The sequence below is a fragment of the Anolis sagrei genome, chromosome X (genome assembly GCF_037176765.1).
Source record: "Anolis sagrei isolate rAnoSag1 chromosome X, rAnoSag1.mat, whole genome shotgun sequence".
Taxonomy (NCBI): domain Eukaryota; kingdom Metazoa; phylum Chordata; class Lepidosauria; order Squamata; family Dactyloidae; genus Anolis; species Anolis sagrei.
Window position 1 is genome coordinate 58,881,038 of NC_090034.1, and position 72,089 is coordinate 58,953,126.

At 43.7% G+C, this 72,089-nt stretch overlaps 3 protein-coding genes across 3 annotated transcripts in view; all 3 read right to left on the reverse strand.

The window, feature by feature from the left end:
* The window catches only part of ARRDC2 (arrestin domain containing 2), a 9,759-nt gene extending 2,291 nt beyond the window's left edge, over positions 1 to 7,468 (reverse strand). The window contains exons 1-7 of the mRNA XM_060784853.2: positions 7,114 to 7,468; positions 4,363 to 4,429; positions 4,059 to 4,206; positions 3,238 to 3,340; positions 2,023 to 2,279; positions 964 to 1,126; positions 389 to 543 (exon numbers count right to left, since the gene is read on the reverse strand). Of these exons, the coding sequence (XP_060640836.2) occupies positions 389 to 543; positions 964 to 1,126; positions 2,023 to 2,279; positions 3,238 to 3,340; positions 4,059 to 4,206; positions 4,363 to 4,429; positions 7,114 to 7,411 (1,191 nt within the window). The 5' untranslated portion in view covers positions 7,412 to 7,468. The remainder of the gene's footprint in view (positions 1 to 388; positions 544 to 963; positions 1,127 to 2,022; positions 2,280 to 3,237; positions 3,341 to 4,058; positions 4,207 to 4,362; positions 4,430 to 7,113) is intronic.
* A 4,053-nt stretch (positions 7,469 to 11,521) lies between these two features.
* On the reverse strand, positions 11,522 to 25,131 carry SAXO5 (stabilizer of axonemal microtubules 5). The gene is made up of 8 exons (XM_067460739.1): positions 24,600 to 25,131; positions 22,521 to 22,624; positions 21,987 to 22,081; positions 20,713 to 20,825; positions 16,103 to 16,215; positions 15,688 to 15,886; positions 14,689 to 14,777; positions 11,522 to 11,704 (listed from the first exon to the last, which is right to left on the reverse strand). The coding sequence occupies exons 1-8, from the start codon at positions 25,129 to 25,131 to the stop codon at positions 11,522 to 11,524; spliced, it is 1,428 nt and encodes a 475-aa protein (XP_067316840.1).
* A 2,274-nt stretch (positions 25,132 to 27,405) lies between these two features.
* Positions 27,406 to 59,965, reverse strand: IL12RB1 (interleukin 12 receptor subunit beta 1). Its single transcript, XM_060784862.2, has 15 exons — positions 59,908 to 59,965; positions 57,781 to 57,910; positions 56,127 to 56,305; positions 55,851 to 56,002; positions 55,513 to 55,561; positions 49,667 to 49,777; positions 49,491 to 49,573; positions 48,249 to 48,465; positions 47,893 to 48,063; positions 43,597 to 43,701; positions 40,250 to 40,402; positions 38,997 to 39,140; positions 38,770 to 38,866; positions 38,527 to 38,611; positions 27,406 to 27,895 (listed from the first exon to the last, which is right to left on the reverse strand). The coding sequence occupies exons 1-15, from the start codon at positions 59,963 to 59,965 to the stop codon at positions 27,629 to 27,631; spliced, it is 2,001 nt and encodes a 666-aa protein (XP_060640845.2). The 3' UTR covers positions 27,406 to 27,628.
* Between the last annotated feature and the right edge of the window lie 12,124 nt (positions 59,966 to 72,089).

Consider the following 72,089-nt stretch of genomic DNA (forward strand, 5'->3'; position numbering starts at 1 on the left):
GAGCCTGCGACCTGTCGGTCTTCAGTCCTGCTGGCACAGTGCTTTAACCCACTGTGCCACCGGGGGCTCGCTATTAATAATTTAATACTAGAATATATTTTATATAATACATATTATATTACTAATAATTTATATTAATAATATAATACTATAATATATTATATTTATATAATATATATACTAATAATTTAATATTATTCAATACTACATATAATAATACTATTATATTACTATTAATAATTTAATACTAGAATATATTTTATACAATACATATTATATTATTAATGATAATTTCTCAAGTCACGCCTGACACGACCAAAAAAAAAGGTAATCTAACAATTTTAATAGTAATATCCCGCTCATGTTAATTCCCTATCCCGGTTCTCACCTCGGAGTAGAGCGGAGGGGGCCGCAAGCGGAACTCCTGGATGTAGGCAAAGAAGGGCCCCTCAAGGAGCAGGCTGGGGGGCCCAATGGGGCTGGGCGGGGAGAGGGCCTCCGGAGGGTCCTCACCAGACACCACAGAAGAGTACTCAGGGGGAGCTGAGAAGAGAAGGAAGAAAAGACATTATTATTATTTACGGCCAGATTATACATAAAAACAGACCACACAGGCACATTAGATCCAAGTGTTTGGGGTTCGTCTCTGGGATATTATTGTGGCCATATTGGTATTATTATTGCCATATTATTAATATTATGTCAATATTAATAATATGGCCACATTATTAGTATTATTATGTTTATTTACATCCCCCCTTTTTTCACTCAAACCCCACCTTCCCCAGAAATAGATTAGCAAATTTTGTATGGCTATCAAGTTTCTAGTCCTCAATGAGCTTGGGACCTTTCCGGTCATTTGCTGCAATGAATGCCTGGATCCACTGCCTTCTGGGGAATCTCCTAACAGGTCGTTCTATGCAGTCTCCCCTCCAAGCCCCAACCAGAGCTGCCTCTGCTTACCTTCCGGCTGCTCGGCAATGCCCAGGCGGACCCAGTCCAGGCTGAGGCTGTACTGGCTGCTGACGGAGGAGGTGCGGCTGCCAAAGGGGTGCAGCGGGATGGTACCCATCACCAGCGGGAGCTCCAGAAGAAGCTTTGAGGTGCCAGGGATGTCAATGCAGACCTAAGTAGGAAAGAGGAGAAAGAAAGAGGATTGGGTTAGAAAGGGAAAATAAAGGAGGGAAAAGGAGGGAAGGAGGACAACAAGAGAGTTGGGTTGAAAAGAGAAAGGAGGGAAAAAGGAAGGCAAGAGAAAGGAAAAGAAGGGAAAGCAGGAAAAAGGGGTAAAGGAAAAACAGAAGGGAAAGTGGGAGAATGGGAAAAGTGGAAGAAAAAGAAGGGGAGGGTGAGAAGGAGAGTGATGGGTTAGAAAGGGAAAGGAGGAGGGAAAGAGAAAGAGAAAGGAAAAGAAGGGAAAGCAGAATAAATGGGAAAGAAGGGAAAGTGGAAGAAAAAAGAGGGGAAGCAGGAGAAAGCGGTAAAGGAAAAACAATGGGAAAGGTGGAAGAAAAAGAAGGGGAGGATGAGAAGGAGAGTGATGGGTTAGAAAGGGAAAGGAGGAGGGAAAAAGAAAGAGAAAGGAAAAGAAGGGAAAGCAGGAAAAAGGAAACACAGGAAAAGGGGAGAAGAGGAAAAGAAGGGAAAGTGGGAGAACAGAAAAGAGAAAATAGAAAGAAAGGGAAAAGGAGGGAAGGTGGGAGAATGGGGAAAAAAGAAAAGGAGAAGGGAAAGTGGTAGAAAGAAAAAGGGAAAGCAGAAAAAATGGAAAAAAAGGGAAAGTGGGAAAAAGAAAAAAGAGGGGAAGAAGGAGATGTGTTAGAAATGGAAAGAGCGAGGGAGAAAGAGAAAGGAGGGGGAAAGAAGGGAAAGCAGGAGAAAAAAGAAGGGAAAACAGAAGGAAGGAAAAGGGAAAGCAAGAGGAAAAAAAATAGGAATTCGAGGGGAGGGAAAAAAAGGAAAGTGGGAGGAAAGAGAAAAGAAGGGAAAGCAGGGGAAAGGGAAATAGTCAGCTGGCCTCACCTTGAGCTGGTACTCGACGTGGAGGATGCGGCACTGGAGGATGGAGGGCCCGACGGGTGGGATCTTGAGGGCGCGCCCATGCCAGACACCCCGCGAATGGGGTGCCACGGGCTCTCCTGCGATGCTGGCCACCACTGCCTTCTTCTCCTTGCGCGCCCCCCGCGCCAGGAAGGTCTGCACCTGGATGATGGCTGCCTTGGGGGATACCGCCCGTGAGGTCCCGTTGTCAATCTCCGCAAAGATGGGGATCACCTCACCTGCAGAAATATTGAGGATGGGGGGAGAGATAGCGTCAGAGAGGAGAGCCCAATGCAAACCCCAAATTCCACAAGATTAAGGGTTCGGTTCTTATATTGCATTTTATAGGGCGACAGGATGTTTTTGGGGTGCAAGTTCAAATCTCCACTCAACCATAAAAATCCACTAGATTGCCTTGGCCAAGTCACTATCTCAACCCCAGGAATAATAATAATAATTACTAATTATTATTATTATTACATTACCTTACTGCTTTTCTGTATTGCATTGTGCTACTATTTTACTATGTTATATTACATTATTTTACTAGATTACATTATTCAACTATATTATATTACTTTTACTATATTATGTTATGATGTTAGATTATTTTACTATATTATATTATGACTTTACTATTTAATATAATATAGCAAAATAACTGAATATAATATAGTAAAATTATAATGTAGTAAAATAGCTTAAGTTTGTATTTGACTATTACATTACATTATTTGACTATATTATATTGCATTATAGTATTATATTATTTTATATTACACTATTATATATATTAAATCATTATATTAATTATATTACTATATCAAACTACTCTATTATACTATACAATAACCATGTCAATATTGTTATATTATTACTATTATTATTAATATAATTTTCAAGCAAACCAGCTCTGAACCACTCTTCCCAAGAACTCTTCCCTATATACAGTAGACTCTCAGTTAACCAGAACTCCTGTTTCTCTCAAGCAAGGAGAATTGACATTTATCCATCCATCAATTCACATGGATGCCATGGATTAAATAATAATAAATATAATAATTTATTATTATTTCCAGCCAATATTAAATTATTATATTTATTATTTCCAACCATTCCACATGAATGCCATGGACCAATTGAGTGTCTAACGTAAAACAATAATTATAATAAATGAGATCCAAACAAAGGGCTCACCTGGTGTGTAGCCCTTCCGATCAATCTTGGCCGAGACGGAGACTTGACCGCGGTTGCAATACCAAGTTCGGGCCAACTTCTCCTTGGCGCCAGCCTGGGGAGCCTGAATACAAAGGAAAGAGGGAAAAAATAGGTTTAATGGGTTGAGACGTGATGAGATGAGAAAAACACGCTTACAGGACAATGTCCCTCCCGCAGTGACAAAGTTTGTGCAGTTTGATAAACCAACTACTACTAGAAGAATAATAATATACTAATAATATATAATAATAACAATTATTGTGTTACATAGTATAACAATGACAGACAGGGGACCTCCAAGGGTCATCTAGACCGACCAGGCGGGGATTGTAATGAATGGGAAAGAGACCTCCAAAGGTCATCTAGACTGACCAGGCTGGGATTGCAATGAAGGGGGAAAGGGACCTCCAAGGGTCATCTAGACTGACCAGGCTGGGATTGCAATGAAGGGGGAAAGGGACCTCCAAGGGTCATCTAGACTGACCAGGCTGGGATTGCAATGAAGGGGGAAAGGGACCTCCAAGGGTCATCTAGACTGACCAGGCTGGGATTAAAATGAAGGAGGAAAAGGACCTCCAAGGGTCATCTAGACCGACCAGGCTGGGAGTGTAACATATAGGAAAGGGACCTCCAAGGGTCATCTAGACCGACCAGGCCGGGAGTGGAACATATAGGAAAGGGACCTCCAAGGGTCATCTAGACCGACCAGGCTGGGAGTGTAACATATAGGAAAGGGGACCTCCAAGGGTCATCTAGACTGACCAGGCTAGGATTGCAATGAAGGGGGGCAAAGGACTTACCAGCAAGGCAGGGGTGTTGATGTCAATGGGCTCGATGACGGTGAACTCCTTCTTGGCCCGCTTGACTGAAGCCCATGGCCGGTGGAGCTTGGCCTTAACCCAATACCGGACGTTGCCGTGCTTGCCCTCAAAGGAAGTGGCCAGCGTCCTGATGGAAATAGTAAAAATATTTTTTAATTCCAAAAATATTCAAAAAAGCAGGGCATAATATACAATAGAGAATACAATCGAATAGAATAGGTAATATATAATGTAACGTGCCCATATATTATAACAGAATACATATTAATATATTTGGACTTACTCAGGAAGCTGGAAAGTGAATGGGAATTCGTGCTTTCCTGCGGGGAGGACTGTGAAGCCTTCATTTTCTGGGGAAGGAAAGAGAAACAAGACTTAAACAGAGGCAAAACAAGGCAGGAAACTGGGCAAAAAATCAGCACACAAAACCCAACAAACGGGACGATATATTATGTATTCTTGGAACAATTCAAGAACAAGAAGGAAAAACACCAAAGGGGTCACGGGTTCAGATTTCTCGGCCTGTCCTGTTATGCAAGACCAATATCCAAGAATAGCCTTCACTTCCCAGAAAAAGCTGGAAAAAAACAAAACTGCTTTGGAAAGCAACGAGAAGGGCCAAACGAAGGGGGAAACACTCTTCACTCGCCCAGAGGCTGACAAAACATACAGAGAGAAAGAGCAAAAGCCTTCTGCACATGCTCAGAGGCACACCAGAGAGGCAGAAGAGAAAGATAATACTCTGCACATGCTCAGAGGCACATCTGAAGAGGGAGGGAGTGCTCTGCACATGCCCAGAGGCCCAGCAGAGAGAGCAAAAAGAGGAAGAACTCTGCACATGCTCAGTGGGCTCCTACTATAAGTCAAAGGAGCACTTTGCCCATGCTCAGCAAGACTGAAAAAGGGAATCCTCTGCAGGAATCGTTCTGTACTTGCTCAGAGGCGCCCTGCTAAAAGTCCAGAGCTAGCAGAAAAGGAACACTCTACACGTGCTCAGAGGCACAGCAGAGAGGCCAGAGAGAGAGAGAAAGCATTGTATTCATGCTCACAAAAGAAAGGCAGGAAAGGGAGAAAATAACATATGAAGATGGGAGAGAGCCCTTTGCATGTGCTCAGAGGCACAGTCTGGTCTCATAATAGCAAGGGGAACACTCTCAGAGGCACAGTGATAAGGCAGGAGAGGGAGAAAACACTCTGTTCATGCTCAGAGGTCCATTTAAAGATGAAAGGAGACCTCTGCCCATGCTCAAAGGCACAAGAGAGTCAGAAGAGCAGGTAAGCACTCTGCCCATGCCCAGAGGCCCATCCAAAGAGGGAGAGTGTACTCTGCCCATGCTCAGAGGCCCATGTGAAGATGAAAGGAGTCCTCTGCCCATACCCAGAGATATGAGAGAGAGGGAGAAAACACTCTGCCCATGGCCAGAGGCCCATCCGAATAGCACAGCAGCCCTCTGCCCATGCTCAGAGGCACAAAAGAATCAAAAGAGCACTCTGGGCATGCTGAGAGAAAAAGTAAACATTCTGCACATGCTCAGGGGCCCACGTGAAGACGGAGAGCCCTCTACCCATGTTCAGAGGCACAAGAGGGAGAAAACACTCTGCCCATGCCCAGAGGCCCATTTGAAGATGAAGAGTCCTCTGCTCAGAGACACAAGAGAGTCAGAAGAGCAAGGGAGCACTCTGTGTGCGCTCAGAGGCCCATCTGAAGAGGGAGAGAGCCCTCTGCATATACTCATAGAATCATAGAATCAAAGAGTTGGAAGAGACCTCATGGGCCATCCAGTCCAACCCCCTGCCAAGAAGCAGGAATATTGCATTCAAATCACCCCTGACAGATGGCCATCCAGCCTCTGTTTAAAAGCTTCCAAAGAAGGAGCCTCCACCACACTCCGGGGCAGAGAGTTCCACTGCTGAACGGCTCTCACTCAGAGGTACAAGAGAGGAAGAAAACACTCTGCCCATGCCCAGAGGCACTGCAGAGAATCAGAAGAGGGAGAGAGCACTACCCATGCCTAGGAGCTTAAGAGAGTCAAAAGAAGAAGAGAGCAATCTGGACATGCTAAAACACAAGAGAGAGAAAGAAAACACTCTGAACATGCTCAGGGGCCCATGTGAAGAGGGAGTTAGCCCTCTGCCCATTTCAGAAGAGGGAGAGAGCACTCTGCCCATGCCTAGGAACCCATTTGAAGAGGGAGAGAGCACTCTGCCCATGCCTAGGAGCAGAAGAGAGAAGAAAACACTCTGTCCATGCTCAGAGGCCCATTTGAAGAGAGACCCCTCTGCCCATGCCCAGAGGCACAAGAGAGCGTCAGAAGAGGGAGAGAGCACACTGCATATACTCTGAGACACAAGAGAGGGGAAGAGAACACATCTGAAGATAAAGAGAGCACTCTGCCCATGCCCAGAGGCACAAGAGCATGTCAGAAGAGCAAGGAAACACTCTGCCCATGCTCAGAGGCCCATTTGAAGAGGGAGAGACCCCTCTGCCCATGCCCAGAGGCATAAGAGGGAGAAAACACTCTGCCCATGCCCAGAGGCACAAGAGAGCGTCAGAAGAGGGAGAAAACACTCTGCCCATGCCCAGAGGCCCGTTTGAAGAAGAAGAGTCCTCTGCCCATGCTCAGAGACCCAAGAGTGTCAGAAGAGCAAGGGAGCACTCTGTGTGCGCTCAGAGGCCCATCTGACGAGGGAGAGAGCACTCTGCATATACTCAGAGGCACAAGAGAGGAAGACAACACTCTGCCCATGCCCAGAGGCACAAGAGAGCATCAGAAGAGCAAGGAAACACTCTTCCCATGCTCAGATGCCCATTTGAAGAGGGAGAGAGCCCTCTGCCCATGCCCAGGGGCACAAGAGAGCATCAGAAGAGGGAGAGAGCACTCTGCATATACTCTTGAGACACAAGAGAGAGAAAGAGAGCACTCTGCCCATGCCCAGAGGCACAGCAGAGAGTCAGAAGAGGGAGAAAACCCTCTGCATTTACTGAGGCACAAGAGAGAGGAAGAGAGCCCTCTGTCCATGCTCAGAGGCTCACCTGGGTGTCCCCCGGGGAGGAGGCTGCACCGGTGGCGGAGGAAGTCCTGCTGCTCGGCGTAGCTCTGGGTGTAGGCGGTGCTGGAGCCGGCGCTGCGGGACTCGGTCCAGTGGACGCGGGCGGCGCCGGCAGCGACGAGGCGGAGCTCTCCCAGGCGAGCTTGGCCGGACAGCTCCAGCACCACGCGCCCCGACACCGCTTCCCCGGAGCTGAACACCGGCGGCGAAGGAGAGGCCGGCTCGGGACCCTCGGGGCAGTCCAGCACGATCACGAAGCGCTTCACGCGGTCAAACAACATCTTCTCCAAATCAACAAGCCAAGCCGAACTAAGTTGTTGAAGGTTTGTTGTAAGTCAAACTGTTCCTTTTGCAGCTGAGCGAGCTGCTTTTATAGCCTCCACGCGATGAAACCACGCCCCTCCATAACCGTAGCCAATAAGCGCAAAAAGGGCGTCGTTATGAAGCCACGCCCCTCTTGAGGAAAACCCTTATGGCGACACTCCCGCCAGCACGCAGCCAATCGGAAAAGAAAGGGCGGGGCTGGAACGGCCTGTTTTCATCGCCACGCCCCTCAAGGGAAAGCCGACAGCCAATGAGAGCCAAAGGGGGCGCGGCTTCGAAGAGGGAAAAAAACACAACACAACAACCTGCCGCGCATGCGTAGAAGCCGAGGCAAGCCAAAACTGACTTGGACTGGCCGAAATGGGCAGGAAAAATCCGGCCAGAAGTGACCTTTCCTCCACTGGGCAGCAGCCAAGTTTTTAGGGAGGAAAACAAAAGGGGAAAAAGGCTGGGAAAGTATTGAGATTGCAGGTGGAAGCTACTTTTCTGGTTCCTAGATGCCTAAGAGACTCCCAAAGTCTGGACATTTTGGAGTTGGAGGTCCTGGGATGTATAGTTCACCTGCAATCAGTGAGCACTCTGAACTCCACCAAAAGGGGAAAAAGGCTGGGAAAGTAATGAGATTGCAGGTGGAAGCTACTTTTCTGGTTCCTAGATGCCTAAGAGACTCCCAAAGTCTGGACATTTTGGAGTTGGAGGTCCTGGGATGTATAGTTCACCTGCAATCAATGAGCACTCTGAACTCCACCAAAAGGGGAAAAAGGCTGGGAAAGTAATGAGATTGCAGGTGGAAGCTACTTTTCTGGTTCCTAGATGCCTAAGAGACTCCCAAAGTCTGGACATTTTGGAGTTGGAGGTCCTGGGATGTGTAGTTCACCTGCAATCAATGAGCACTCTGAACTCCACCAAAAGGGGAAAAAGGCTGGGAAAGTAATGAGATTGCAGGTGGAAGCTACTTTTCTGGTTCCTAGATGCCTAAGAGACTCCCAAAGTCTGGACATTTTGGAGTTGGAGGTCCTGGGATGTATAGTTCACCTGCAATCAGTGAGCACTCTGAACTCCACCAAAAGGGGAAAAAGGCTGGGAAAGTAATGAGATTGCAGGTGGAAGCTACTTTTCTGGTTCCTAGATGCCTAAGAGACTCCCAAAGTCTGGACATTTTGGAGTTGGAGGTCCTGGGATGTATAGTTCACCTGCAATCAATGAGCACTCTGAACTCCACCAAAAGGGGAAAAAGGCTGGGAAAGTAATGAGATTGCAGGTGGAAGCTACTTTTCTGGTTCCTAGATGCCTAAGAGACTCCCAAAGGCCAATGAGTCCAACTCATTTTTGCCTTTATGCAGGAAGAGCACAATCAAAGCACCCCCAACAGATGGCCATTCAGCCTCAATAATAATAATACTGTTGAAGGCTTTCATGGCCGGAATCACTGGGTTGTTGTAGGTTTTTCTGGGCTATATGGCCATGTTCTAGAGGCATTTTCTCCTGACGTTCCGCCTGCATCTATGGCAAGCATCCTTGTCTTACTTACTTACTTACTTTCTATCTACCTATCTGTATCCCTTATCTCTTATCATCTATCTATTTCTATCTATCATCCACTTCTATGTACTTACTTACTTAGGCGATCCCTCGTTGGCCAAGTAGGATAGTCTTCCAGGATCAGTGTTCTGGTGGGTCCGTAGGTGACTGTGGAGCCCTATTCTTGACCTGCATCTTCTCCCGCAGTAAGGGCATTGGTTTCTAGGTGGAAGGCGGTCTTGGTCAGGGTTGGCCTGACACACTTTCCTCTTTACACGTTTCTCTCTTTCGTCCTCCATTCGTGCCTCTTCAAATTCTGCAACACTGCTGGTCACAGCTGACCTCCAGCTGGAGCGCTCAAGGGCCAGGGCTTCCCAGTTCTCAGTGTCTATGCCAGAGTTTTTAAGGTTGGCTTTGAGCCCGTCTTTAAATCTCTTTTCCTGTCCACCAACATTCCGTTTTCCGTTCTTGAGTTCGGAGTAGGGTTAATAATAATAATAGTAAATGGACCCCAAGGACCACCCAGTCGAACCCCTTCTGCCTTCATGCAGGAAGAAGACAAACCGATCCCTCCCGACAGATGGCCTTCCAGATTAATAATATTATTGTTACAAATATTAATACTAATAATGGCGTTTCCTACCCTTATACTGAAGCCTGGGAAGGAGGATGACTGTTTGTATGCTTTTATGTCTTGTGCAACTCTTGATTGAGCATCCTCATAGCCATGGACTACAACTCCCATCACCCCGTTTGCTAATAGGTTCTGCAGTCCAGCCTAGCATCACAGTTGACTGTTTTGCCAGTGTGATCTGTGTATTTTCCCCTGTTTAGCATTTCTTTAGGATCCTTTGGGCCCGACTCTCTGAAAAGAGTCAATGCACGTGCAAATCATGCAAAATGCAAAAAATGCAAAAAATAAATAAATACAAAATGCAAAAAAATAATATATAACCCCTGCACTATGAACCCAAACAATGATGGATCTGGACCAAACTTGGCATGCATACCCAATATGCCCAAATTTGAATACTGAGGGGAATTGGCCTGGGCATTTTGGAGTTGGAGGTCCTGGGATGTATAGTTCACCTGCAATCAATGAGCACTCTGAACTCCACCAAAGATGGAATCAGACCAAATTGGCACACAGAGCCCCCATAACCAGCAAAAAATACTGGAAATCTTTGGGAAAGTTCACCTTGATTTGAGGGAGTTATAGTTCACCTACATCAGAGAGGACTCTGAACCCAAATACTGATTGATCTGGACCAAACTTGGCACAAAGACCTGATATGCTGAAATCTGATCATTGGAGGCATCTGGGGGGAACTGATCTTCCTTTCTGGGAGTTGTAGTTCACCCACAACCAGAGAAACGGTGCCCTCCACCAATGATGGACCTGGACCAAACTTGGCACACAGAACTCCCATGACTAACTCACCCTACTGGTTTAAGGGGACTGACTGAGTTGTAGTTTACCCGACAGCCAGAGAACACACTGAATGCCATTGATGATGCATCCGGAGCACACATGCCCAACATAACAAACTTTTAATGACTGATGGGGTTTCAGGGGTTTTTCCTGCCATGATGGGAGTTGTAGTTCACCCACAACCTTATGCATTCTGTACAATTAAAAAAATGACTTTTTCAAATGGGAAATGCCAAGTATCTAAGCTAGCATTAAATAAACCCTGCACATGCAAAATAAGGTGGAAAATGCCCCAAAAAATGCAACAGGCAAAAAAAATCCTGCACATATAAAAGATGGTGGGAAAGTGCTTTTTTTTTGCAAATTGCACAAAATGCACTTTTTTGCAAATTGCACAAAACTGCACATGCAAAATATGATGGAAAAATGCCAAAGAAATATGCAATGTGCAAAAAAAAAAACTTGCATATGTAAAATATGATGGAAAAATGTTGAAAAACTAATGCAAAAAAACCCCACACGCAAAATATGGTGGAAAAATGCAAAAATAATAATAATGCAAAATGCCAACAAGAAAAACCTGCACATGGAAAAGATGGTTTAAAAATGCAAAAGAAACGCACATGCAAAATGTTAAATGCAAAACAAAAAAAATGCACCTCAAAAAAATATAATGGGAAAAAGGCATCTTTTTCAGATTTGGAAGCCCAACATGTTTGGAGGAAGGAGAAGCAAGTGTCAGTTTGCAAGTGCTGTGCTCGCTCTGCCATCTGGTGGAGACAACCAACACAGCAAAGGAGAAGGAAGCCCAGGCGGTGCACCATATGGGGCCCTTTTCTGCCTCCGATTGCACTCTGCACATGCCCCTGAACCTCTACCATGACACACACCAATTTGAATTGGTGGCCCATCATCCACAAAGGCTTGTTCTGCATGGTGCAAGTGTATATATGTATATGTATATAAACATGATGATTTCCTGCGCTGACCCTGCAAGGTGGGCCAAGATGCTGCCATGGAGGCCTCCTTGGTCTTTGGGAGAGATAATTCTAACAATGCTAGTATAATCATGTGAATGATAACTTTATTAGCAACCTTTCTCTCTGTCTCTCTCTCAGCCAGGCCTCTTGGGCCGGGGTAGGTAGGTGTCCATGGTGCCCAGTGGGAGGCTGGTCTTCTGAAAGTCCCCGGTGGCCAGGACGATGGGGCCCGAGTACTTGTCCCTGAACTGCTCCTTTGTCTCGGTGGAGAACCAGCGCTGGCCTTGCCAGGGGTGCACCAGGTGGGAGCGCCGCAGCTGGGAGGGAGGACAGAGGCAGCCAGGAGTCAAACTCTATCCATCCATCCACCTATCTACCTATGTACCTACCTATCTATCTATCCATCCACCTATGTATGTATGTATCTATATAACTATCTATCTATCTTATATCTCTCTCTCTCTCTATCTGTCTATCTATCTATCTATCTATCTATCTATCTATCTATCTATCTAATCTACCTATGTACATATGTATGTATGTATCTACATATCTATATATCTACCTACCTACCTACCTATCCATTCATCCATCCATCTGTGTATGTATCTATATATCTACATAACACCCTATCTACCTACTTCTCTCTCTATCTATGTATATATGTATGTATCTACATATCTTTCTACCTACCCATGTATCTATCCATCTACCTATGTATGTATCTATGTATCTATGCAACAACTTATCTATCTTCCTACCTACCTATCTACCTTTCTATTTATCCATCCATCCACCTGTCTATCTATGTTTCTACGCAGCAACATATCTACCTACCTACCTTTCTTTCTTTCTATCTATCCATCCACCTATGTAGGTATCTATGTATCTACACAACAACTTATCTACCTACCTACCTTTCTACCTATCCATCCACCTATGTATGTATCTATGTATGTATGCAGCAACTTATCTATCTATCTACCTACCTATCTATCCATCCATCCATCCATCCATCCATCCATCCACCTATGTATGTATCTATGTATCTACGCAACAACTTATCTACCTACCCATCTACCTTTCTATCTATCTATCCATCCACCTACGTATGTATCTATGTATCTACGCAACTTATCTACCTACCTACCTACCTGCCTATCTATCTATCTATCTATCTATCCACCTATGTATGTGTCTATGCAACAACTTATCTACCTACCTACCTACCTTTCTATCTAACTATCAATCCACCTATGTATGTATCTATGTATCTACGCAACAACTTATCTACCTACCCATCTACCTTTCTATCTATCTATCCATCCACCTACGTATGTATCTATGTATCTACGCAACTTATCTACCTACCTACCTGCCTATCTATCTATCTATCTATCTATCTATCCATCTATCCACCTATCCACCTATGTATGTATCTATGCAACAACTTATCTACCTACCTACCTACCTACCTTTCTATCTAACTATCAATCCACCTATGTATGTATCTATGTATCTACGCAACAACTTATCTACCTACCCATCTACCTTTCTATCTATCTATCCATCCACCTACGTATGTATCTATGTATCTACGCAACTTATCTACCTACCTGCCTATCTATCTATCTATCTATCTATCTATCTATCTATCCACCTATGTATGTGTCTATGCAACAACTTATCTACCTACCTACCTACCTTTCTATCTAACTATCAATCCACCTATGTATGTATCTATGTATCTACGCAACAACTTATCTTCCTACCTACCTACCTACCTATCCATCCATCCACTTATGTATGTATCTATGTATCTATGCAACAACTTATCTATCTACCTACCTACCTTTCTACCTATCCATCCACCTATGTATCTAAGTATGTACGCAACAACTTATCTGTCTCTCCATCCATCCATCCATCCATCCATCCATCCATGTATATATGTATCTATGTATCTACGCAACAACTTATCTTCCTACCTACCTACCTACCTACATTTCTATCTACCTATCTGTCTATCCACTTATATATGTATCTATGTATGTATCCAACAACTTTTCTATCTACCTACCTACTTTTCTATCTATCCATCCACCTATGTATGTATCTAAGTATGTACGCAACAACTTGTCTGTCCATCCGTCCGTCCATCCATCCATGTATCTATGTATCTACGCAACAACTTATCTATCTACCTACCTGCCTACCTTTCTATCTATCTATCCATCCACCTATGTATGTATCTATGTATCTACGCAACAACTTATCTTCCTACCTACCTACCTACATTTCTATCTATCTGTCCATCCACTTATGTATCTATGTATCTATGCAACAACTTATCTATCTACCTACCTACCTACCTACCTACCTTTCTACCTATTCATCCACCTATGTATCTATCTATGTATCTATGCAACATCTTATCTATGTACCTACCTATCTACCTTTCTATCTAGCTATCCATCCACCTATGTATGTATCTATTCAACAACTTATCTACCTACCTACCTATCTACCTTTCTATCTATGTATCCATCCATCTATGTATGTATGTATGTGTGTATGTGTGTAACTATCTATCTATCCACCTATGTAAGTATCTATGCAACAACTTATCTACCTACCTATCTATTTTTCTATCTATCCATCCACCTATGTATGTATGTATACAACAACTTATCTACCTATTTATCTATCCACCTATGTATGTATCTATGCAGCTACCTATCTATCTATCTATCTATCTATTTATCTATCCATCCACCTATGTATGTATCTATGCAACAACTTATCTATCTATCTATCTATCTATCTATCTATCTATCTATCCACCTATGTATGTATCTATGCAACTATCTATCTATCTATCTATCTATCTATCTATCTATCTATCTATCTATCTATCTATCCTCCTATGTATGTATCTATGCAACCACTTATCTACCTACCTACCTATCTACCTTTCTATCTATCTGCCTATTTATCTACCTACCCATCTACCTTTCTATCTATGTATCCATCCATCTATGTATGTATGTATGTATGTGTGTGTGTGTGTATGTGTGTAACTATCTACCTATCTACCTTTCTATACATCTACCTATGTATGTATATATCTACTTAACTGTCTGTCTATCTAACTAACTATCTATTTATCTATCTGCCTGTTTCTCTATCTATCTATCCATCCATCCAGCTATGTCTCTATTGGGACCTGAAGATAAGCTTCTCTTAGATCTATCACTCTATCTATCTTTTTATCTCTCTCTCTCTCTCTCCTTCTGCATACCCGCTGGATTTCTTCTTGCGTGAGATGGGGCTTCTGCAAGGGATGTGGAGCCAGCATGTCCTGTGTGGAAGTGGACGGGGGGCGCGAAGCTGGGAAACAACAAACAAGAAAACATTGAGCACTTCGTTCTGCATAAGCAGGCCACGGCAGCTGCACATCAAAGATGCCACAGAATGGCCGCTTGTGTGCAAAGCAGCTAATTACACATTCTGCTTGGAAAACATTTCCGCCTGGGAATGACAGTGCCAGGAACTGTCCCGATTCTGCCGATTTTTTTCTTTTATTATTATTATTATGCTTTGCAGTGGTTATGTGATATTAGTATTACTACATTATTAATTTAGTATAATTATGTTTATTTATACCTCACTTGTTCTCTCCACCAGGAGACTCAAAGCAGCAATGTATCTACTATTAGTATTAGAAATTATTATTATTATTATTATTATTATTATTATTATTATTCTGACACAAAAACAGTGTATGTCACAGCAAACGAGACCTATATGCTGGATTTCGTATCACAAAATCACAAGTCAAACACTTCCCAAGCGTCTAGGACTATGTGATGTATTTTCGAATGATGCGCGCAGATCGAAGTCAGGTGGCCTTTTGCAGTTGACAGATCGTGATTTTGTCAATTTGTATTTTTTCCAAATGCTGGTTGAGATCTTTTGGCACGGCACCCAGTGTGCCGATGACCACTGGGACCACCTGTACTGGTTAATGCAAGAGCCTTTGCAGTTCGATTTCGAGGTCCTGAGGTGGTTGTTGTTGTTATTGTTGTTATTGACACAAAAGCACAGTAGGTCACAGCAAACGAGATCTATATGCTGGATTTCGTATCACAAAATCACAAGTTGAACACTTCCCAAGTGCCTAGGACTGTGTGATGTATTATTATTATTATTATTATTATTATTATTATTATTATTATTCAGACTGTGTGGTGTATATTATTATTATTATTATTATTATTATTATTATTATTAGGCTTACGGTAGTAGTTGAAGGGAATGTTGCTCCTGCGCAGGTTCCCCTTGGCGGAGGGCACTTTGTGGGCCTCGTCTGCTGGCGGCATGTAGTCCGAAGTGTGTGTGGTGGTGAAGGAGGCGGGCAGGTGGGGGTCCCCCAGGCAGAGTGGTAGGGGCTTCTCTGGTGCCCTAAATGAGGGAAACACCTGGGTCCCGGCTTTCGGCTGAGAAGGAGAACAAAGACAAGCAACCACATTGGTTTTGCAGAGGCTAGAAGGTATCATGGATGGAGTTGTATCACTGCTTGCAGTTTTCCAAGGGTCCCATAACAATGGCAATATTGTGTCTTAAAATTAAATTGAAAGTTAAAGCATTTACAAACTGCATTAACTCTACAGTGTAGATGTATAGCTGGATTATATTCCAAAACATCTCCATACCTTTTGGAAGTAAAACTGGTGGCTGCTGATGGGTTCTGGGTTCCTTCCGGGTTCTCGATCGCCTTGTTGGATATTGGACTCGTTGAATATGACGTTGTGGACAAACAAAGGCCCTGGAACGATCCTTTATTATTATTTTATATCATTATTACTATTATTTAACTGCCTGCTTTTATGATGGTAAAAACTATTGTCATCATCATCATCGTCATTATGTTCACCTAAAAGTCAATCAATCACACAAAATTATTATTATTATTATTATTATTATTATTATTATTATTATTATTATGTACCCTGCCTTGAGGATTCTACTGTATTTCGATGATGCTCTTGTTGTTGTTTTACTATTTTATATAATGATTGTTATTATTATTAGATAAAAAAGATAGTCCCCTGACATTAAGTCCAGTCATGTCTGACTCTGGAGTGTGGTGCTCATCTCCATTTCTAAGCCGAAGAGCCAGCGTTGTCCGTAGACACCTCCAAGGTCATGTGGCCAGCATGACTGCATGGAGCGCAGTTACCTTCCTGCCGGAGCGGTACCTATTGATCTACTCACATTTGCATGTTTTCGAACTGCTAGGTTGGCAGAAGCTAGGGCTGACAGCGGAAGCTCATGCCGCTCCCCGGAATCGAATCTGCGACCTTTCGATCAACAAGCTCAGCAGCTCAGTGCTTTAACCCACTGCGCCACCGGGGGCTCCCTTATTATTATTACTATATTTTATAATAATAATAATAATAATAATAATAATAATAATAATAATAAAGCTTTATTTGTACCCCGCTACCATCTCCCCAAGGGACTCGGTACGGCTTACATGAGGCCAAGCCCACAGCACATCAATAAACAAAAGCGATAACAATAATCAATACAAAACAGTTAAAATAAACTCAAAAACAGAAAATACACAATAAGCAATAAACAATAACAATATCAAAACATACAGCATTTAAAAACCTATGGCTGGGCCAAATGTAATAATTCAAATTTAAAATTAAAAAGTGCTGGGCATGAACAAGGTAAGGCAAATTAGAATAGGGTTTTCAGAGAAAAATTATATTTTTATTATCTTATGCTATAACGATTATGATGTTGTTGTTGTTTTACTATTTTATATAATTATTGTTATTATTATTGTTATTATATTTTATAATTATGCTATTAAGATTATGATGTTGTTGTTGTTATTGTCATTTTTGCACTCTGCCTTAAGAATTCAACTGTATTTCAGTTATGCTCTTGTTGTTGTTTATATTATTATTATTATTATTATTATTATTATTATTATTATTATATTCTATTGGGTTGAACCCTTGTGCTAGCAGGACAGGTCGCAGGTTCAAATCTGGGAAAAGTGTGGATGAGCTCCCTCTATCAGCTCCAGCTCCCCATGTGGGGACATGAGAGAAGCCTCCTACAAGGATGGTAAAACATCACAACATCCGGGCGTCCCCTGGGCAATGTCCTTGCAGATGGCCAATTCTCTCACACCAGAAGAGACTGCAGTTTCTCAAGTTGCTCCCGACATGGAAAAAAATTATTTTATATATTAGTGATATTATTACGTTATTACTTTTTATTATTGTTGTTGTTGTTTTATTATTATTTTATTGTCATTATTTATTATTATAACACTTTATTATTATATTTTATTTTTATTATTATATTTTATTTTATTTAGCATTATTATATTTTATTATATTATTTTATTGCATTATTATTTTATATTACTGTTATTATATTTTATAACATAACGTTGAACGAAACATGCAGAATAATCACAGGATGTCTTAAACCTACACCTGTTGATAAACTCTACAAGCTAGCAGGGATTGCCCCCCCCCTGATGTGCGATGGGAAGTTGCTGCTAAATGTGAGAGAAATAAGGTTGAACACTGTGAAAGCCACCCACTGCATGGCTACCAGCCTCTTCCCAGTAGACTCAAATCAAGGAAAAGCTGAATGAGAACTACCACTCCTCTTGGCATCCCCCCAGCAACAGCAAGGGTATCCCTCTGGGCAGCTAAATCAGGAAATCCCAACTGGATGGCCCCCCACGAGGGTCTTCCTCCAGGGGCTGCCCTTGAAGACGGCTCGGAAGCTCCAACTGGTCCAACGATCAGCAGCCAGGATGCTAACTGGGGCCCCTTACAGAGAGAGGTCAACCCTCCTGTTCAAGGAGCTCCACTGGCTGCCATTTATTTTCCGAGCCCAATTCAAGGTGCAGGTGCTTACCTACAAAGCCCTGAACGGTTTGGGACCAGCCTACCTGCGTGACCGCATTTCCATCTACGAACCCACACGTTCACTTTGGTCATCTGGAGAGGCCCTGCTCGTGATCCCACCGGCGTCGCAAGCGCGCTTGGTGTGGACGCGGGACAGGGCCTTTTCCGTGGTGGCCCCCCGACTCTGGAACACCCTCCCCAAAGACCTTAGACAGGCCCCTACACTGGCTGTCTTCAGAAAGAACTTGAAGACCTGGCTTTTCCGATGCGCCTTCCCAGATTAGGAAATCTCCACTACCAAGTCCCATAAGCACTTTACCAATGATTGCTGCACATCGCACATCGCACTTGCCCTGGAAGCCCTATATACACCTCCTGTCACATCAGCACTTTTAATCTTGTACCCATTGCTCTGGCCCGGCCCAGTTTTATTGTGTTTAGTGTATTGTGCCTGTTGTTTACTTTGCTTTATTCTGTTTTTAATTGTTTGATTTGCTTAGATTGTATTGTTGTGTTGCGTGTTGAGGCCTCGGTCTGTGTAAGCCGCATCGAATCCTTCGGGAGATGCTAGCGGGGTACAAATAAAGTTTAATAATAATAATAATAATAATAATAATAATAATAATAATGGACAACTTGGAAGTCCCTGAATAGACTCAGAAGCGGAGTGGGCAGATCAAAAGACAACCTGGCAAAATGGCACTACCTAAAAGAATCCCACGCCTTATGTGAATGTGGAACAGAACAGACAACTCCGCATCTGTATGTTTGTCCACTATGCCAGTGTTTCTCAACCGGGGGGTCGGGACCCCTGAGGGGGTCACGAGGGGGTGTCAGAGGGGTCGCCAGAGATGATCAGAAAACAGTATTTTCTTTTGGTTGTGGGGGTCCTGTGTGGGAAGTTTGGCCCAATTCTATCATTGGTGGGGTTCGGAATGCTCTTTGATTGTAGATGAACTATAAATCCCAGCAGCAACAACTCCCAAATGTCAAAGTCTATTTCCCCCAAACTCCACTAGTGTCCACATTTGAGCATATTGAGTATCGGTGACAAGTTTGGTCCAGATCCATCATTGTTTGAGTCCATAGTGCTCTCTGGATGTAGGTGAACTACAACTCCCAAACTCAAGGTCAATACCCACCAAACCCTTCCAGTATTTTCTGTGTCCCATGTTTGGTTCAATTCCATTGTTGATGGGGTTCAGAATGCTTTTTGATTGTAGGTGCACTATAAATCCCAGCAACTACACCTCCCAAATGACAAAATCAACCCCCTCCCCCCAAACCCCACCAGTATTCAAATCTGTTCATATTGAGTATCCGTGCCAAGTTTGATCCAGATCCACCATTGTTTGAGTCCACAGTGCCCTCTGGATGTAGGTGAACTACAACTCTTAAACTCAAGGTCAATGCCCTCCAAACCCTTCCAGTATTTTCTGTTGGTCATGGGAGTTCTGTGTGCTAAGGTTGGTTCAATTCCATTGTTGGTGGAGTTCAGAATGCTCTTCGATTTTAGGTGAACTACAAATCCCAGCAGCTACAACTCCCAAGTGACAAAATCAATCCCCCCTCCAACCCCACCAGTATTCAAATTTGGATGTATCTAATATTTGTGCCAAATTTGGTCCAATGAATGAAAATACATTCTGCATATCAGATATTTACCTGACGATTCATAACAGTAGCAAAGTGACAGTTATGAAGTAGCAAGGAAAATAATGTTATGGTTGGGGGTCACCACAACATGAGGAAATGTATGAAGGGGTCGCGGCATAAGGAAGGTTGAGAATCACTGCACTATGCCCTGCCTCATGTACAGAGCAGGAATTGTTGGAGGCTACAGACAATGCTGTTGCTGTTGCCCGTTTTTGGTCAAAAGATATTTAGCCACCTGCGCGCCTTCCATTTTTATCAGTTTTATACTAATTTATGCGACGCTTTTGATACAAAATAAATAAATACATAAATAGTATCATCATATTCTATTATTATTTTATATTATTATATTTATTATTGTTATTTCATTATGTACCCTGCCTTAAGGACTCCACTGTGCTCCCATTATTATTATTTTATATTATTATTGCTATTGTGAATCTTTTTATTATTATTTATATTTTTACAATCTTATGCTATTTTATCTACTTTAATTTTATATTATAGTATAATTACTATCATTATTTTAAATTATTGCTGTTATTATTATTATTATTATTATTATCATTATTATTATTATTATTATTAATTGTACCCTGCCTTGAGAAAGGCAGGTCACCAAGACAATTCCGGATGAATGGTTACCCTGAAAAAGGATCTTGTTGCCCTATTCAAAGTTCGGACTAGAACTTGGAGCGGATGTCATGTCCCTTTCTCCTTACCTGGCTTTTTCCACTTGTATGCTTCGGACGAAATGGTGGAAAAACTGTGGCGTCCATCCCCTGGCTGGACATTGGTCTGGAAGATCTTTGCCACGGCCACTGTGGGGTCATACCTGTTGGGAGTGAGAGAGAAGGGTCAATAATACACATCCCATTTGAGGGACCTCCAAAGGTCATCTGAACCAACCCCAAGGCCAAGAACTACAAACCCTATTTTAGGGTCATCTAGACCATGCCCAAAGCCAAGAACTACAAACTCTATTCAAGGGGCCTACAAAGGTAATCGAAACTAACTCCAAGGTCAAGAATACACATCTCATTCAAGGGGCCTCCAAAGGTCATCTAGACCATGCCCAAAGCCAAGAACTGCAAACTCTATTCAAGGGGCTTCCAAAGGTCATCTAGACCATGCCCATAGCCAAGAACTACAAACTCTATTCAAGGGGCCTCCAAAGGTCATCTAGACCATGCCCAAAGCCAAGAACTACAAACTCTATTCAAGGGGCCTACAAAGGTAATCGAAACTAACTCCAAGGTCAAGAATACACATCTCATTCAAGGGGCCACCAAAGGTCATCTAGACCATGCCCATAGCCAAGAACTGCAAACTCTATTCAAGGGGCCTCCAAAGGTCATCTAGACCATGCCCAAAGCCAAGAACCACAAACTCTATTCAAGGGGCCTCCAAAGGTCATCTAGACCATGCCCAAAGCCAAGAACTGCAAACTCTATTCAAGGGGCCTCCAAAGGTCATCTAGACCATGCTCAAAGCCAAGAACTACAAACTCTATTCAAGGGGCATCCAAAGGTCATCTAGACCATGCCCAAAGCCAAGAACTACAAACTCTATTCAAGGGGCATCCAAAGGTCATCTAGACCATGCCCATAGCCAAGAACTACAAACTCTATTCAAGGGGCTTCCAAAGGTCATCTAGACCATGCCCATAGCCAAGAACTACAAACTCTATTCAAGGGGCCTCCAAAGGTCATCTAGACCATGCCCATAGCCAAGAACTACAAACTCTATTCAAGGGGCCTCCAAAGGTCATCTAGACCATGACCATAGCCAAGAAGTACCAACTCTATTCAAGGGGCCTCCAAAGGTCATCTAGACCATGCCCAAAGCCAAGAACTACAAACTCTATTCAAGGGGCCTCCAAAGGTAATCGAAACTAACTCCAAGGTCAAGAATACACATCTCATTCAAGGGGCCACCAAAGGTCATCTAGACCAATCCCCAAGCTAGATGATCTTTAGGGAACCCCTGGACTTACCGCTGACCCCCGGGCGGCCATGGGGTGAAGGCTTGTTTCTGTTCGCTCTCCATTTCATGGCATCGGGGGTCACCAAAAGCAATGGAATCCATTATCTGCACAAAAAGGGAATAAAGAAAGTCGTTATTATTATTATTATTATTATTGTAATAATAATAATAATAATAGTACATGATGAAATTCCTAATAATAATAACAATAATAATAAATGATGATGTCTTTCCTAATATATAGGAACCTAAACCTACTGAGCCAAAGCCAAACTGCTTTATGGTTCCTACAGGCCTCCATAGAAGCCTATGGCTCAGTTGGAGCTTATATAGCTTACAAAGAGCCCAGAATAAAAGGCTGCAATTTCACAAAGGACCATATATTGAGTTCTGGACGGTGGTTTTACAATGAAGCATTGGTGCAGTTCTTCAGGTGCCCACCGGGGGCAGCAAAGGGCTATTAGGGCACTTTAAGTAGGGCCTGCAATAATAACAATAGTGATGATGATGTTGATGATGATGATGATGGTGGTAGGATGCTCACCTCTTTGTATGGCTTTGCCGGAGGCCCCCTTTGGCCTGTGTATTGGGATTTGTAGGACGTCTCGTAGTAATAACGGCCGTCACCTTTCAGGGCGGAGTCTTTCCCTGCCAGGGATGGAGGAAAAGCACTCTGTGCATGCTCAGGCACCCTTTGTCCTTGCAACAAGCCCCAGGTATATGCTCAGACACCCTTTGCACTTTCAACAAGGCCCAGTCCATAGCACTTTGTATACCATCAGACACCCTTTGCTTTTGCAATAGCGCTAAGAGGCTGTAGCACTCTGTGCATGCTCTGGCGCCTTGTTGGGAGAGCAAAGGGCGCCTCGGCACGCACAGAAGACCCAGACCATAGCACTAAGGGGCTGTAACCACAAGGGCCCTGAGCATGTATAGAGTGCCACGGCTTCTTAGTGCTCCTGCCTGGGCCTTTATTGCAAGGGCAAAGGGTGTCTGAGCATGTGCAGAGTGCAGCTGCCTCTTAATGCTATGGGATTGGTACCCTTTGCCCTTGCAATAAGGCCCAGGCAGATGCATTAAGAGGCCGTGGCACTCTGTACATGCTCAAACACCCTTTGCCTTTACAACAAGGCACAGGAAGGAGCACTTTTAGTGCTACTGGCTAGGCCTTATTGGGAGAGCAAAGGTCATCTGAGCATGTGCAGAGTGCTACTCCCTGGGCTGTGTTGTAAAGGCAAATGTGTCAGAGCATGTGCAGAGTTCTACAGCCTCTTAGTGCTACTGCGTGAGCCTTGTTGTAAGGGCAAAGGGTGTCTGAGCATGTGCAGAATGCTACAGCCTCTTAGGACCATTATCTGGGCCTTTATTACAAGGGCAAAGGGCACCTGAGCATGCACAGAGTGCTACCACCTCTTCGTGCCTTGTTCTAAGGGCAAAGGGAGTCTGAGCATGTATAGAAATCCTGGGCCATAGCACTCTACGTATGCTCAGACATCCTTTGCCTTTACAAGGCCCAGGAAGTAGCACTTTGTGCATGCTCAGGCGCTCTTTGCTCTTGTAATAAAGGCCCAGGCAGTAGCCCTAAGAGGCAACAGCACTCTGTGCATGCTCAGATGTATTGTTAGGAGGGCCAAGAATACCTAAGCATTCACAGAGGACCCACTAAGAGGCCGCAGAATTCTGTGCAAGCTCAGGCACCCTTTGCCCTTGCAATGAAGCCTAGGCAATAACATTAAGAGGTTGTGGCACTCTGTGCATGCTCAGGTACTGTTTGCCCTGGAAATAAAGGCCCAATAATATCACTAAAAGGCCATAGCACTCTGCACATGCTCAGGCGCCTTGTTGGAAGGGCAAAGGGGGCCTGAGCATGTACAGAAGGACCAGGCCACAGCCCTTTGACCTTGCAACAAAGGCCCAGATAGGAACAATAATAGGCCATAGCACTCTGCACATGCCCAGATGCCTTGGTGAAAGGGCAAAGGGCGCTTGAGCATGTACAGAAGGACCAGGCCACAGCCCTTTGACCTTGCAACAAAGGCCCAGATAGGAACAATAATAGGCCATAGCACTCTGCACATGCTCAGATGCCTTGGTGAAAGGGCAAAGGCTGCCTGAGCATGCACAGAAGGCCCAGGCCATAGCCTTTTGCCCTTGCAACAAAGGCCCAGGCAATAGTCCTAAGAAGCCACAGCACGCTGCACATGCAAGGCCTAGGAAGTAGCACACTGTGCATGCTCAGACACCCTTTGCCCTTACAAAGAGGTCCAGGCAATAACACTAAGAGGTCATGGCACTCTGTGCATGCTCAGGTACCATTTGCTCTTGCAACAAAGGCCCAGATAAGAGCACTAAGAGGCCATAACACTCTGCACATGCTCAGGTGCCATGTTGAAAGGGCAAAAGGCGCTTGAGCATGCACAGAAGGGCCAGGCCATAGCCCTCTGACCTTGTAATAAAGGGCAAAGGGAATAGTCCTAAGAGGCTGCAGCACTCTGCACATGCAAGGCCTAGGAAGTATCAGTCTGTGCATGCTCAGGCACCCTTTGCCATTGCAATAAAGGTCCAGATAATGTCTCTAATAGGCCGTGACACTGAATGAGGATGGAGGGCTTGTGGGACGCACCGAGATGCAGGGAGGGGGCCTTGGTGGGGGCCTCGGCCCCTAGGTGTTCCCGGAAGGATTCCTGGGTGAGGGAGGGGGGCAGAGGCAGCTTCTCCTTGTCCCCCCTGGGCAGGCTGTCCTCCCACTTGTCCACCTTCCTCTGCACAGGAGCGGGCCAGGGCTCTGAGTAGGGGCAGGGGTAACTCCAATGGGTCAAGGAGTCTGGAGTGGGCAGCAAGGGGTCGGCATGCATCCAGGGTTGAGTGACCGGCAGGCGGATCTCCGGCCGGGGCTGGATGGGCCGCGGGGGGAAAGAGAGGACAGCCTGGGACTGGGTGTCCCATGGAGGGCCCATGTCCTGGTTCAGGACGTCCACCGAGGGGGGCAGCCTGGCTGGGGGTGGGCGGAAGGTCCCCCAGCGCGGGGGGAAGTCCTCCCGGAAGCGGGAGGTTAAGGAGGAAGGGAAGCCCCCTGGGCGGAGGTCATGGCCCAAGCGGAAGTGGGAGGCCCGCAAGAAGGCCTCCATGGGCAGCGGGGACGGGACCTGGGCCATCGGGGGTCAAACTGTCAAGGCAAATCTCTGCAATTGGGAATCGGGGTAGCCTGGGACCTTCGGGGTCAAGAGGGCAGCCTCTTCAGTCAGGGGTCAAGATGGGGGTCTCTGAGGTCAGGGATCAAGATGGTGATCTATGAAGTCAGGGGTCAAGATGGGGGTCTCTGAGGTCAGGGATCAAGATGTGGGTCTATGAAGTCAAGGGTCTAGATGGGGATCTCTGAGGTCAGGGGTCAAGATGGGGGTCTCTGCAGACAGGGGTCAAGATGGGGCTATATGAGGTCAGGGATCAAGATGTGGGTCTATGAAGTCAGGGGTCTAGATGGGGGTCTCTGAGGCCAGGGGTCAAGATGGGGGTCTCTGCAGACAGGCGTCAAGATGAGGCTATATGAGGTCAGGGATCAAGATGTGGGTCTATGAAGTCAGGGGTCTAGATGGGGGTCTCTGAGGCTAGGGGTCAAGATGGGGGTCTCTGCAGACAGGGGTCAAGATGGGGCTATATAAGGCTGGGGGTCTCTGAGGTCAGAGATCAAAGATGGGGGGTCTATGAAGTCAGGGGTCAATATAGGGGTCTGTGAGGTCAGGGATCAAGATGGGAATCTCTGAGGTCTGGGGTCAAGATGGGGGTCTCTGAGGTCAGGGATCAAGATGCAGGTCTCTGAGTCCAGGGGTCAAGATGGGTGTCTCTGAGGTCAGGTGTCAAGATGGGGGTCTCTAAGGTAAGGGGTCAAGATGGGGGTCTATGACATCAGGGGTCAAGATAGTCATCTACTAAGTTAGGGATCCCAACGGTGGTCTGAGGTCAGGGGTCAAGGTGGTGGCCCTTGAAGCTGAGGGTCCCAATGGTGGTCTTTCTTCATTCTACGGTGACCGCGGATGGAATGTGACCTCATCGCCGAAGACTGTGACATCATCGATCAGGCAGCCAATCCAAGTGGGTTTCTTAGGCCAAAGGCAACAGAAGGCACATTCCTGCTCTGCCCCAAAGATGCCATAACGTGGAGAAGGTGGGGCGAACCCCACTGGGCTTGCCAGGCCTATATGCAACCCAGGAATGGGATGTTTTGTGAATGCAGGCTGCCTGCCTCTCCGGTCAAGGGGCCGGCTGGAGAGATGTTTACCCACAATGTCCTGTGACCAGTATCAATCCGGCCAAACAAAGGCTGCAGTGTTACCCGGTCCGAGTCCCAAGCGGTGCTGGTCAGCAGGAGGCTGGTGGGGGGCAAGAAGCCATTGTAATAAAAATGGGAGAGGAATCAATACAATAAAGTCCAAGTATGTACGTGTGTTGGCCTCCTGCCTGCCTGTACCACCAATGCTAGGTGAAGTGGCCACCTGTGATGCTGCAGAGATGTGTCTGTTGTTGGGTGAAGTGGCCCTCTCTGATGTCACAGGAATTGTCTGAAGTGGCCCCATGCGATGTTGCAGGATTCTGCCTGTTGCTGGGCGAGGTGGCTCTCTGTTATTTTGGATAGGTGAGGTGGCCCTCTGTGGTGGTTGCGGGGCTTTGCCTGTTGCCGGGTGAAATGACGCTCTGTGATTGTTGTGGGGTGAAGTGGACCTCTGTAATGCTGCAGGGTTTTTGCCTGTTGCTGGGTGAAGTGTCCCTCTATCATGGTTGCTGAGCCCCCGGTGGCGCAGTGGGTTAAACCCCTGTGCCGGCAGGACTGAAGACCGACAGGTCGCAGGTTCGAATCCGGGGAGAGGCGGATGAGCTCCCTCTATCAGCTCCAGCTCCTCATGCGGGGACATGAGAGAAGCCTCCCACAAGGATGATAAAACATCAAAAATCATCCAGGCGTCCCCTGGGCAACGTCCTTGCAGACGGCCAATTCTCTCACAACAGGAGCGGTTGCTCCTGACACAACAACAAAAAATAATCATGGTTGCTAGGTGAAGTGGCCCCATGTGTTGTTATGGGTTTTGCATGTTGCTGGGTGAGGCGGCCCTCTGTGATTGTTGCCAGGTGATGTGGCTCTATGTCATGCTGTGGGGTTTTTTGGGGGTTTTTTTGCCTGTTGCTGGACTGCAGCCCTCTGTGATGGTTGTTAGGTAAAGTGGCCCTCCATGATGTTGTGTTACCTGCTGCCTGGTGAAGTGCCCCCTTGTGAGGTTCTGGGATGTGTGTGTTGCTAGGTGGAATGGACCCCTATGAAGTCACTGGGACGGAAAGGGAAACAGGATGGCGGAGGGAATCTCCCTCCCACTGTTTCCCGGGCCTGGAAACCACAAAGGCATGAATACACCAGTATGAAGCTCTTCCTCTCAGCCAAGTTGGCCCATTCAGGCCTGCATTTCCTCACTCCCGTTTCCCTCTCGTCTTTTATTGGGTGAGTTTCACACATGTGAAGCATTAAAAACACTCCACAAATCATCCTTCTCCTCCTCATCATAAAATAAACCAACAACAAGGGGGTGAGGTCCGTCTTGCAGCCCCTAGGGACTGATAACCCAGTGGTGGGGAGTTCCACAGGCCGGGAGAAGCCTTGGCGGATCGTCAGCCAAGGTCTGCTTGGGGCCCCTCATGGCCTGTGTGGGTGGGCCCTTCTTCCTCTTCCTCGGTGGGCCCCAGGAGGAGCAGGCCTTGGGACTTGTACTCCGGGGGAGGGGGGACCTCCGTGGGGGGAAGCGGGGCCTCTTCCTGGGGGGGCACCTTCTCCAAGGCCCCCCCCTCTTCTCCTCCTCCTTCTCCTTCTTCCACCACCAGCAAGGGCTCCGAGGGGTCACCTGACTCCGAGGGCAGCAACAAGGGAAGAAGGTGCATCTGGGGGAAGGAAAATAATAATAATAATAATAATAATAATAATAATAATAATCATCATCATCATCATTCCCCCATCGGGTGCCGCCTTGTTGTCGGTGGGGGGCTTAACTGCTTCTATGATGTTGAGAGCTGTGCTGGCGGTAGTGTAAACTGTCCGGATTAATTTAGTTATGTATGTGTTTTAAATGTGCTTCTATGTATTGCAAATATGGATGCCACTGTGAATTAGAAATGCTGTGCAGAATGTTTACTCTATGAGGCTGTGATTAAGTGAACTTGAGAAAAGTAAGAGAAGGTTTGCTCTTGCTGGGAACAGAAGGGAGTAACCAGTCTCAGCAAGAGAAGATAAGCAGATGTGAAGAGGTTTTCGTTTTGACTAGTTCCTGAATTGTAGCTCGCTATAGTAAGACGTGTCTGTTGAATGTGCTTAGTAAACAGAGGCGGCCCTAGGTAATTTTCAACGGTAAGCAAACAGTATTTTGCCCCCCCCCCCAACCAATCATTGATATATATTTTCTGATTGTCGTGGGAGTTCTGTGTGCCATATTTGGTTCAATTCCATCATTGGTGGAGTTCAGAATGCTCTTTGATTGTAGGTGAACTATACATCCCAGTAATAGTTCACCTTGCCACATTTGCTCCCTTGCCTAGCCTGCTTTGGGTCCGGAGGCGTGCCTGAAGACCGTGTGCACCAAAAGTCACCTCTTCTCCTGACTTTCTCCTCAGCCATTGGGACCGAGAGAGAGAGAGAGAGAGAAAGAGAGAGAGAGAGAGGTGGAGATGCCCACCTTTCCTGAAGGTAGGCGCAAAAACAAAGGAGGGAGCGGAGGTGGGAGATACCTCCAGCTGGAGGGGCTCTCTCTTCTCTCTCTCTCTCTCTCTTTCTCTCTCTCGCTTGGTCCCAATGGCTGAAGAGAAAGTCAGGAGAAGAGCCAACTTTTGGTGCGCACGCTGGGGTCTTCAGACACGCCTCCGGACCTGAAGCAGGCCGGGGCGGCAGCTCCGCCCCTTGGCCCACCCACGGATTGGGGAGAGGAGGCGGGTGGAGCGGCGGGGGATCGGGAAAGGGAGCCGGTCATGGGGAAGGGATCGAACGTGGAGAACGATTGAGCGCTGGCTCTGCTCGCGCACCCGGTGGATGGGTGGAGCAGGAATGAGAGGTGCTAGGTGAGGCTCAAGGGCCCGGCCCCTTTGGGAAGAAGATCGCCCGGCAGCGAGGCAAGAAAGCCGAGGCTCTCCCCGGACTGCTAGGGCTGTTGTGAGCTGAGGGGGCGCTCCTCAAGTGGCAGTCGAGGGGCATTTACAGAGGCGCCTCTGCGCCCCTGGCAAAAAAAAAGTGTTCTGCGACTGCTTACTTCGCGTAATGTACGAGCCGCCCCTGCATGTATAAATATGTGAGAGGAAGCCACAGGGTGGAGGGAGCAAGCTTGTTTTCTGCTTCCCTGGAGACTAGGACGCGGAATAATGGCTTCAAACTACAAGAAAGGAGATTCCATCTGAACATGAGGAAGAACTTTCTGACTGTGAGAGCCGTTCAGCAGTGGAACTCTCTGCCCCGGAGTGTGGTGGAGGCTCCTTCTTTGGAAGCTTTATATATATATATATATTTATTGTGAATTTTTAAGTATATTAAAAGTGGTGGAACAATTGGGTTGGGATAGGAAAGTGCAGAAGAAAGAAAAGATAGGGAGGCCCGTAGAGTAGGGCTTCCCTCCAAACAAACAAAAATGGGGAAAGGAACGGGGGGAATATACCTCACTCTCTCACCCTCACACACACTCATTCGCTCGACACATTCACCCGAAGGGGATTCTGTCCGTTTTGTAAGGCACTTCCAAGTTGTCCAGGGGTGATTCATATTCTTCACCTTCTTGAGACTATTGTCTTTTCTTCTTGTGGAGAGAATGAATCATAGAATCATAGAATCATAGAATCAAAGAGTTGGAAGAGACCTCATGGGCCATCCAGTCCAACCCCCTGCCAAGAAGCAGGAAAATTGCATTCAAATCACCCCTGACAAATGGCCATCCAGCCTCTGCTTAAAAGCTTCCAAAGAAGGAGCCTCCACCACACTCCGGGGCAGAGAGTTCCACTGCTGAACGGCTCTCACAGTCAGGAAGTTCTTCCTCATGTCCAGGTGGAATCTTCTCTCTTGTAGTTTGAAGCCATTGTTCCGCGTCCTAGTCTGCAAGGAAGAAGAAAACAAGCTTGCTCCCTCCTCCCTGTGGCTTCCTCTCACATATTTATACATGGCTATCATATCTCTTCTCAGCCTTCTCTTCTTCAGGCTAAACATGCCCAGTTCCCTAAGCCGCTCCTCATAGGGCTTGTTCTCCAGACCCTTGATCATTTTAGTCGCCCTCCTCTGGACACATTCCAGCTTGTCAATATCTCTCTTGAATTGTGGTGCCCAGAATTGGACACAGTATTCCAGGTGTGGTCTAACCAAAGCAGAATGGAGGGGTAGCAGTCCGATAATTATGAAGTCCGATTATTATGTAAGTTTTGCCTTATTTTATTAAGGCAACATTTTTCTTTTCTTTGCCGGGAAGTTTGTCTAATAGTATTATCGTTGATATTGTTATTATTATTCTTATTAGTATTTTACGTTTTTATTTATTTTTTATTTTATTATTAACGTTATTATTCATTTATTTATTGTTATTGTTATTACTAGTTATTCCTTTTTAACCTCCTCTAAGTATTGGAGGAAGTTACTCCAGTTTGTTGTTTTAGTCGTGTTACTCTTTTGGGATCTTCTTTGAGTGTAGCTACATACATTAAAGAACGTTTAATATCCAGTCTAGCCTTTAAAGGAGTTTGGGTTAATACGAACGGTCTTAAAATTTTAATCTGCAATATATATGCGTCCAATGGGGGCAAAGGAAAATTTATCCAGAAATTAAAAGGGTATATCTTTGGAAGCTTTTAAACAGAGGCTGGATGGCCATCTGTCAGGGGTGATTTGAATGCAATATTCCTGCTTCTTGGCAGAATGGGGTTGGACTGGATGGCCCATGAGGTCTCTTCCAACTCTTTGATTCTATGATTCTATGATTCTAGGGAATTGCCCCAGCTTTTGGGGAAAGCTTTTGGCTCTTTGGGACTTTGGTTTTGATCTTGGTTTAAGCCTGAGCTTTCTGAGCCTGAGTTTCCTCAGGACAAGGAGGAGGATGGGTTACGCAGTGTTTCTCAACCTTCCTAATGCCGTGACCCCTTAAAACAGTGCCTCATGTTGTGGTGACCCCCTAACCAAAAATTATAATTGTTGCTACTTCCTAATAGTAATTGTGTTACTGTTATGAATCATAATAGAAATATCTGAAATGCAAGATGAATTTTCATTCACTAGACCAAATTTGGCACAAATACCCAATAACTGAGCTCCATGCAGTCATGTTGGCTTTGGAGGTGTCTATGGACAACCACAGCTCTTCGGAGTAGAAATTGAGCACCAACTCCCAGTCTTGGACATGACTGGACTTAATGTCAGGGGAAAACTTTTACCTTACCTTACCCAATATGCCAAATTTCAATACTGGTGGGGTTGGATTTGATTTTGCCATTTGGGAGTTGTAGTTACTGTGATTTATAGTTCACCTACAATCAAAGAGCATTCTGAACCCCACCAATGATGGAATTGGACAAAACTTGGCGCACAGAACTCCCATGACTAAGAGAAAATACTGGAAGTGTTTGGTAGGCATTGACCTTGAGTTTTGGAGTTGTAGTTCACCTACATCCAGAGAGCACTATGGATTCAAACAATGATAGATCTGGATCAAACTTGGCACGGATACTCAATATGCCCAAATGTGAACACTGGTGGAATTTGGGGAAAGCTTGACATTTGGGAGTTGCTGCTGGGATTTATAGTTCACCTACAATCAAAGAAGATCCAACCAGTCCATCCTCCAGGAAATAAAGCCCGACTGCTCATTGGAGGGAAGGGTACTAGAGACAAAGTTGAAGTACTTTGGCCACATCATGAGGAGACAGCAAAGCCTAGAGAAGACAATGATGCTGGGGAAAGTGGAAGGCAAAAGGAAGAGGGGCCGACCAAGGGCAAGATGGATGGATGGCATCCTTGAAGTGACTGGACTGACCTTGAAGGAGCTGGGGGTGGTGATGGCCAACAGGGAGCTCTGGCGTGGGCTGGTCTATGAGGTCACGAAGAGTCGGAGACGACTGAACGAATGAACAACAACAACAATCAAAGAGCGCTCTGAATCACACCACCAATAGAAATGGGCCAAACGTCCCACACAGAACCCCCATAACCAACAGAAAATACTGGAGGGATTTTGGATGAACTGACAGTGATTTAGGGGAGATGTAGTTCACCTACATCTAGAGAACACTGTGAACCCAAACGACTATGCCAAAAGGATTCTTAAGACCATCAGAAATATGTGTCTTCTAATGGTCTTTGGCGACCCCTCTGAAACCCTCTCGTGACCCCTCCAGGGTTGAGAAACACTGGGTTACAGATTTCTGAACATGTGCCTTTCCAGAATAGGAAACTCCAGCATTATGTCCCAGAAGCACTTTATTCGAGTTGCAAGAGTCTCTGCACGTTGCACGTACCCTGAAATCCGACATCCCACCTGTCACACGCAGCACTTTTTAATCTGTACGCATTACTTGGCCCGGCCCTAGTTTCATTGTGCTATGGGGTATTGTTTTGTTGTTTTATTGTTTTGCTTTAATGTTTTTGATTTTGCTTTTGGTTGTATTTGCTATGTTACTGTTGTTGAGGCCTTGGCCTTTGTAAGCCGCATCGAGTCCTTCGGGAGATGCTCGCGGGGTACAAATAAAGATAATAATAATAATAATAATAATAATAATAATAATTTATCCCAGATTAATTCTTTCCCTATTATGTCTTCCATTACCGTCCTTATTTTACCTTAATAGTTCTGAATTTGGATACAATCCCAAGAGATGTGGGAGAATGAGCCGACCCCCCCCCCCCCCAGTTGTGCCAACATTTGTTTGAGACATTTCCCATAATGTGTGCTAATTGGGTGGGAGTTTTATACCATTTGGAGATGATTTTCCTTTGGGTTTCTTGGATCCTCAAATGTTTATTTTTAGTAATATTGTCAATCCAAGACCCAATTAATTTCTCATTGAAGCTTTCCTCTTGTTTCCAATTTCCTACAAGGGTTGTTCTTGTTTTGTAAGTTAAGTGATTGATTCCTCATAGAGTAGCCCAATAATCCCTTTGTCTATTTCTACTTTCCTTTTTTAATTATTCTGTCAAGTGGTGTTTCTGCTACTTCTCTTCTTTTCATGGCATGAGCTTTGCTGGACAGGTCTAGCCACGCTATTCAGTTTCCATGCCCACATTTGTCTTTTATCTTACCCCACCTTTTATTTCTCCATTGGGTCCCATGAGGTCCCCAATCCTTTTGATTCCAATGTCCTTAAGTGCCCTAATTATATCCCTGAACGTCTTGTCCTTATTTTCCAAGGTTTCCCATGGGAAAGGGTTGCTTTTGTTTATTTGTAATTTATTGTGTCATTTTCCCCAAATTAACAACGTTGATAAACAGGGGCCGACTTTTAAGTTCTTTAAGTCTTTTCTGTCTATTCTCTCTCATTTACGTTCCCCTTTGCCAACTGTTTGCTGGGTGGAGCAGGAACGAGAGGGGCGAGGCGAGGCTCAAGGGCCCGGCCCCTTTGGGAAGAGGATCGCCCGGCAGCGAGACAAGAAAGCAGAGGCTCCCCCCGGACTGCGCCCCTGGCAAAAAAAAGTGTTCTGCGACCACTTACTTCGCGTAATGGACGAGCCGCCCCTGTTAGTAAACTTAGTTTCTTTTGTAACTCAAAGCCTGCAGAGTCCTTATTCAGTGTCTGCTGATCTAGCAATCCTTCCGCTGGGCATCGTCTGACTCTGACATAAACTACCAGCAGGTTCAACCAAGCCAGAGTGGTCTCAACTGAGAAGTAGAATTAAATATGGTGAAACAAACTCTAACAAAGTATATTCTGCCTCAGTCATCGTGCTTGCTCCATCCATGTTCAACATCTACACAAATGACCAGCCACTGCCAGAAGGGACAGAGAGTTTCATCTATGCTGATGATCGTGCCATCACCGCTCAAGCAGGGAGCTTTGAGATGGTAGAACAGAAGCTCTCCGAAGCTCTAGGTGCTCTCACTGCCTATTACAGGGAAAACCAACTGATCCTTAATCCATCTAAAACACAGACATGCGCTTTTCACCTTAAGAACAGACAAGCATCCCGCGCTCTGAGGATTACCTGGGAAGGAATCCCACTGGAGCATTGCAACACACCCAAATACCTGGGAGTCACTCTGGACCGTGCTCTGACCTACAAGAAGCACTGCCTGAACATCAAGCAAAAAGTGGGCGCTAGAAACAACATCATACCAAAGGTGACTGGCACAACCTGGGGATCACAACCAGACACAGTGAAGACATCTGCCCTTGCGCTATGCTACTCTGCTGCTGAGTACGCATGCCCAGTGTGGAACACATCTCACCACACTAAAACAGTGGATGTGGCTCTTAATGAGACATGCCGCATTATCACAGGGTGTCTGCGCCCCACACCACTGGAGAAATTACACTGCTTACATTGCACCACCTGACATCCGCCGGGAAGTAGCAGCCAATAATGAAAGGACCAAAGCAGTGACATCTCCAGCTCATCCCCTGTTTGGGTATCAGCCAGCACGTCAACGACTTAAATGAAGATATAGTTTTCTTAGATCTACAGAGACACTCGCTGGAACACCCAGCAAGCGAGAGTCCAAAAGTGGCAGGCCCAAACCCAGCACCTCAATCCATGGGTGATACCAGATGAGAGACTCCCCCCTGGGCATACAGAAGACTGGGCGACTTGGAAGGCGCTGAACAGACTGTGCTCTGGCACCACGAGATGCAGAGCCAACCTCAAGAAATGGGGCTACAAAGTGGAATCCTTGACATGCGAGTGCGAAGAAGAACAAACCACTGACCACCTGCTGCAATGCACCCTGAGCCCTGCCACATGCACGATGTAGGACCTTCTTGCGGCAACCCCAGAGGCACTCCGAGTGGCCAGATACTGGTCAAAGGACATTTAACCAACTACCAAGTTTGCAAAATCTGTGTGTGTTTTTTTCTTTTTCTTTTTAATCTGTGTGTTTGTTTTGTTCTGTTAGAATTGTAACACAATGGTATGGTTGCTGATGACACGATAAATAAATAAATCGCCCAGGATAAGAAGGACCGTGGCGAGTGCTTCTCCTGGGCACCCATCGACAAGTGGGCTACAGGAATCAGGACCCATTGCTGAGCTACCAGGGTGTGGGCCTGTAGGGCAACTGGAAGCAAAACAACTACAGAAGCGGCAGAAACTTTCAATGCCACAGAACCGAACTATCATGAATTATTTGAAACACAACAAAATGAGTCCACAGCAAACAAGATCACTTTGCTGGCTGTTGTATTGGATCAGGCGGTGGCCGGGAGGGCCTTTGCACAATTAAGACTCGTGCTCCAACTGCGACCGTACCTCGTGAAGGCGGATCTGTCCAGGGTGGTCCATGTCTTAGTCACCTCCAGATTGGATTACTGTAATGCACTCTACGTGGGGCTACCCTTGAAAACGGCCGGGAAATTTCAATTGGTCCAACGAGTCGCAGCCAGGTTATTAACTGGTGCTCCTGTAGGGAGCGGTCAACCCTCCTGTTTAAGGAGCTCCATTGGCTGCCGTTCATTTTCCGGTCCCAATTCAAGAGGCAGGTTCTTACCTACAAAGCCCTAAACAGTTTGGGAACCTCCTACCTGCGTGACCGCATCACTGTGTACGAACCCACACGATCTCTTCGATCATCTGGAGAGGCCCTGCTCGCACTCCCACCTCATCGCAAGTGCGACTGGTGAGGACGAGGGACAGGACCTTCTCGGTGATGGCCCCTCGACTCTGGAACTCACTCCCCAGAGACATCAGACATGCCCCAACGCTGGCAGTCTTTAGGAGGAGCCTGAAAACGCGGTTGTTGCAGTGTGCCTTCCCAAAATAAGGAAACTCCCAGCAATATGTCCCTAAATGCACTTTTTAGTGATCTAGGATTGTCTACATTCTCTATCCCTCTCCAAAATTTCTATCCTGTTTATATGTCGCCTGGTCACGCCCAGCATTATTTTTTAAAATTTTAATTAGTACATTGGCCCTGACATAGGCTTTTAAACGTTGCCGTGTTATTGTTAATGTTTATTGCTATTTTCTGTTTATGAGTTTATTTATTGTCTGTTATACTATTGCTATTGTTTTTGTTGTTGTATCGTGGGCTCAGCCTCATGTAAGCCGCAACGAGTCCCTTGGGGAGATGGTAGTGGGGTACAAATAAAGTATTATTATTATTATCACAACTCGGACACTTCCCATGAACTGCTATTATAGATCAGAACCACAAAAACATGGTAACCAAAAACGGATGTACCAGCTATGGAAACTTAAATATCCAGATTCAACTGTAACTGAACAGAGGCTTGCTGACCAGAGGAGATACATCACTTTTGCCAGCTGCAAAAGGCCACCCTACTGGGATCTGCACGCATTATTCGCCGATACATCACACAGTCCTAGACACTTGGGAAGTGAGATCATCCAGAGTTTCGGAGTGCGATGTCATCTGTACGCAGATGATGTCCAACTCTGTCACTCCTTCCCACCCGCTACTAAGGAGGCTGTTGAGGTTCTGAACCGGTGCCTGGCCGCTGTGACGGTCTGGATGAGGGCGAACAAATTGAAATTGAATCCAGACAAGACAGAGGTACTCCTGGTCAGTCGCAAGGCCGAACAGGCCATAGGGTTACAGCCTGTGTTGGATGGGGTTACACTCCCTCTGAAGACACAGGTTCGCAGCTTGGGTGTGATCCTGGATTCATCGCTGAGCCTGGAGCCCCAGGTTTCAGCGGTGACCAGGGGAGCATTTGCACAGTTAAAACTCGTGCGCCAGCTGCGCCCGTACCTTGGGAGGTCTGACTTGGCCGCGGTAGTCCACGCTCTTGTCACATCCCACCTAGACTACTGCAACGCTCTCTACGTGGGGCTGCCCCTGAAGATGGCCCGGAAACTGCAATTAGTCCAACGCGCGGCAGCCATGATTCTAACAGGAACGGAGCGCAGGGAGCACACAACCCCCGTGTTGCGCCAGCTCCACTGGCTGCCGATTTGCTACCGGGCTCAATTCAAGGTGTTGGTATTGGCCTATAAAGCCCTAAACGGTTCCGGCCCAAGATACCTATCTGACCGCATCTCGGCCTATGAACCCACCAGGACTTTGAGATCTTCCGGAGAGGCCCTGCTCTTGATCCCGCTGGCCTCTCAAACACGGTTGGCGGGGACGAGAGATAGGGGCTTCTCGGTGGTGGCTCCTCGGCTGTGGAACGCCCTTCCTACAGACATTAGGTTGGCACCATCTCTCATGGCATTCTGAAGAAAGTTGAAGACCTGGATGTTTGTGCAGTCGTTTGAGTAATTTAGTGCAATCTGGTAACCGAACATAGGAATGGAACAATGGACGACGAACTTGGATCATGCATGGATGATGAGGTGATTTGGTATGGGTTTTTTTGTAATAGTTGTGTATTGGGATTGCTTATTAGTTATTAATGGAAAATGTGTAAGTTAACTATCATTGTTGTATGGAACTATTGCTGTTTTTATTGTCTTCACTGTTTGTGAACCGCTGTGAGTCGCCCTTGGGCTTGAGATACAGTGGTATATAAGCATAGTAAATAAATAAATAAATAAATAAGTGTCCGACGTGTGATCCAATACAACAACCAGCAAAGTGATCTTGTTTGCTGTGGACTCATCTTGTTGTGTTTCAAATCATCATCATCATCATCAGGAGAGGAATTTTCCAGGGACACTCGTTGTCCCCACTGCTTTTTATCGTTGCCATGATCCCTCTGTCAACAACCTTTAAAAAAAACCAAACCTGGGCTATTAAACATCTAAGAAATCTCACAAAATTTCACATCTGCTGTACATGGATGACCTGAAGCTGTATGGGAAAACCGAAACTGAAATCCAGTCTCTGACTAAGGTAAAGGTAAAGGTAGTCTCCTGACATTAAGTCCAGTCATGTCTGACTCTGGGGTGTGGTGCTCATCTCCATTTCGAAGCCGAAGAGCCAGCATTGTTCGTAGACACCTCCAAGGTCATGTGGCCGGCATGACTGCATGGAGCGCCGTTACTTTCCCGCCGGAGCGGTACCTATTGATCTACTCACATTTGCATGTTTTCGAACTGCTAGGTTGGCAGAAGCTAGGGCTGACAGCGGAAGCTCACACCGCTCCCCGGAATCGAACCTGTGACCTTTCGATCAACAAGCTCAGCAGCTCAGTGCTTTAACCCACTGCGCCACCGGGGGCTCTAGTCTCTGACTAACACTGTCCAAATCTGGGATTGCAATAAATGGGGAAAAGGGACCTCCAAGGGTCATCTGGACTGACCAGGCTGGGATTGTAATGAAGGGGAAAGGAGATTCACCAGCAAGGCAGGGGTGTTGAGGAACTGTATTAAGGGGTCGTGGCATTAGGAAAGTTGAGAACCACTTATATAGACAGACAGACAGATGTAGATAGATAGATAACCTGCTCACCTGGCCTTGACCCAATGCTGGCAGGATCTTGACTGCTTGGGTACCGCTCGGATCCGGCAACGGAGGCCACAGGGAGGCCTTGATCCTACAGAAAAAGCAGCATCAGCATACTTTATGATATTGCACCTCAAATAATAATAATAATAATAATAATAATAATAATAATAAATTATTATTATTATTATTATTATTATTATTATTATTATTATTATTGTATTATACAAAAAATCTCCCTTCATTCACCTCTTTTGGCTGAAGTGGAATCCGCCGGCTGCCATCAGGAAGGCTATGAAGATTCCCAAAGAGAGGAAACTCAAATCCAGCGCTTTGGGTTTGGAATCTGTAGAAAGAAAGGGAGAATAAACATAATAATATTGGAATAAACATAATAAACAGAATAAACATAATAATAATAATAATAATAATAATAATAATAATAATAAAATTTAAAAAACAATTGAGCATGCTACCTGGGTGGGTGGTTGCAAAGGTGACGTGTGGCCAGCAGCCGCCCCCTTCCCCGGCCGTGGAGGCCCACACCCCTGCCAGGTAGGCCGTCTGAGGGTCCAGGTTCTGGAAGGTGAACTCCCTGCTGGAAGCACTGGTGTTGTAGTCTGGGGAAGAAATGATAATAATAATAATAAATAAATAAATAAATATATGTAATAATAATATTGATGTTGACTCATTGGTACAAAGGCAGCAATAATAATAATAATAATAATAATAATAATAATAATAATTTAATCTAGTACAAGCCAGTCAAAGTGGTCCCAGTGGTGATCGGCACACTGGGTGCAGTGCCTAAAGACCTTGGCCTGCACTTAAACACAATTGGCGCTAACAAAATTACCATCTGTCAGCTGCAAAAGGCCACCCTAATGGGATCTGCATGCATTATTTGCCGATACATCACACAGTCCTAGACACTTGGAAAGTATCCGAAGTGTGATCCAATACCACAGACTGCATAGTGACCTTGTTTGCTGTGTACTAATCTTGTTGTTTTTCAAATAATGATAATAATAAAGAATAATATTTAATAATAAAAATATATGAAGTAATAATGGAGCCCCCGGTGGCGCAGTGGGTTAAAGCACTGAGCTGCTGAGCTTGTTGATCGAAAGGTCGCAGGTTCGATTCCGGGGAGCGGCGTGAGCTTCCGCTGTTAGCCCTAGCTTCTGCCAACCTAGCAGTTCGAAAACATGCAAATGTGAGTAGATCAATAGGTACAGCTCCGCCAGGAAGGTAACAGCGCTCCATGCAGTCATGCCGGCCACATGACCTTGGAGGTGTCTACGGACAACGCTGGCTCTTCGGCTTAGAAATGGAGATGAGCACCACACCCCAGAGTCAGACATGACTGGACTTAATGTCAGGGGACTACCTTTACCTTTATGAAGTAATAATAATATTATATTTAATAATAATAATAATAATAATTTATTTAATAATTATTATTATAATATATTTAATAATAATAGTAACATTGGATCATTGCCATCAAGACAATAATAATAATGATGATGATAATAATAATAATAATAATAATAATGTAATAATAATAATATCAATGCTGGCTCATTGGCACAAAGGCAATTCTAATTTTAATAATAATAATAATAATAATAATAATAATAATATATTTAATAATAATATCAATGTTGGAGCATGGGTCATTCTAATATTGTTATTATTCATAATGCCGATGCAACCCACTCACAGGTGGTCTCTGTGTGGGCCTCCCCGACTTTCCGGCGGCAGAGGACGTACTTCTGTGTGGCCCCGGGGCAAGCAGACAGGTTGTGCGGGGGCTTCCACCGGACCCTAGCCCAGTCGGGCCCTACCTCCAGGTGAATAGGCATTTCCAGGGCAGCTGTGGGGAAGAAAGACATTATTATTATTATTATTATTATTATTATTATTATTGACACAAATACACAGTATGACACAGCAAACAATATCTATATGCTGGATTTCGTATCACAAAATCACAAGTCAAACACTTCCCAAGCGTTTAGGACTGTGTGATGTATTTTCAAGTGATGCGCGCAGATCCAAGTCGGATGGCCTTTTGCAGTTGACAAATCGTGATTTTGTCAGTTTATGGTTTCCAAATGCTGGCTGAGACCTTTCGGCACGGCACCCAGTGTGCCAATCACCACTGGGACCATCTGTGCCGGTTTATGCCAGAACCTTTGCAGTTCGATTTTGAGATCTTGATCATGGCTGAATTTTTTCCTGTTGTTTTTCCTCAATTCGATTATCACCTGGTATGGCAACATCAATAATCCAAACTTTTTTTCTTTTCCACAATTGTGATGTCTGGTGTATTGTGTTCCAAAACTTTTGTCAGTTTGGATTTGAAAGTCCCGCAGTATTTTTGCATGTTCATTTTCCACGACCTTTGCAGGTTTATGATCCCACCAATTCTTTACTACTGGTAGGTGGTAATTGTGACATAAGTTCGAATTAATCCTTTGGGCCACAGAGCTGTGCCTCTGTTTGTAGCCCGTCTGTGCAATTTTCTTGCAGCAACTGAGGATGTAATCCATGGTTTCATCAGCTTCCTTGCACAGTCTGCATTTTGGGTCATCAACTGATTTTTCGATCCTGGCCTTAATTGTATTGGTTCTGGTGGCTTGCTCCTGATCGGCAAGAATCAGGCCTTCTGGATCCTTCTTTGGGGTTCCATTCGTGAGCCATCACCAGGTCTTCTCCTTATCCACTTTTCCTTCAATCTTCTCAAGGAACTGTCCATGTAAGGCTTTGTTGCGCCAGCTGTCAGTTCTGGTTTGGAGTGCAGTTTTCTTGTACTGACTCTTTGTCTGCTGTGCTTTGAGAAGTTTCTGATTATTGACTTCAATCAAAGCAGGTTCTTGGCTTTCCTTGACATATTCTGCCAGGGCATGTTTTTCTTCTTCAACTGCTTGTTTGACTTGTAAAAGTCCTCCTCCTCCTCCTCCTCCTCCTCCTGTCGTCGAGGGCATCCCAGGCCCGTGCCTTCAAGCTGGTGTGACCAACTGCAGGGAGTTCCACAGTTCCTGGATGCAAAATTGGGCCAAACTGATGAAATGTGCCCCAACAGCAAGCTCAACCAGGAACTCTACACAGCCGTGTGCTCTCTCCTTTCACTTCCCTGCTAAGCCCCAACTATGTAACAAATCCCCCAATAAAGATGACTGAAATTGCAACTTTTAACTCTCTAGCTTGTTACTTTGTGTCCTTTCCTTGGCTGAAACTATCTAAATGCATGAAACTAACCTTTTCCAGGCATCCTGGGGAGGCCGAATCTGTGCTCCTCCAAACCGCGGATACGGAAACCCCCAGGGGCCCCCGTATCCGCGAGATGGCGGATCGCCTCCATTTTGGTGGCATTTTTTCCTAGCTTAATTCCAACACCATCTGCTATCTCGCTTGTGAAACTTCTGAGCCTGTTTTTCCTATAAAAATGTCTCTGATCTCTGTAACCACATCCTCTGTAGGCGAATGATTGCTACATTGCATCCTTTTCAGCTGAATCGCTAATAAAACACCTCAGTGCCACTTCTTCAACTTTGGTGAGATTTCTTTTGGATTTTTAAAGAAAATAAAATTGCTGAGATCAGGCTTCTCTGAGCTCGCCAAAGTAGCGATCCCTCTTTGGTGGGGTCCCAGCAGGGCCGTAGCCAGAAAAAAATTTCGGGAGGGGTTGAAATTTTCAGGGGGGGGGATTTGAAAATTTCACGGGGGGGGGGTTTGAAACCTGCCTCCTAGCTCATGCTGAAGCAAAAAGCACAGGAGGGGGCAGAGCAGCCTTCAATAGCCTGCAGCTCCGCCCTTGTCAACCACCTCCACCAAGTCTGGCCTCCTTAATGAGAGCATTCAACCCCCCCCCCCCCCCAACTTGGTTGCTTCGCTACTGTTCTGTTGTGCGCTGGGCCTGTAAATAATTGTCTTTAGAACAGGATGTGCAACCTTTGCCCAGCGGGAAGCCAGGGGGCCTAAAGAGAAGTTCTCAGAGGTTTCCACCACAAACAGTCTTTAGATGGCTTGAGAAGTACAACAAAGTCTTTTATTAATGAACAATCAAACAGAAACTTCTCTTGTCTTCAGTAAAGTTAAGCAAATGATTCCAAGCTTTTAGGCAACTGGTGAATTCCTAATCTTGCCCACGAAGGACAGGCAACTTTCTTCAATAACTTCTTCTTTAAAGGAAAATCCCCTTTTTAACTTCTCCCAGGCTGACTGTAATCTAACCCTTACTGATGTGGGCTCCGCTACCGGGTCGAACTGCGTCTCGAACGCCGAGTGGACCTACCAGCAAGGCAGTAGATGTTCTCCAGCTGGAGTTCTTTGGTCTTTAGGGCTGTTTTCCTGGAAATTCTTTGGAGACTCTTAAGACCTTTCTCCCCCGGAAGGTCTTAAGGGTTGAAGCTTGCACAAATCCTATACATAAGCTTACCTTGCTGAGACTAACTAAAATGGCTTCCTTCCCTTCCCAATTGCCCTGAGCAAGGGGCAGAACCAAACTTAACCATGATGGACAGGTGGCTTGCCCTATGACTGCAACCAAAAGAAGCCACCTATCTGCAGAGCCCCTGAAACCTAGGACTGCAAGCAAACATTTAATACAAAGCAAATAAAGTTGGAGCTCCTGGTACAGCTGTACCAGAACAACTACATCGGCTATTGCTGCAAGTAAGGACAGTGTGAATAAATGGCTAATATTTGCTTGAGATAGTGCTTGCAGTTCTGGAGGGACTCTTGATTTTTTGCATCTCTTAGACTTAGCATGGGGATTGGGTTAACCAGTTAAAATTCATGAGTAAACCAGTTTTTTTTAAAAAATCTGAAACATTTCGGGGGGGGGGGGGGTTGAACCCCTAAACCCCCCCCCCCCTCGCTACGGGCCTGGGTCCCAGGGTCTCTCCTTCTGGGGCAGACCCTCCTAAAGTTCCTATTGACTTCACTCCTTCTATAAAGCCACCCATTAACTGTAGTCATTTTGCACCTTGTTGTTTTTGTTGTTGTTGTTGTTATTAATCAAATCACTGGAACGTTTTACAAGTTTGGCCAACCAAAACTTACCGTTGCCATAGAAAACATGGACAGACCCAAAGGTGGACCAGTGGCTGGTGTCTTCGGCCATGCCATGGACAGCCAGGCGGTAACACTGGTTGAGCTGCAACATCCCTGCAAAGTGGAAGGGAAGGAGAAGCTGAGAGCGTGCGACCCGCCTGGGAGTTCCCATGGCTGGGCAACTCTATGAGCATTATTGAATCTGGATGGCCAAGTGTTGAGGGTGCTTTGATTGTGCTTTTCCTGCATGAAGTCAGAAGAAGGTTGCACTAGATGACCTTTATGAGTCTCTTCCTACTCAATTTGTTATTAATGCTATTATATTCAGACAACAATAACAAATAAAATTATAATTTATAATATCAATATATTAATATTAATATAATAATTATATTAATTGTTATTATTATTATATTAATAATATTATTGAGGCTGTGTGGCCATCTGATCAATACTATATCTATCTACCTATCTACCTATCTACCTATCTATCTATCTATCTATCTCTATCCATATCTTCTATATTCCTTTCTTATCTCTCTCTCTCTCTCTCTCTCTCTCTCTATCTATGCTCTGTGCATAATGAGTACCTTAAAAACAAAAGAACCAATGAACGAAATCACACCAAATTTGGCAACAAAACATCTCACTACACAAGGAGTGACCATCACTCAAAAAATTATGATTTTGTCATTTGGGAGTTGTAGTTGCTGGGATTTATAGTTCATCTATAACCAAAGAGTATTCTGAACTTCACCAACGATGGAATTGAACCAAACTTGGCACACAGGCCTCCCATGACCAACAGGAAATACTAGCAGCATTTAGGGGGCATTGACCTTGAGTTTGGGAGTCATAGTTCACCTATATCCAGAGAGCACTGTGGACTCAAACAATGATGGATCTGGACCAAACTTGGCACGAATATTCCATATGCCCAAATATGGACACAGATGGAGTTTGGAGGAAATAGACCTTGGCATTTGGGAGTTGTAGTTACTGGGATTTATAGTTCATCTACAATCAAAGACTATTCTGAATGAACCCTACGAATGACAGAACTGGGACAAACTTCCCACACAGAACGCCCATGACCAACAGAAAATACATCCAGTTCAACTCCCTTCACCAGGGCAAGAAAACGTAATCAAAGCCATTCTGACAGAGAGCCATTCAGCCATATAGATAGATAGATAGATAGATAGATAGATATGATTCACACACACACAGATAAAGTATTATAGATTTGAAAGGGACTCCTAAAGATGGACAATTATATGTTGCATGTTCCAGAGTAGGCAAACCAGACAATCTCTACGTCAACACTGTCAAAGAAACATCAAGAAATACTGTTTACCCACAAGCATAAAGACATTACATATATTAGAAACCAGTACTTTCTAATTAATTTATTTTCCAGATCAACAGACTGGGCCACAGCAACGCGTGGCAGGGGACAGCTAGTACATAATAAAAGTGAAAATATGTATGTGTGTATGTGGCAGGGGTGCCCACATACACAGACAACCCCTGGCCTCCACAAACAGCTATAGTGGGTTGTTGTAGGTTTTTTCGGGCTATATGGCCATGTTCTAGAGGCATTTTCTCCTGATGTTTCGCCTGCATCTATGGCAAGCATCCTCAGAGGTAGTGAGGTCTGTTGGAAATAGGAAAAAGGGGTTTATATATCTGTGGAATGACCAGGGTGGGACAAAGGACTTTTGTCTGCTGGAGCTAGGTGTGAATGTTTCAACTGACCACCTTGATTAGCATTTGATGGCCTGGCAGTGCCTGGAGCAATCTTTTGTGGAGAGGTGATTAGATGTCCTTGTTTGTTTCCTCTCTGTTGTTGTGCTGTGCAGAAATCCTGGATCACTCGAACAAGCACCATGTCGGACTACACAGAGAAGCTATTGAAATCCACAAGCATGTGGACAATTTCAACAGAAAGGAGGAAACAGTGAAAATGAACAAAATCTGGCTACCAGTATTAAGAAACTCTAAAATTAGAACAGCACAACAACAGAGGGGAAACAAACAAGGACATCTAATCACCTCTCAACAAAAGATTGCTCCAGGCACTGCCAGGCAATCAAATGCTAATCAAGGTGGTCAGTTGAAACATTCACACCTAGCTCCAGCAGACAAAAGTCCTTTGTCCCACCCTGGTCTTTCCACAGATATATAAACTCCTTTTTCCTAGTTCCAACAGACCTCATTAGCTCTGAGGATGCTTGCCATAGATGCAGGCGAAACGTCAGGAGAAAATGCCTTTAGAACATGGCCACATAGCACAAAAAAACCTACAACAACCTAGTGATTCCGGCCATGAAAGCCTTCGAGAATACATTGAACAGCTATAGTTCCCACTATGCAGGAAATACCAATGACCCTCTCTCCAGTGAAATTGCAGGTTACAGCGAGCTCCACATCCCAGTGTTCCTTTCTCTCTCCATTGGTGTGGAATTTGCATGAGTCCACCCACTGCCTCTTCCTTAACCCTTTCCTACCCTTTTCTATGGCACACAGCGAAGAGGAATTGGAGCCAGCCAATGACAGATCTGGACCAAACTTGATCCACTTTATGTCCTGGTGTGGTTTGGGGGAGGATGGACCATGGATGACGGGACCTGCAGTACTTTCATTCACTTCTTAAGACTACTGCGACCCCCACAAATGGCGGACCCTGGCCAAACTTCACACACAGACCCCCCTATGACCCACTTTACGTCCTGATGCAGTTTGGAGGAGGGTGGACCATGGATGATGGGGTTTGCAGTACCTTCACCCGATTCGGTCCCCACAGATCACTGCGACCCCCATGAATGACAGATCTGGACCAAACTTGGCACACACAGCCCCCTTGATGCATTTTATGTCCTGGTGCAGTTTGGGGGAGGATGGACCATGGATGATGGGATCTGCAGTACCTTCAGTCACTTCCTAAGTCTACTGCAACCCCCACGAATGGTGGACCCTGACCAAACTTCACACACAGCCCCTCCCCCCATGACCCACTTTACGTCCTTTTGCAGTTTGGGGAAGGGTGGACCATGGATGATGGGGTTTGCAGTACCTTCACCTGATTCCACTGCGACCCCCACGAATGACAGATCTGAACCAAACTTTGCACACACAGCCCCTATGATGCACGTTATGTACTGGTGCAGTTTTGGGGGAGAATGGACCATGGATGATGCAATTTGCAGTACCTTCACACACTTCCTACTACCACTGTGACCGCCACGTATGACAGACCTGGACCAAACTTGGTACACAGACTCCCCATGACCAACAGAACATACTGGAGAAGTTTGGGGGACACTGACCATGATTTATGGGAGTTATAGCCCACCTGCATCCAGAGAAACAGTGACCCCCACCGACAATGCACCAGGACCCAACTTGGCACAGAGAAGCTCCATGACGAACAGAACGTACTGCAGGGGTTTGGCGGGGGAATTGACTTTGGATCTGGGAGTTATAGTTTACCTGCATCCAGAGAGCACTGGACCCAAATGACATCAGACCTTGGTCCAAACTTGGCAAACATACCCAACCTTAAGGTAAAGGTAAAGGCTTTCCCCTGACATGAAGTCCAGTCATGTCCAACTCTGGGGTGTGGTGCTCATCTCCATTTCTAAGCCGAAGAGCCAGCATTGTCTGTAGACACCTCTAAGGTCATGTGGCTGGCATGACTGCATGGAGCGCTGTCAGAGCCGGCCCTAGGTAATTTTCAACAGTAAGCAAACAGTATTTTGCCCCCCCCCCCCCCCCAACCAATCACTGATATATATATTCTGTTCGTCATTGGACTTCTGTGTGCCGTATTTGGTTCAATTCCATCATTGGTGAAGTTCAGAATGCTCTTTGATTGTAGGTGTACTATACATCCCAGAAACTACAACTCGCATATGTCAAGGTCTATTTTCCCCCAAGAGCGCCCCTGGGCAAAATCAACTATACTGCAAATGCTTACTTTGCATAATGGGTTGAGCCGCCCCTGAGCGCCGTTACCTTCCCGCTAGAGCGGTACCTATTGATCTACTCACATTTGCATGTTTTCGAACTGCTAGGTTGGCAGAAGCTGGGGCTGACAGTGGAAGCTCACACCGCTCCCCGGATTTGAACTTGTGACCTTTCAGTCAACAAGCTCAGGTGACCAGCAAAACATACTGGAGGAGTTGGGGGGAGGGGAAATGACCCACCTGCATGGGAGTTGTAGTTCACCCTGTATCTACCAAAGTAGTGTGTGTGTGTATTTATATATATATATATATCAAAGTCTATGATTCTATGACCCACCGGAGTTCTCGTAGATGCTTCCAGCCTCCAATTCCTGGTCGGTGCATGGGGTCTCCGGAGGGGCTTCTCCCAGTGCATGGCTCTCAAAGCAGAAGCCGATGGCATTCAATGGGGCTTGCCATCGGGCCATGAAGCGTGGTCCAGAGAAGTTGACGTTCAGCGCAATGGGACCTAGAGTCCGAAACCAGAAACACGAGATACAATGTTTGGGTTTTTGAGCAGACCTGTCCAGGTTCTAGAGCAGCACAAGCCATTATTCTAGCCAACTTCAGCCGTCCCTCTAGGTGTTTTGGACTTCCACAATTCTGAAAAATCACGCCTTTCCAAAAGATTTGGCCATGGCCAGGAACACGCACCTGCCTTTTGGGCCGGTGGAAGGAAAAGAGAGCTGGCTGGTGCACTTCCAGCCTTGTTGGAAGCCTGCAAGGAGATGTTGTAGGCAGCGCCCGAAAGATCAGCCTTGAAGGAGCTCTGGCCGCCCAGTTCTTTCACCCACTCAGTCTCACAGCCCTGGCAAGGCAGCAGGGTAAAGATCAGGATGAAGTTGACCTCTCCGTGGTCAGGGCCCGGCCTCTGCGGGAGAGAAAGAAAGGGACAGATGATAGATAGATAGATAGACTGCTCCTCAGCCTGGAGGCTGTGTTTATTTCAGTAATTATTATTATTATTATTATTATTATTTCTTCATTGAGAATGTTGAAGGATAGACTGTTCCTGAGCCTGGAGGCTCAATTGATTTGCAGATATGGTGCAACCCAGATTTACAGATATTTATTTAATATAGTCATTATTATTCTGATATTATTATTATTATTATTATTATTATTATTAAAGATGTTGGAGGATGGACTGCTCAAGAGCCTGGAGGCTCAATTGATTTACAGATCTTTTGATCAGCAAGTTCAGAATCTCAGCGCTTTAACCCACTACGCCACCGGGGGCTCAATTTAATATATTTATTATTATTATTATTACTATATTATTATTTTATAATTACTATTTTATTTTCGGTGTTTAAGGATAGACTGCTCCTGAGCCTGGAAGTTCCACTGATTTACAGATATTTATTATTATTATTATTATTATTATTATTATTATTATATTTAGGATGTTTAAGGATAGAGTGCTCCTCGGCCTGGGGGCTCCATTTACTTACAGATATTTATTTATGATATTTATTATTATTATTATTATTATTATTATTATTATTAGTAAAGACATTTAAGGACAGAATGCTCCTGAGCCTGGAGGCTTTGATTTACAGATATTTGTTTATTTATTTATTTATGATGATAATAATAATTTTTATTATTAGTGTGTTTAAGGATAGACTATTATTTATTTTTAGAATGTTTAAAGATAGACTGCTCCTGAACATGGAGGCTCAATTTATTATTATTATTATTATTATTATTATATATTATTACATATTATTACATATTATTATATATTATTATATAGTATTATATAGTTTTATATATAATTATTACTATTATATTACCGTTGTTAATGTATTGTTTATTTTATTATTTTATTTCGGATGTTTAAGTATAGATTGCTCCTGGGCCTGGAGGCTCCATGTATCAAAGTCTTATTACCTCCCATTGCAGAGTGACGTTCCTCATCCCATCTTCTCGCAGCCGTCCTGCTGTGACATGCATCTTTGGACTTCTTGCAATGGCTGGAAGAGACAGCATTTTTTTAATGCCCAAAAGGGTGTAGAGGAAGGTCTAGATGCCCTCTGGGCCCCCCTTGGCTTGCCCGGCTCACCCACCACACGGCACGGCCACGGCTGCACTCCATTGGCTCCAATGGCTGCTCCAGTGAAAGATCCGGTGGCGGGCCTGCACCTCGTAAGGAACGTCCCTCTCCAGGAGACAAACCACTGAAAGGGAAAAAGATGTCAACTGAAGGCTAGGCTGCTCCTGAAGCTGGAGGCTCCATCAATTTCAGCATTAAGCCCATGCTCTATCATTATTATTATTATTATTATTATTATTATTAATTATTGTTAGTATTTTGTTAGTTTTAATATTATTATTTATATTATTACTATTATAATTTCATTATTACTGTATTAGTATTATATTAATATTATTAATATTATTATCATCATCATTATTATTCCATCACCATTAGTATTAATTATTATATTATATTATTTTATTGTTATTATTTTTATCATTGCCTTGAGTCCCCTTCGGGGTCGAGATGGGCAGGATATAAATATAGTAAATAAATAAATAAATAAATAAATGATTTATTATATTATTATTTTATATTTTATTGTTATTATTGTTTACATTATTATATTTAGTTTATTTTAATAATATTTTATTATTTTAATATTATTATTTTGGTATTATTATTATATTTTATTTTAATACTATTTACATTATTATTATATTTGTGATTTTTTTATATTATTATTATTTTATCTGATTATAATAATATTATTATTGCAATTTTTAAAGGAAAACCCTGACTTTGTGCAAGTGTAAAATTGTACGCCTTTTAATAGTTTTTCATCTCTTCTTTTAATGATATTGTAACGTGCTTCGAGGTGGGTTATAAATTAATTATTACAATTATATTATGTATATTATTATAATATGTATATTATTATATTATTATATAATATATTATTATTATATTATATAATAATATTATATAATAATATAATAATATTATATATTATTATTATTATATGTATATTATATAATATGTATATTATTATATTATTATAATATTTAGTATTATTATTATTTTCTGGAGCATGCAATGTATAAGTGCCCATTTGAGAAGCAATTGTTTTCTAAATTCAAACCACAAAGGACAAAGATTTCCCCGGTGCTTTATTGATAGTCATAGCAAATGCAAGGCGTATTGGAAATTGAAGTCATTAGTACTCAAACGCCACGTCGATCTGAATGAGTGGTATGCCAATAGCAACCAATCATAGCTCATCTTTCACTTCTAATACTGGTGAGGGTAAATGACAGCTGCTCTGTGATTGTTTGGTTTTTCTTATATTGCTGAGGTAAAAGGAAAGCTGCACTTTGATTGGTTGTTATTTCTTCTTCTGCTGAGATAAAATGAAAAGCTGCTCTGTGATAGATTATTATTTCATTTACCGCTGAGGTAAAAGGAAAGCTGCGCAGCAATTGGTTGCTCGATCTCAGTTTTCATTTCTTATACTGCTGAGGTAAAATGAAAGCTAGACTGTAACTGATTGCTTTGGGCATCACAGATTCCACTTGGTCTATTTCCAGACTGCTAGTTTTGCTCTAAATACACGCGTGTGTTCCAGTGCAGCATTGTATTGAAATTTCATTTTACTCTAAAAACACGGCATGCAATGTTGTGTCAAAATGTCAAGTTTTTGAGTTTTGTGAGCACAAACATACACAGGTTGAGATTTTATATATAAAGGTATGTTTTATTATTTTATTATTGTTATTTTATATTTGAATTATATTATTTTTACATTATGTTATTATTTTATTGTTTTTTATATTGTACTAGCCGTCCCCTGCCACGGCTTTCTGTGGCCCAGTCTGTGTATATGTGTTTTGTGTGTATATATTTGTCTATATGTGTATATGTGTGTTTGTATATATATGTGTGTGTGTGGTTTTGCACATGCGATGTAATGTATTTTTTTAATTTTTTGGCTTTTAAAGTCTCTTCTGCTGTGTTTTTCAGTGTTTTTATGAGTGATGGTCACTTGTTGGCCTGATAGGTGTCTTGTGTCCAAATGTGGTGTCAATTAATCCAATGGTTTTTGAATTATGTTAATCCCACAAGCGAACATTACATTTTTATTTATATAGACAAGCTGTACACGCCACGCGTTGCTGTGGCCAACCTTCCCTCTTTCCCTCCTTCCTTCACTCCCTCTTTCCTTCCTGCTTTCCCGTCTTTCCTTCTCTTCTTCCTTCCTTCTCTATCTCTTTCCTTCCTCCCCTTTTTTCTTTCTCTTCTGCTGTCTCTCTTTTCTTCCTTCTCTCTTTCCTTCACTCCCTCTTTCTCTACATCTTCCCCCTTCCTTCGTTCCCTCTTTCCTTCCTTCTTTTCCTTTTTTCTTCCCTTCTCTCCTTCCTTCCTTCTCTAACTTTCCTTCCTTCCCCCCTTTTCTTTCCCTCCCTCTTTCTCTCCTTTCTTCCTTCTTTACCTCTTTCCTTCCTTCTCTCTTTGCTTCCATGCTTCCTTCTCCCTTTCCTTGTTTCTTCCCCCCCTCTTTCTTTTCTTTCTTTCTTTTTTTCTTTCTTTTCTCCCCTTCCCTCCCTCTTTCTTCCCTTTTTTCTGTATTGTCATTTAGCTTTCCGTCATTTAGCTTTTGGGGGCTTTTTAAGTCTCTTCTGCTGCGTATTGTTGTGTTTTTATGAGTGAAGGACATACATTGGGTTGTTAGGTGTCTTGTGTCCAAATTTGGTGGCAATTTGTCCAATGGTTTTTGAATTATGTTAATCCCACAAGCAAACATTACATTTTTATTTATATAGATTATATTTTTATTATGTATTATAATGTTATTATTATGTGTTTTATTATTATTATATTATTATAATGTGATTATTATTGTTATTGTATTTTTATTGTATTTTATTATTATAGTCTATTATTTATATTGCCATTTTATCATTATTATATTATTACAATATTGTATCAATTATGTTATTATATCATCATCATTATTTAGTCATAATTATATTATCTTATACTTTATTATTATTATTACAAGCTATAATAAAACCACTGTTGAAAAAACCATCACTGGACCCCACTCAATTCATCAACTATCGGCCAGTTTCCAATCTCCCCTTTTTGGGCAAAGTCCTGGAACGTGTGGTGGCCTCACAACTCCAGGTATTCTTGGTAGACACGGATTATCTGGATCCGGCACAGTCGGGCTTTAGGCCGGGACATGGAACTGAAACAGTCTTGGTCGTCTTAGTGGATGATCTACGCCGGGAGCTAGACAGGGGGAGTGTGTCCCTGTTGGTTCTGCTGGACCTCTCAGCAGCCTTCGATACCGTCGACCACGGTATCCTTCTGGGACGCCTCGCGGGAATGGGCCTTGGAGGCACTGTTCTGCAGTGGCTCCAGTCCTTCCTGGAGGGTCGATCTCAGAAGGTGTTGCTGGGGGACACCTGTTCTGCCCCACAACCATTGTCTTGTGGGGTTCCACGGGGATCAATATTGTCTCCCATGTTGTTTAACATCTACATGAAGCCGCTGGGGGAGATCATCCGGAGTTTCGGGGTACGGTGTCATCTGTACGCGGATGATGTCCAACTCTGTCACTCCTTTCCACCTGCTACTAAGGAGGCTGTTCAGGTCCTGAACCAGTGCTTGGCCGCTGTGACGGTCTGGATGAGGGCGAACAAATTGAAATTGAATCCAGACAAGACAGAGGTACTCCTGGTCGGTTGCAAGGCCGAACAAGGCATAGGGTTACAGCCTGTGTTGGATGGGGTCGCACTCCCCCTGAAGACGCAGGTTCGCAGCTTGGGTGTGATCCTGGACTCATCGCTGAGCCTGGAACCCCAGGTTTCAGCGGTGACCAGGGGAGCATTCGCACAGTTAAAACTTGTGCGCCAGCTGCGCCCATACCTTGGGAAGTCTGATTTGGCCACGGTAGTCCACGCTCTGGTTACATCCCGTATAGACTACTGCAACGCTCTCTACGTGGGGTTGCCTCTGAAGACTGCTCGGAAGCTTCAAATGGTCCAACGATCGGCAGCCAGGATGCTAACAAGAGCGGCACTCAGGGAACATACAACTCCTCTGTTGCACCAGCTCCACTGGCTGCCAATTTGCTACCGGGCACAATTCAAAGTGCTGGCTTTAGCCTTTAAAGCCCTAAACGGTTCTGGCCCGACCTATCTGTCCGAACGTATCTCTTCCTATGAACCAGTTAGGACGTTAAGATCGTCTGGGGAGGCCCTGCTCTCGGTCCCGCCGGCCTCACAAGCACGCCTGGTGGGGACGAGAGACAAGGCCTTCTCAGTAGTGGCCCCCCGGCTGTGGAACGCCCTTCCTACAGACATCAAGCTGGGTAGATGCGGGGAATGCCGTGGATGTAGCGTACCTGGATTTCAGTAAGGCCTTCGACAAGGTCCCCCATGACCTTCTGGCAAGGAAACTAGTCCAATGTGGGCTAGGCAAAACTACGGTGAGGTGGATCTGGAATTGGTTAAATGGACGAACACAGAGAGTGCTCACTAATGCTTCCTCTTCATCTTGGAAAGAAGTGATGAGCGGAGTGCCGCAGGGTTCGTCCTGGGCCCGGTCCTGTTCAACATCTTTATTAATGACTTAGATGAAGGGCTAGAAGGCATGATCATCAAGTTTGCAGATGACACCAAATTGGGAGGGATAGCCAATAGTCCAGAGGACAGGAGCAGAATTCAAAACGATCTTGACAGATTAGAGAGATGGGCCAAAACTAACAAAATGAAGTTCAACAGTGACAAATGCAAGATACTCCACTTTGGCAGAAAAAATGAAATGCAAAGATACAGAATGGGGGACGATGCCTGGCTAGAGAGCAGTACGTGTGAAAAAGATCTTGGAGTCCTCGTGGACAAGTTAAACATGAGCCAACAATGTGATGTGGCAGCAAAAAAAGCCAATGGGATTTTGGCCTGCATCAATAGGAGCATAGTGTCTAGATCTAGGGAAGTAATGCTACCCCTCTATTCTGCTTTGGTTAGACCACATCTGGAATATTGTGTCCAATTCTGGGCCCCACAATTCAAGAGAGATATTGACAAGCTGGAATGTGTCCAGAGGAGGGCGACTAAAATGATCAAGGGTCTGGAGAACAAGCCCTATGAGGAGCGGCTTAGGGAACTGGGCATGTTTAGCCTGAAGAAGAGAAGGCTGAGAGGAGATATGATAGCCATGTATAAATATGTGAGAGGAAGCCACAGGGAGGAGGGAGCAAGCTTGTTTTCTGCTTCCTTGGAGACTAGGACGCGGAACAATGGCTTCAAACTACAAGAGAGGAGATTCCATCTGAACATGAGGAAGAACTTCCTGACTGTGAGAGCCGTTCAGCAGTGGAACTCTCTGCCCCGGAGTGTGGTGGAGGCTCCTTCTTTGGAAGCTTTTAAACAGAGGCTGGATGGCCATCTGTCAGGGGTGATTTGAATGCAATATTCCTGCTTCTTGGCAGGGGGTTGGACTGGATGGCCCATGAGGTCTCTTCCAACTCTTTGATTCTATGATTCTATGATCAGATCGGCCCCCTCCTTATTGGCATTCCGGAAGAGAGTGAAGACCTGGCTCTTCGAACAGGTGTTTAACTAAACAGTGCAATTGATTGATTACTGGAATATGGATTAATGGACAACGAGATCGGATGCTGATTCTATTGATGAGATGTGATGGATTGTTGTTTTGCTGTATTGTTGTATTGCTGTATTGTATTGATGTTTTTGATGCTAATTAATTGATATTACTGTTTTAAATGACTAATGATTTTTGTACCGTGTTGCTGATACTGGTTGTTAACCGCTCTGAGTCGCCTGATGGCTGAGAAGAGCGGTATATAAGTGAAGTAAGTAAGTACGTAAATAAATAAATAATTTATTGAAGTGTTTCAAAACATACCCTCCGCTGTCTTGTCGATTCCATCGTTCTTTCCGGAGTAACAGTTTCCCTGAAAGCAATAAAAGGATGCTGGTTCAATTGGGTGCAGGATGCTGGGAACTGCAGTCTAATGGGATTTTATTATTGGGTTCGACCTGAGCAATATGGAGCGGATGAGGCAATAGGGGAAAGGCAACCCAAAAGAGGTAAAGAAGTAGTCCAGGAATACCTGGCTACTCTAAATGAATAGAAGTCTCCAGGGCCAGAAGAAACTAGCAGAAGTCGTATCAGAACCACTAGCAAGAATCTTTGGGAATTCTTCCCATATGGATATAGCTCTGCGCACACGGATTCCATACCTGTGTCCAGTTGTCCGCTCTTTGTGGCCGGATCCGGACCTCTTTCTCCCGCTGTGACTTGACACATTCCCGAGTCTCGGGCCAGGTCAGCCGCAGGGATGCGTTGCTGCGCCCAAAACTGATTTCGCTTTCTTTCAGCTGCGGGAATTGCACTGCAACGAAAGGCGTTAGGATGTCCTACCATCCCTATTATAGGAATCGTAGTTGAGCCCCGTCCGCTCCGGGATGGAGTCCGAACTTGAAGGAGGCTGGAAATGATCGAACTCTGTTTCTCACCGGCCAAGATGAGCAGGAATGTCCGGTTTTCGGACCGAAGCCTCCTCTGTCCATCCCAGGACAGCCTCTCCACGAAGACGGTGGAGTTTTCCAAGGCGTAGACGCGATCCTGCTGCACGGCCAAGGAGGTGGAGTGGTCCACCTTGAAGGACCGGCAGGCATGGTCAGGCTTCCCACGGCTAGAAGAGAGCGAGAAAGAAAATGGGAGAAAGGCCCTGCGAAACTACAGCTTCCTGGGTCCCACTGCATTAAAATGAGGTCCAACAGACTACATTCTCCAGAAAATGTCCTTGCAAAATTACATCTCCCAGGATCCCATAGTATTAAAGCCAGGACAAACAGCATTCATTCTCCAGCGAAGGCCTTGCAAAACTACATCTCCCAGGATCCTGTGGCATTAAAGCCAGGACAAATAGCATTCGTTCTCCAGCGAAGGCCTTGCAAAACTACATATCCCAGTGTCCCATTGCATTAAAGCAAGGACAAACAGCATTCGTTCTCCAGCGAAGGCCTTGCAAAACTACATATCCCAGTGTCCCATAGCATTAAAGCCAGGACAAACAGCATTCATTCTCCAGCGAAGGCCTTGCAAAACTACATCTCCCAGGATCCTGTGGCATTAAAGCCAGGACAAATAGCATTCGTTCTCCAGCAAAGGCCTTGCAAAACTACATATCCCAGTGTCCCATTGCATTAAAGCAAGGACAAACAGCATTCGTTCTCCAGCAAAGGCCTTGCAAAACTACATCTCCCAGGACCCCATAGCATTAAAGAAAGGACGAATTGCATTTGTTCTCCAAAAAAGGCATTGCAAAACTACAGCTCCCAGGGTCTCGCAACATTAAAGCAAGGACGAACTGCATTCATTCTCCAGCGAAGGGCCTTGCAGAACTACATCTCCCAGAATCCCATAGCATTAATGACATTAATGCTACTACTACTAATAATAACAAAATAGTAGTAAGATAATAATAAATGCAGAGGGGCCTTGCACAAAACTTTGCACAACTACAATTCTCATCAGTGAAGAAAGGCCTCGCAAAACTACACTTCCCATGATCCCATTGTATTAAATGGAGGCCCAACAGATTTCAGTCTTCAGTGAAGGCCTTGCAAAAACTCCATCTCCCAAAATCTCGCAGCATTCAAGCAAGGACAAACAGCATCCGTTCTCCAGCGAAGGCCTTGCAAAACTACAGCTCCCAGAATCCCACTGCATCAAAGTGAAGACAAATGGACTTCATTCCCCAGAGAAGGTCTTGCAAAACTACATCTCCCAGGGTCATGTAAAATTAAAACAAGGATGGATGGCATTTGTTCTCCAGAAAAGGCCTTGCAAAACTACAGCTCCCAGGATCACATTGCATTAAAGTGAAGACAAATGGACTCCAGCAAAGGGCCTTGCATTCGTTCTCCTGCCTAGCAAAACTACATCTCCCAAAATCTCGCAGCATTAAAGCAAGGACAAACAGCATTCGTTCTCCAGCAAAGGACTTGCAAAACTACACCTCCCAGAATCCCATAGCATTAATGGCATTAATTAATACTGCTACTACCAATAATAATAATAATAAATGCAGAGGGGTCTTGCACAAGATGTTGCACAACTACAGTTCCCACTGGTGGGGAAGGACCTTGGGGAACTACAACTCACCAGAAGTAGAGGGTGGTGGGGGGCCTGTTTGTGGTCCCAGAGTCTTTCCAGGTGCAGTTGATCTTGCAAGAGGCACCGCAGCAGGGCTTGGAGCAGTGCAGGTCCCGGGGCCCCTCCTCAAAGGCCATCCCTGGGAAGGAAGGAAACACAGGCAAACTACAAATCCCTTTTTACGAATTCCACGCCAACTACAAATCTCCTTTGATGCCCCCCCCCCCCCTTTTACAGGTTGTCAATCAATGCAAAGGCCCCACTAGGGTCATGCATCTTGTACTGCAGCAATGCGACAGGCTCTCCTGGGATGTCTAGTTTGTGGCCGGGCGCCTTTCCAGTCCCTTTTCCGCACCTCAATCTTGTGAATGGCTTTTATTATCTCTCTTGGTTTTACTACTTTTTACTATTATTATTTCTTTTTGTGGCGGTTTCGTTTATCTCCCCTTATCTCCCACATTTGTATGTTTATCTTGAAACCGCCGCCTTCCTATTTTCTTGAATATCATATTTTTAAAAACAGTATTATCGAAGGAATGAGAGAAGGAAGGAAGAGAAGGAAGAAAGAGAAGGAAGAAAAGAAAGAGAATGAAGAGAGGAGGAGAAGGAAGGAAGGAAGGAAGGAGGAATGGAGAAAGAACAAGAACGAAGGAAGGAATTAAGGAAGGAGAAAGAAAGAAGGGAGGACGAAAAGGAAGGAAAGAAAGAAGGAGAAGAAGGAAGGAAGGAGAAGGAAGGAAAGAGAAAGGGAGGGAGGGAGGAAAGAGGGATGGAGAAAGAGAACAAGAACGAAGGAAGGAATTAAGAAAGGAGAAAGAAAGAAGGGAAGACGAAAAGGAAGGAAAGAAAGAAGGAGAAAAAGGAAGGAAGGAGAAGGAAGGAAAGAGAAAGGAAGGGAGGGAAGGAAGGAAGGAAGGAAGGAAGGAAGGAAGGAAGGAAGGAAGGAAGGAAAAAGAAAAAGAAGGAAGGAAAGAGAGAGAGAGAGAAAGAAAAAAAGAACAATAGAAAGTAAGAGGGAAGGAGAAGGAGAAGGAAGGAAGGAAGGAAGGAAGGAAGGAAGGAAGGAAGGAAGGAAGGAAAAAGAGTGAAGGAAGGAGGAGGAGACGGAAAGAAATAAAAGAAAATGGAAGGAAAGAAGGAAAGAAAGAAGGAAAGAAAGAAAGGGAGGAGAAGGAATGAAAGGAAGAAGGAAGGAATGAACAAAGGAAGGAAAAGAAGAGGAAAGGAAGGAGGAGCGGATGGAAGGAAGGAAAGAACGAAAGAGGGAAGGAGAAGAGGAAAGAAGGAAGGAAAAGAAGAAGGAAAAAGAAAGAAAGAGAGAAAGAGAAAGAAAGAAAGTGAAGGAGGAAAAGGAAGGAAAAAGAAAGAAAGAAAGCGGGAAGGATAATGAGAAAGAGAAGGAAAGAGAGAGAGAGAGAAAGAAAGAAAGGGAGGAGAAGGAATGAAAGGAAGAAAGAAGGAAGGAAGGAAGGAACAAAGGAAGAAGGAAAGAAGGAAAAGAAGAGGAAAGGTACGAGGAGCGGATGGAAGGAAGGAAAGACCGAAAGAGGGAAGGAGAAGAGGAAAAGGAGAAGGAAAGAAAGAGAAAGAAAGAAAGAAAGAAAGAAAGAAAGAAAGTGAAAGAGGAAAGGGAAGGAAGGAAAGAAAGAAAGCGGGAAGGATAATGAGAAAGAGAAGGAAAGAGAGAGAGAGAGAGAGAGAGAGAGAGAGAGAGAAAGAAAGAAAGAAAGAAAGAAAGAAAGAAAGGGAGGGAGGAGAAGGAATGAAAGGAAGAAAGAAGGAAGGAAGGAACAAAAGAAGGAGGAAGGAAGGAAAAGAAGAGGAAAAATAGGAGAAGCGGATGGAAGGAAGGAAAGAATGAAAGAGGGAAGGAGAAGAGGAAGGAAGGAAGGAAAAGGAGAAGGAAGGAAAGAGAAAGAAAGAAAGAAAGAAAGTGAAGGAGGAAAAGGAAGGAAGGAAGGAAGGAAAGAAAGCGGAAAGGATAATGAGAAAGAGAAGGAAAGAGAAAGAAAAAAGAAAGAAAGAAAGAAAGAAAGAAAGAGAGGAAAGAGGGAGAGAAGGAGAAAGAGAAGGGAGGGAAAAGGGAAGGAAGGAGGGAGAAGGGAAAGAGGCGTGGAGGGGCCTCAATGCACTCACCGGCGGCCCACATGGCCAATGCTGCCGCCACCAGGGCCCAGGCCACCTGAGGCACCATTGCCGGCTTGTCTTCTCCTTTTTCTGGGCCACCCAAAAAGGCCTTCCTCGCTCCCTCCCTCCTTTCCTTCCTCTCTCCTTCTATCTTTCTTTTTCTCTTTCTCTTTCCCCGCTGCTTCTAGCAGAAAACCCCAAAAACCAAAAGAGGCCAAATTGAGTCAAAACAGGAAAGAGAATCGGGGTCAAGATGCTGCGCCATCAGGATGGGGCACGAAAAAGACTCAGAGGCCCATTGTCCCCTTCCACTGGTATGGATGGAAGGCTTCTACCAACATGACCCATTATCCTTTTTCATTGATAGTGATGAACATCATTCTCTTCCATTATTGATGATCATGACCCATCATCCCCTTTCATTGATATTAATGGAAGGCCTCTACGAACATGACCCATCATCCCCTTCCATTCATCGGTATCAATGGAAGGGGACAATGGGTCATGTTCCTTGAGGCCTTCCAATATGAATGGAAGGCCTCTACCAACACGACCCATCATTCTCATTGATAGTTATGAACATGACCCATCATCCTCTTCCATTATTGATGATCATGACCTATCATCCCCGTCCATTGATATTAATGGAAGGCCTCTACGAACATGACCCATTTTCCTCTTCCATTCATCAGTATCAATGGAATGGGACGATGGGTCATGTTTGTAGAGGCCTTCCAATATGGATGGAAAGCTTCTACCAACATGACCCATCATCCCCGTCCATTGATATTAATGGAAGGCCTCTACGAACATGACCCATTTTCCTCTTCCATTCATCAGTATCAATGGAAGGGGACGATGGGTCATGTTTGTAGAGGCCTTCCAATATGGATGGAGAGCTTCTACCAACATGACCCATCATCCCCGTCCATTGATATTAATGGAAGGCCTCTACGAACATGACCCATCATCCCCTTCCATTCATCGGTATCAATGGAAGGGGACAATGGGTCATGTTCCTTGAGGCCTTCCAATATGAATGGAAGGCCTCTACCAACACGACCCATCATTCTCATTGATAGTTATGAACATGACCCATCATCCTCTTCCATTATTGATGATCATGACCTATCATCCCCGTCCATTGATATTAATGGAAGGCCTCTACGAACATGACCCATTTTCCTCTTCCATTCATCAGTATCAATGGAATGGGACGATGGGTCATGTTTGTAGAGGCCTTCCAATATGGATGGAAAGCTTCTACCAACATGACCCATCATCCCCGTCCATTGATATTAATGGAAGGCCTCTACGAACATGACCCATTTTCCTCTTCCATTCATCAGTATCAATGGAAGGGGACGATGGGTCATGTTTGTAGAGGCCTTCCAATATGGATGGAAAGCTTCTACCAACATGACCCATCATCCCCGTCCATTGATATTAATGGAAGGCCTCTACGAACATGACCCATTTTCCTTTTCTATTCATCAGTATCAATGGAAGGGGATGATGGGTCATGTTTGTAGAGGCCTTCCAATATGGATGGAAAGCTTCTACCAACATGACCCATCATCCCCGTCCATTGATATTAATGGAAGGCCTCTACGAACATGACCCATTTTCCTTTTCTATTCATCAGTATCAATGGAAGGGGACGATGGGTCATGTTTGTAGAGGCCTTCCAATATGGATGGAAAGCTTCTACCAACATGACCCATCATCCTTATCCTTATTCACAAACATGTTTGTTGGATTTTCAAAGGAAACAGTAGTAGGACTGCAGGGGATGCTGGGAGCTGTAGTCCAGGCCTGGGTGGAGGGAGGTAAAAGCCGCCAAAGGAAACCAAAAAAGCAGCAGCAGCATCACCATCCCTGCGGAGGAGGCGGAGGCGGAGGAGGATGAGTCAGGGCTTCACACGTCAGAAGGAGAAGGCACACAAAGCCGGGGAAACCTTCCTTGCCTGGCTGTCTTTTTTCCGTCTCTCTTTCCCCACAAAAGGAGCCAGGGTTTTGCAAAAACAATGCCATGAAACAGTGCCATATCCCTCCTATCATCTATCTATCTATCTATCTATCTATCTATCTATCTATCCATCCACCCATCTATCCTCCTATCTATCTATCCATCCATCCATCAATCTATCAATCCATCAATCTATCCCTCCTATCAATCTATCCATCCATCCATCCATCTACCTATCCTATCTATCCCTCCTATCTATCATCTATCTGTCTGTCCGTCCGTCCGTCAGTCCATCCTATCTATCTATCTATCTATCTATCTATCTTATCGATCTTATCATCTATCTCTATTTATCTGGGCTCTATCTATCTATCTATCTACTCTATATGTATCATCTTTCTATCTTTTTCTATATCTATATCATCTATTGATCATTACCTATCTATTTTTGCATCATTTATTTCTCTATTATGTGTAGTATTTGTCTATCAGTTATCTTGCCTATAATCTATCTATCTATCTATCCCTCCTATCTATCATCTGTCTGTCTGTCTGTCTGTCTATCTATCTATCTATCTATCTATCTATCTATCTATCCATCCATCCATCCCTCCATTCATCCATTCATCTATCTATCTATCTATCTATCTATCTATCCCTCCTATCTATCATCTGTCTGTCTGTCTGTCTGTCTGTCTGTCTGTCTATCTATCTATCTATCTATCCATCCATCCATCCCTCCATTCATCCATTCATCTATCTATCTATCTATCTATCTATCTATCTATCTATCTATCTATGCATCTAATCTATCTATCTATCTATCTATCTATCTATCTATCTATCTATCTATCTATCTATCACTCCTATCATCTGTCTGTCTATCTATCCATCAATCCATCCATCTATCCCTCCTATCTATCTATCTATCTATCTATCTATCTATCTATCTTATATATCTTATCATCTATCTCTATTTATCTGGGCTCTATCTATCATTTATCTATCTATCTACTCTATATCTATCATCTTTCTATCTGTCTTTTCTATATCTACTATCTATCTTTTCTATATCTATATCATCTATTGGTCATTACTTATCTATTTATGCATCATTTATTTCTCTATTATGTGTACTATTTATCTATCATTTGTCTATAATCTCTCTATCTATCTATCTATCTATCTATATTTTATCGATCTTATCATCTATCTCTATTTATCTAGCCTCTATCTTTTAGTTATCTATCTAATCTATCATCTATCATTTTTCTATCTCTTTTCTATATCTATCTTTTCTATATCTATATCATTACCTATCATGTTTATTTATGCATCATTTATTTCTCTATTATGTGGAGCATTTATCTATCATTTATCTATAATCTATGTATCTATCTATCTATCTATCTATCTATATCTATCCCTCATCTATCACCATTCTATCATTTATATATCTATCATCTGTCTATTCCTCATCTATCAATCTATTATCTATCATCCATCCATCTATCTATCTATCTATCTATCTATCTATCTATCTATCTATCGTTTATCTATAGTATCTATCATCTATCTATCTATCTATCTATCATCTATCTATCCCTTTTCTTTCTTTCTTTCTTTCTTTCTTTCTTTCTATCATTTAGGTATCTATCATCTGTCTATCCCTCATTGATCTATTATCTATAATTTTTCTATCTGTCTGTCTGTCTGTCTGTCTACCTACCTACCTACCTATCTATTATCTATGATTTTTCTATATCTATATCATCTATCTATCTAGGAGCCCCCAGTGGCGCAGTGGGTTAAACCCCTGTGCTGGCAGGACTGAAGACTGACAGGTCGCAGGTTTGAATCCGGGGAGAGCACGGATGAGCTCCCTCTATCATCTCCAGCTCCCCATGCAGGGACATGAGAGAAGCCTCCCACAAGGATGGTAACACTTCAAAACATCCGGGTGTCCCCTGGGCAATGTCCTTGCAGACGGCCAATTCTCTCACAACAGAAGTGACTTGTAGTTTTTCTAGTCATTTCTGACACGACCAAAAATAATTATCTATCTATCATCTGTCTATGTATCATTTATCTATTTATTAGCTACCAGCCATCCCCTGCCACGCGTTGCTGTGGCCCAGTCTGGTGATCTGGAAAATAAAGTAATGAGAAAGTGTTGGTTTCTAATATAAGTAATTTCTTTTTGCTTGTGGGTAAACAGTATTTCTTGCTGTTTCTTTGTCAGTGTTGATGTAGAGAGTGTCTGGTTTGTCTACTCTGGAACATGCAACATATAATTGTCCTTCTTTAGGAGTCCCTTTCAAATCTAGGATACTATATCTGTGTGTGTGTGTGTGTGTGTGAATCATATATGGCTGGATGGCTCTTTGTCAGGAGGGCTTTGATTAGATTTTCTTGCCCTGGTGAAGGGAGTTGGACTGGGTGGCCTTAAGTATGGGGGTTCTGTGTGGGAAATTTGCCCCAATTCTGTCATTGGTAGGGTTCAGCATGCTCTTTGATTGTAGGTAAACTATAAATCCCAGTAACTACAACTCCCAAATGTCGAGGTCTATTTTCCCCAAACCCCATCTGTGTTCATATTTGGGCATATTGAGTATTCGTGCCAAGTTTGGTCCAGATACATCATTGTTTGTGTCCAGTACTCTCTGGATGTAGGTGAACTACAATTCCCAAACTCAAGGTCAATGCCCCCAAACCCTTCCAGTGTTTTATGTTGGTCATGGGAGTCCTGTGTGCCATGTTGGGTTCAATTCCATCATTGGTGGAGTTCAGAATGCTCTTTGATTGCAGGTGAACTATAAATCCCAGCAACTACAACTCCCAGATGTCACGGTCTATTTTCCCCAAACCTCATCTGTGTTCATATTTGGGCATATTGAGTATTTGTGCCAAGTTTGATCCAGTTACATCATTGTTTGCATCCAGTACTCTCTGGATGTAGGTGAACTACAATTCCCAAACTCAAGGTCAATGCCCCCAAACCCTTCTAGTGTTTTATGTTGGTCAAGGGAGTCCTGTGTGCCACGTTGGGTTCAATTCCATCGTTGGTGGAGTTCAGAATGCTCTTTGATTGTAGGTGAACTATAAATCCCAGCAACTACAACTCCCAAATGACAAAACCATTTTTTTTGATTGATGGTCACTCTTTGGGTTAGTAAGTGTCTTGTGGCCAAATTTGGCGGCAATTCGTCCAGTGGTTTTTGAATTCTGTTAATCCCACAAACGAACATTACATTTTTATTTATATAGACTAGCCGTTCCCTGCCACGTGTTGCTGTGGCCCACATGGGGGTTCTGTGTGGGAGACTTGGCCCAATTCTATTTTTGGTGGGGTTCACAATGCTTTGTGATTATAGGTGAACTATAAATCCCAGCAACTGCAACTCCCAAATGTCAAGATTCTGTTTGCCCCAAACTCCACCAGTGTTCTCATTTGGGCATATTGAGTATTCTTGTAGAGTTTGGTCCAGATTCACAGTGATCTCTGAAAAGAAAGACAGAGCTGGGCAGAAGACCACCCCCCCCCCCCCAGTGGGCAGTCTGGCCCGCATTGTTTCTAATAATCAAAACTTGGCCGGAGGAAATGCCTATCAATCAGATCAACTCAGAGAATCAATAGGAACTTCCTTTGCTATTGTCCATGCAAGAGTTCGTGAAATGTATTGTCGAAGGCTTTCATGGCTGGAATCACTAGGTTCTTGTGGGTTTTTTCGGGCTATAGAGCCATGTTCTAGAGGCATTTCTCCTGACGTTTCGCCTGCATCTATGGCAAGCATCCTCAGAGGTTGAGAAGGTCTGTTGGAAGTAGGAAAAATGGGTTTATATCTGTGGAATGGCCGGGGTGGGGCAAGGAGCTCTTCCCTGCTGCAGTTAGGTGTGAATGTTTAGCTGATCACCTTCATTAGCATTTGAAGGCCTGCCTGAGTCTGGGAAAATCTGTTGCTGGGAGGTGTTAATCTGTGCCTGGTTTTTTCCTCTCTGTTGTTTAGCTGTTATAATTTTAGAGTTTTTTCTGCCATAGCAGAGCACCTGATGAACCAGCCTGGACACAGCATATTATTTGAGAACATGCTGGACCACACCAACAACCACCATGTCAGAGTACAGATATTCCACAGATATATAAACCCATTTTCCTACTTCCAACAGACCTTCTCAACCTCTGAGGATGCTTGCCATAGATGCAGGCGAAACGTCAGGAGAAATGCCTCTAGAACATGGCTCTATAGCCCGAAAAAACCCACAAGAACCTAGTTCGTGAAATGTTTGTTTTGTGGGGGCAACAGCCCCCTCGGGCAACTGGTTGTGTCCTGGTCGTCTCTCTAAGGTTGGGCAAAGGGGCCAAGGGCAGGCCAAAAGGCAAAGGATAATTCATAGAGAGATATATACATTCAAATCATAAACATTTCATAGCAACAAACCCCATCTTTGTCCCACATCCCAAGTATATTTAATAAAAAAAGAATTAATTTCATCTGGAGGCTTTGAGTCCAGTGTCTCTGGAGAAAGTTCATGGGGAAATGGTGTTTTCTGAAGTTCCAAACAGGCAACAGAAAGTCCTCGATCTTTGCAAAGGCTGGCAGAGGAAACTCCAGCTGTGCTGCAATGGATTCACACTTTGGTCCTTGGAAAACTAGAATCTCTTCCCCTTGGCCAGGCTCTTCCCCAAAGTCCCATGGGGGAACCACATCAAGTCCCCGGGTCCAGAGCTTGGCAGAGGCGAGAGGCAGCGAGGAGCGATGAAGCAGCAGCCATGGAACCGGCATTTTGACAATCAGCTGTTTCTAATAGAATATATTCTCAAAACTTGAGAGGTTATTTCCCGAGCGTGGGGGTCCAAAATAAGAAAAGCGAGATAGCAGATAGGTTTAGAATTTAGTACAGAAAAATAAGACATTAAAATGGAGCCGATCCACCATTTTGTGATTTTGTGGATACCGAGATCTGAAAGGAAAAACTCCGTATCCACGGTTACAAGCGGCGCGGATTCGGCGTCCCCGGAATGCCAGGCAGGCTCGCGGTCCCCCGCGGAGCCTGGAAAAGGTTAATTTCATGCAATTTGATAGTTCAGGCAAGAAGAGACACAAAGTATCAAGCTAGAAAGTTAAAAAGTTGCAATTTCAAGTATCTTTATTAGGGGAATAGTTACAATGTTAGGGCTTGGGGAAAAGTGATAGAAAGGCATAGAGGATGAGTGCAGTCCCTGTTTGAGCTGTCTGTTGGGGCACATTTCATCAGTCTGCCTCAATTGTGGCCGCCAGGAACTGCGGAACTCTCTGCTGTGGGTCAAACCAACTTGAAGGCGGGGACCTCCGCTGCCCTCGATGACATATGTATCTATCACGTATTCATCATTTACCTATCTATCCATCTATCCCATATCTATCAATCTATTCCTCATCTATCACGTATCTATCATCTATCTATCTTATCATCTATCATCTTTCTATCATTTAACTATCACCTGTTTATCCCTCATCTATCTATCTATCTATCTATCTATCTATCTATCTATCTATCTACCTATCTATCATCTATTTCTTATCTATCTATCTATCTATCTATCTATCTATCTATCTATCCCTCCTCTCTCTCTTTCTCTAGGATGGATGCAGGGACCCCACAGGCTTCCTCATCCCCAGCACCTATCCAGAACGCACTGCTTGCTCCACCTAGCAATGGGAGCTGTAGTTTTCTAGGGCTTCCCTCTTCCACCCTTCCCTCCCAAGCGACACGCCCCAGCATCGCGTTGCACCCAAGCGGCATGCGCTCCCAGGCCTTGCTCCCAAGATCTACGACTCCCACCCAAGCACCACAAAAGGCTGGCAAGAACAGAGGCCCCTTGTGTTTCTCCCTCCCCTTCTCTCGGCATGAATCACATTTGGACTGGGCTCAATGGGGCCCTTTGTCCCCAGAGAGGGAAAATAAAGAGGGACACAAAAGGGCCGGCCTGCATCATCTCCGCTGCCCGCCACAGAATGAACACTGGGCAGATGGCCATCTGTTCGGAGGGATCGGATAGTGTACATCCTTCCATGGCAGAAGGGGGTTGGGCTGGATGGCCTTTAGAGGTCTCTTCTCACTCTAGGATCTCTAGATCTATCTTTTTTCCCTCTATCTCGGTGAGAGATGATAACCTATCTATCATCTATCTATTTGTCATAGAATCAAAGAGTTGGAAGAGACCTCATGGGCCATCCAGTCCAACCCCCTGCCAAGAAGCAGGAATATTGCATTCAAATCACCCCTGACAGATGGCCATCCAGCCTCTGTTTAAAAGCTTCCAAAGAAGGAGCCTCCACCACACTCCGGGGCAGAGAGTTCCACTGCTGAACGGCTCTCACAGTCAGGAAGTTCTTCCTCATGTTCAGATGGAATCTCCTTTCTTGTAGTTTGAAGCCATTGTTCCTTGTCCTAATCTCCGGAGAAGCAGTAAACAAGCTTGTTCCTTCCTCCCTGTGACTTCCTCTCACATATTTATACATGGCTATCATATCTCCTCTCAGCCTTCTCTTCTTCAGGCTAAACAATCCCAGCCCCTTAGGCCGCTCCTCATAGGGCTTGTTCTCCAGACCCTTGATCATTTTAGTCACCCTCCTCTGGACACATTCCAGCTTGTCCATCATCTATCTATCAATCATATTATAGATATTACTTATCTATCATCTATTTGGCCACCACCTATCTACCTATCCTCTATCTATCTATCTATATCTGCTATCTATACCTATCATTTATATATATCTATATGATTACTATATCAATGTATCTCTATTCATCTGTTCTCTCTCTCTATCTATATATCTATCATCAATCCATCACTCTATCTAAATCATCTATCTATATCTATCTATCATTTATTTATTTATTTATTGACCATATTAATATACCGCCTTTCTCAGCCCGGAGGCGACTCAGGGCGGTTTACAAACGGCAAAATTAAATGCCCCCGATAACATTAAATATCATTAAACATTAAATAACATTAATGTTAACATTAAATATCATTAAAACATTAAACATATAATATAAACCATATAAAAACAATGAAAAACTATAAAAACAGTAAAACTGATTCATCTATCAATATCTATAATTAATCTAACACCTTTCTGTTATCTATCTATCATCTATCTATATCGATCTATAATTATATCTATCTTGTTGTTGTTGTTCATTTGATCAGTTGCTTCCAACTCTTCATGATCTCATGAACCAGGCCATCTATCTATCTGTCTATCTATCTATCTATCTATCTATCTATCTATCTATCTATCATCAGTCTTGTAATCCATTGTCTGTTTGTCTGTCTATCTATCCATCCATCCATTTCTATCATTTTCTCTATCCTATCTGTATCTATCTAGATAATTACTCTATCAATGTCTATCTATCCATCTATTATCTATCGCTATCATCTAACTATATCATCTATCCATTGTCTGCCTATCTATCTGTCATTTCTCTCCTTCCTATCTATCTATCTATCTATCTATCTATCTATCTATCTATCTATCATCAATCTACCTCTTGTAATCCATTGTCTCTTTGTCTGTCTATCTATCCATCCATCCATCTCTATCATTTTCTCTATCCTATCTGTATCTATCTAGATAATTAATCTATCAATGTCTATCTATCCATCTATTATCTATCGCTATCATCTAACTATATCATCTATCCATTGTCTGCCTATCTATCTGTCATTTCTCTCCTTCCTATCTATCTATCTATCTATCTATCTATCTATCATCAATCTACCTCTTGTAATCCATTGTTTGTTTGTCTGTCTATCTATCCATCCATCCATCTCTATCATTTTCTCTATCCTATCTGCATCTTTCTAGATAATCAATCTATCAATGTCTATCTATCCATCTATTATCTTTCTCTATCATCTAACTATATCATCTATCCATTGTCTGCCTATCTATCTGTCATTTCTCTCCTATCTATCTATCTATCTATCTATCATCTATCTATCAATCAGTCTATCATCTATGCATCATTTATCAATTTCTCTGTCTTCTATGTATCATCTATCAATCTGTCTATCTCTATCTATTATCTATGTATCATCTATTAATCTATCATCTATCAATCTATCTCTCTATGTATCATCTATCAATCAATCTATCATCTATTATCTATCATCTATATGTATATTTCTATGTATCTCTATCAATTAATTATTATTTTATTTATTATTTGCAGTATTTATATTCCGCCCTTCTCACCCCGCAGGGGACTCAGGGCAGATTACAATGTACATATACATGGCAAACATTCAATGACATAGACACACAACATATATAGACAGACACACAGAGGCCATTTAACATTCCAGCTTTTTTTTCATGAGGGTATTCTGGCCACTAGGGGAGCTGTCACTTCACCGTCCCTTTGTGACACTAATGAAGTACTTCCTCATTCTTTGTATGCTTGCTGGAGATTTTTATGGCATCGTAAATTAGTTATATATAGTAAATTATCCATCAGTTATCTTTATCTATCTATCCATCCATCCATCCATTCATCCATCTCTATCATCTATCTGTCTAATATCTAGCTATCATCTGTCTTCATCTATTATCTATCTCTATCATCTATCTACTCTTGGTTTGTTTCTGATACGATACATAAATAAATAATCTATATCTATATATCTATCTAGTTATCATTCATCAGTTATCTCTATCGATCTATCTATCTATCATGAGGTCACTAAGTCGGAAGCAACTGAACAAATAAACAACAACAAATCTATTTCTGTATCTATATGTATCTATCATCAATCTCTCTTTGTCATCCATCTGTTATCTATATCTATTATCTCTACCTATCTATCTGTCTATATCTACCTATATCATCTATCTCTATTATCTATCTATCATCTATCTATCTATCTATCTATCTATCTCTATTAGGCTTTCATAAATAAATAATCTATATCTATATATCTATCTAGCTATCATTCATCAGTTATCTCTATCTATCTATCTATCTATCTATCTATCATGAGGTCACTAAGTCGGCAGCAACTGAACAAATAACAACAAATCTATTTCTGTATCTATATGTATCTATCATCAATCTCTCTTTGTCATCCATCTGTTATTTATATCTATTATCTCTATCTATCTATCTATCTATCTATCTATCTATATCTATTATCTATATCTACCTATATCATCTATCTCTATTATCTATCTATCTATCTATCTATCAGGCTTGCATGAATAAATAATCTATATCTATATATCTATCTAGCTATCATTCATCAGTTATCTCTATCGATCTATCTATCTATCATGAGGTCACTAAGTCGGAAGCAATTGAACAAATAAACAACAAGTCTATTTCTGTATCTATATGTATCTATCATCAATCTCTCTTTGTCATCCATCTGTTATCTATATTTATTATCTATCTCTATTATCTATCTATATCTACCTATATCATCTATCTCTATTATCTATCTATCTATCATCTCTATCAGGCTTGCATAAATAAATAATCTATATCTATATATCTATCTAGCTATCATTCATCAGTTATCTCTATCGATCTATCGATCTATCGATCTATCGATCTATCTATCTATATCTATCTATCTATATCTATCTATCGATCTATCGATCTATCGATCTATCTATCTATCTATCTATATCTATCTATCTCTATCTATCTATCTATCTATCTATCTATCTATCATGAGGTCACTAAGTCGGAAGCAACTGAACAAAAATCTATTTCTGTATCTTTATGTATCTATCACCAATCTCTCTTTGTCATCCATCTGTTATCTATATTTATTATCTCTCTCTCTCTATCCATCCATCCATCCATCCATCCATCCATCTATATCTACCTATATCATCTATCTCTATTATCTATCTATCATATCTATCTATCTATCTATTCATCTATTCATCTATCTATCTATCTATCTATCTATCTATCTATCTATCTATATCAGGCTTGCAAGGGACATTAAAAACAATAAAAAGGGCTTCTTTGCTTACGTCAATAGAAAAAGGAAAAACAAGGAGGCGATAGGGCCTCTTCGAGGAGAAGATGGGGCAATGCTGACAGGGAGTAGGGAAAAGGCAGATCTACTTAATGCCTTCTTTGCCTCGGTCTTCTCACAAATAGAAAGTCACCTTCAACCTCAGCAAGATGGAGTGGATGAGGGATTAGAGGA

What these genes read in the sequence shown, in the direction of transcription:
- SAXO5 (XM_067460739.1), bottom strand. Translation starts at nt 25,131, where the DNA reads ATGGCCCAGGTCCCGTCCCCGCTGCCCATGGAGGCCTTCTTGCGGGCC. An exon ending in TGGCCGCCCGGGGGTCAGCG is followed by an intron (nt 20,826 to 21,986) that starts GTAAGTCCAGGG and finishes CACTCCCAACAG; the next exon opens with GTATGACCCCACAGTGGCCG. An exon ending in CATTCCCTTCAACTACTACC is followed by an intron (nt 14,778 to 15,687) that starts GTAAGCCTAATA and finishes GTTGTTTCCCAG; the next exon opens with CTTCGCGCCCCCCGTCCACT.
- IL12RB1 (XM_060784862.2), bottom strand. Translation starts at nt 59,965, where the DNA reads ATGGTGCCTCAGGTGGCCTGGGCCCTGGTGGCGGCAGCATTGGCCATG. An exon ending in ATTCCTGCTCATCTTGGCCG is followed by an intron (nt 56,003 to 56,126) that starts GTGAGAAACAGA and finishes CTTTCGTTGCAG; the next exon opens with TGCAATTCCCGCAGCTGAAA. An exon ending in AAGCATCTACGAGAACTCCG is followed by an intron (nt 43,702 to 47,892) that starts GTGGGTCATAGA and finishes TCCACTTTGCAG; the next exon opens with GGATGTTGCAGCTCAACCAG.